Source organism: Heterodontus francisci, chromosome 11 (assembly GCF_036365525.1).
Source record: "Heterodontus francisci isolate sHetFra1 chromosome 11, sHetFra1.hap1, whole genome shotgun sequence".
In the NCBI taxonomy this organism is placed as follows: domain Eukaryota; kingdom Metazoa; phylum Chordata; class Chondrichthyes; order Heterodontiformes; family Heterodontidae; genus Heterodontus; species Heterodontus francisci.
The window spans coordinates 56,101,600-56,168,745 of record NC_090381.1 but is presented as its reverse complement, the minus strand read 5'-3'; the positions used below and the strand labels follow the sequence as shown (position 1 = coordinate 56,168,745).

The window sequence follows — 67,146 nt, the reverse complement described above, 5'->3', positions numbered from 1 at the left end:
GGGGGGGGGTGCGCGGAGGGGTGCCAGAGAATAGCATCAGACACATCCGCCCAGAAATCCAACATCGTAACACTGGTTCCAGATTTAGTTAGCAGCGGGAAAGCACCAAGATGGCGTCGCCAACCCGACGTGACAAGACTACCATTTAAATTGTAGTACAGTTAGTTATAATACATTTGCATGCAATTGACAGCAATCCAAGGTGGGGGGGCTTGGAATTATGTGATTGGAGGGTGGGCCTCATGCCTTCGACTCCCGGCCATTGAAATGTGGCAGCACCAAGGCAAGGCTTCACTGCTGCGACAGGAAGGCAGCCATGACCAGCACCGGCTAAAGGGAAAGGGGGGAGGGGAGGTTATTGTCAGCCTGCAGTGCTTTGAACTCTGCATGGGTGGCCATACTGCTGGGTGAGAGAGTCTGGAGCCCATACTACTGGGTGAGAGGGTTGGCTATCTGCAAGGGTAGGCACTGAGGGCCATCAGCGCATGAGCCAAAAGGAGTAAGGCATCTTTGTCACTGCAAGAACAGTGCTCTTGAAGCCTATTGATCACGTGGGTCTCATACACCCTGTCTTTGTGGACCCCTGTAGCATGATGCAGCATCTCCAACGGAGAGATCTCCGGAGGCAGCTGCACCTGTCCATAAAACTCAGCAACAAGAGCAACAGCAGCTGGCCATGCCAAGAAGGGCCCACTTGTGCCAGAGAGTGTACTGGACTCAAATCACCTCCCTCCAAATGGCCGAGCGGCATAGTCAGTATAGATTACAGCTCTCCAAGGAGGCCGTCACTGACTTATGTGCCCTGCTGCAGGAGGTATTGCAACCAATGGGTTTTGGTGGTCACCCTATGCCAGTAGCCCTGAAGATCGCGGTGGCACTTAACTTTTACGCATCTGGATCTTTCCAGGGATCCACCTGGGACATGTGTGGGTCTCCCTGGCAGCAGCCCACCACTGCACCAATGCCCTGTTCAAGAGATTATGTGCACTCCCAGACCCACACTGACAGTTAGGCCGAGAGGGCTAACAGATTCGGGGCCATCACTGGATTCCCCCAGGTGCAAGGTGTGATAGACTGCATGCATGTGGCCATCAAGTCTCCAATGAACCAGCCAGCCGCTTTCATCAACAGGAAGGGCTTCCATTCCATCAACTTTCAACTGGTCTGCGACTACCAAAAGCATTTCTTGCAGGTGTGTGCCCACCTCCTGGGAAGCAGTCATGGCACCTACATACTTCAACGGTCCCAGGTGCCACAGCTTTGCTGTCCGACCCTCCGCCCACTTGTCTTCAGTGATGGATTCTCGGGGACGAGGGTTGCCCATTGAAGACATGACTACTGACGCCTGTGAGGAACCCTCGCACTCCGGGGGAGGAGAGGTACAACACTTGCCACGTCGTCACCCGAGCGACCATTAAGCAGGCCATTGGGCTGTTGAGGATGAGATTCCACTGGCTCGATCGATCTGGTGGAGCTCTACAGTATGCCCCAGCAAGGGTTTCGTGTATTATGGTGTCTGTTGTGCTCTGCACAATCTAGCACTGCAGAGGGGAGAGGCTGTACATGAAAAGGAAATGATTGATCATCAGTCCTCAACCGACTAGGAGGACGTGGAGGAGGCTAATGAGCAGGTAGCACTGGATGTTAAACCCCTTGCACCGGAGGCCAGGCACATTGAGTGACGGCCAAGGAGACAAGAGACAATATCATAGTTACCTGCTTCCAGCCACTGTGATCGCCTCTTAAAGAGAACTCAATAAAGCCTCACTTCAATGCATTCAGTCTGTTGCCTCCTTTTTATTTGGGTTCCGTTCCTAGCGCATAGCTTAACCACGGACTCTGGCCCAGGTAAGACGCTTACCAAAGGATGACTGTGCCGACACTGGCAGCTCACTAAGGAGGAAAGGGGAAAGTCAGCATCTCACAATTAAGACATGAAAGAATAAGCATTTTCCACAATGAATGTTAACTTCAATAACGAAAAGGCTTTATAACACAAAACAAATGGCAAATTTTAAACACCTGTGAAACCCCAAGTGTTTCTCGGTGGTTTTCTTTATACATTTTTGAGTGCTTCTACAAGGTGTGATCCCAGCGCTAGCAGCCGCTGGAGATTGGCTGCTGATCAGGCTGCCCCTTGGCCTGTGTAGCTTTGGCAACCAGCCTCCGGCAGTCTGAGGCCTGGAGGGCCCCGGCTGCCTAAGGGTTTCCTGTACAAGTGCAGGACTCTTCTCAGGCATCATGGATGCTGGAGCTGGGCTCACTGGCAGAGGGGCTGAGGAGCCAGTGACCACATTCTGAATACCCTGAGGGAGCATCCAGCAGTGGAGATCAGCCTCTCCTCCTACCTTTCAAAGTTCACTTGAACCTCCCTGCTGACCACAGAAGGTCGAGGAGCGGGAGAAGACTCCAGGCACCTTGTCCTTCTCTCGCCTTGCCACTGCTACATTGAGCTCATGGCCAAGGAGATGGTGTACCAGTCGGCGCACATCTGTGGGATTTGGTTCTTCGTAAGGGTTGCCAACCTCTTGATGGAGGAAGCCATGTGCTCACATGCTTGAGACATGGCAACACTCTTGGCATGGATGGACTCCTCATGGTCTACTCAAGGCTGCGCATGGCCACCGGCATCTCCGCCAGATGTTGCCTTACCTCTCTCTGCAACTCCACATGCCCTGTACTCTCAGCACCAGAGGCTGTCATCAGCCTAGGGCTCAGCATGGGCTTGGCCACCCACAGTCCTCTGACTGTCAGAGGCCTTGGCATACTTCACAGCCTCAGCCAGCTGCTTGGGCGCATGTGTGGTGCTCTTACCAGCTTGTGATCCTAATTTTAAAGCCGAGTGGAAACCCACTGAGATGTAAGCATCTAGTGGAAGGTGCAGGAGAGTCATGGGACAGTATATCCTCTGACTGCTCCTCCTCAGCGGTTGACTGTTGTCCCCCTTCAGACGCCGACCTGCATGAGAGAACACAACCATGTGTGGGTTAGGCAATGCAGCTCTTGTCATGATATTCATGCGTGATGTGGATCTCCAGAGGTGTGTTGGGTGTTGAATGAAGACAATCCTAACTCTCTTGCACGGAGACTCCAGTCTCACCATCTGCTATTGACCGGCTGCCTTAGGTCCCCACTAATTCCAGTGCTTCATTCTCAGCTGCTGAGAGAAACATAGAAAATAGGAGCAGGAGTAGGCCATTCGGCCCTTTGCGCCTGCTCCACCATTCATTATGATCATGCCATATGTCTGGAATTCCTCCACCAGTCTGCAAGGACTCCCTGTTGTTATGGGCCCGCTTGTCCTGCAAGTGGAAAGAGGGAGATAGTCATACTTCACAGGAAGAGCTACCAGACAGATCTGCTAGGGGCAGCCCCTCGTCCCCTGCTGGAGTTTCCTATGTGGCTCAACACAACATCAGCTCTCAGGGGAGGGAATGGGCATGAGCTGTGAAAGAAGGTGGCCTCTGGCAAAGATGCAGCCATTAATCTGGCAGGATGTGTTGATGCCTAACCCTTTTGCCAGAGCCTTTGTGGTGCCTCCTTCCCCATACAAACATATGCACTAGCCGCAGGAGTAGGCTATTCGGCCCCTCAAGCCTGCTCCACCATTCATCTGTTTGTGGATATAACTTCATTTACCTGCCTGCCCCTGATACCCTTTGACTCCCGTTTTTGTCCAGAATCTATCTACCTCTACCTTAAAAACATTCAATGACCCTGTCTTCAACATGATAATTTTCTTAGTACCCTTTACCTGATGATGGCAATTGTTATAAGTTCCTTCCTCCCTTTCAACTCTTGATTCACAATTATTTCTGAGATGTTATTTGTATCCTCTACAGGAAAGACAGATGCAAAAAATCTATTCAGTTCCTCTGCCATTTCCTTATTTTCCATTATTAACTCCCGAGACTCACTCTCTATAGGACCAGCACTCACTTTACTTACTCTTTTCCTTTTAAGTACCAGGAGAAACTCTTACTATCCGTTTTTATATTTCAAGCTAGCTTGCTCTCGTACTCTAATTTCTCTCATTATTGTTTTTGTCATTCTCTGCTGTTCTTTATATTCTGTCCAATCTTCTGACCTGCAACTGCTCTTTGCTGAATTGTATGCTTTTTCTTTCAATTTGATACAATCTTTAACTTCCTTAGTTAGTCACGGATGGTGCGTCCTTCCCCTAGAGTCTTTCTCATTGGAATGCATCATTGCTGAGTGTTACGAAATATCTCCTTAAATGTCTGCCACTGCGTCTCTAATGACCTACTTTCAGAGCCCTCAGCCAGTGGTCAAAAGCAAGCTGCTTTCTTCTTTCAGACTCCAGATTAGTTTGATTAGCTTGCTTCTTAAGGGTTCTAAACTTTTGGCGATAGGCTTCGGGTACTAATTCATATGCCCTGAGGAGAGCCCTTTTTGTCTGTTCATAACTTGCTGAGCTCTCATCTGGCAACAGGGAATAAACCTTATGGGCTTTTCCAGTTAGCTTGCTTTGCAGTAACAGAGGCCAGGTCTCAGCTGGCCATTTTAGCTGCTTTGCCAGTTTCTCAAAGGACACAAAAACCTCTTCTACATCCTCCTCACTGAATCTTGGAATTAGTTGAGCTACTTTTAACAATTCTGTACCCAGCCCTGAATTATGCTCCTCCATATTGGCTATGCTTTCACTAGGGTTACTCTGTTGCCCCCTAGTTAACTCAAGCCACCTTCGCTCCCTTCCTTTGCATTCTTTCTGGTATATTCTTTCTCTCTTCCTCTCATTCCTTCTCCTGTTCCTTCTGGAAGGCTCTCTCTTTCCCTGTCTTCTAATTCAAGTTTCCTTTGTTCCAATTGCATCTTTGCTAGCCATATCCTATCTGGGTCTACTTCTAACCCTGTTTCTGCTTCTTCCGATTTAAGGGAAAGATGGTTGGCCACTGGCCTTAGCAGTTCAGACTTCCTAGCCTTGCCACATACAGTGATCCCACACTGCTCAGCCATTTTCCTCAACTCCTTCTGTCTTGACTCTAAGATTATGACTCTTATAAGCAGCAACAAGGTATTTGACCACGGCCGGTCAGATCGCCATCCATCTGTCACACCACAAGTAGCCACACCATCCACATCGGCTGATTGGAAGGACAAGGGAACAGCTAGTAAAAGAGCATATCTGGGGACCAGACCCAAACGAGGTACCTCGAGGGAAAGAATTTAATTCCTGTCTCTGCCTCCTCCACTTTCTCCTTCTTGTCATCCAATGGCCAGGCTAAAAGATATTTCCTTAAACTTTGATACATCTTTTGTACAATTTTTGCAAAGTTTACTCAGTTTGAACACTGTTGCACACTTGTCCAAGTTTTTTTTTTAAGTTTAATACATTTTTTCCAACAATTTCTGAATCTTGAAACTATTTGCACTCTTGTACACAATTAATGTTAAAGTTTGATATAATATTTGCACAACGTTAAAGTACTTTATACAATTTTAAAACTGCTAACATTGCTTAGTCTTACCAGGTGTTAAATATTTGCACTTGTACATAGCCAGATTTTGGGAGCTGCAAAAGAAGTCTTTTTATATGAATGTTTTTATTGAATGTTGACAGGTGGCAATTTCAATTTCTTGTAATTAATCTTTTTTGAATTTGAACACATCAGTGTTTGAGACTTCTTCTGTTTGTTGCCTCTTGTGGTTGGGCGGGGGATTGTAATTAAGGTTAGGGGCTCATTGTGTGAAATCTCACCCTGTGTTGGGACAGCTCTACGCTTTCAGACACTTGCCTCCTCTGCAAGGGATCAAGAGATATGGGGAGAAAACGGGACCAGGGTACTGAATTTGACGATCAGCCATGATCTTTTTTTGAATGGCAGAGCAGGCTCAAAGGGCCAAATGGCCTACTCCTGCTCCTGTTTTCTATGTCTCTATGTTAAGTGCAGCATCCTCTGCTCAGTATCTGTTTAAATTGGCTCTTCCCCTGGGATGTCGAGGTCCAACCCTCCTGCCAATGCTAAGTTGTGTACCATAATCCTAGCCACTTACATTTGAGAATTCAAAAGTACACTCCTGAACAGGCATTCTACAAATGTCACATTTTCTGGCTGTACCACTCACATGATAGATAGATTCCTATTTTGTGGTCCCACCGCCAGGAGTGGTGATGGGCGTGAAAAATGGCAGCCAGCAAGTATGGGCCGCATGCGCCGCAATTTTGAGTGCAGTAGCTCATTATCATATGAGGGGTGGCCACACCTCCCCCCTAACGTGGCAGGGCAGCCTCGGCAACGCTGTGAACTACGTCAACTGTTTCTGTGCAGGCGCCATTTTTAAAGGGCTGCCAGCCCTGCTCAGAGAATGCAGAGTCTCCCCCAACTGCACCAAGTGCAGAATTGACCCCTTTCCCCCACCCCCACTACACTGCAGAGTTCCCATCTTCCCCACATCAGTGGCGCCAGCTTTCCATGGACTGGAAAGTGAATGCAGTGAGTATCGCCCATCGTGCTGAAGAGCCAGAACTGCAGGTAAGATCACTCCAGTTTGCATTTTAATTCATGCAAACAGGTAATTTAAATATGTAAAGTCAGGTCCCGTCGCAGAGCAGCAGAGGGTCCGCCCTGAAGCATCCCTGCCGCCGGGAAGATCGTACAAACATACAAATATTAAGAGCAGGAGTAGGCCACTTGGCCTCTCGAGCCTGCTCCGCCATTCAATAAGATCATGGCTGATCTGATTGTAACCTCAACTCCACATTCCTGCCTACCCCCAATAACCTTTCACCCCCTTGCTTATCAAGAATCTATCTATCTCAGCCTTAAAATATTCAAAGACTCTGCTTTGACCTCCTTTTGAGGAAGAGAGTGCCAAAGACTCATGGCCCTCAGAGAAAAAAATTCTCATCTGTCTTAAATGGGCAACCCCTTATTTTTAAACGGTGACCCCTAGTTCTAAATTCTAAAAGCCACAAGAGGAAACATCATTTCCACATCCACCCTATCAAGACCCCTCAGAATCCTATATGTTTCAATCAAGTCACCTCATAATCTTCTAAACTCCAGCAGATAGAAGCCTAGCCTGTCCAATCTTTCCTCATAAGACAACCCACCCATTCCAGATATTAGTCTAGTAAACCTTCTCTGAAATGCTTCCAATGCATTTACATCCTTCCTTAAATAAGGAGACTAATACTGTACACAGTACTCCAGATGTAGTCTCACCAATGCCCTGTATAGCTGAAGATAACCTCCCTACTTTTGTATTCAATTCCCTTCACAATAAATAACATTCTATTAGCTTTCGAAATTACTTGTACCTGCACACTAACCTTTTGCGATTTATGCACCAAGATACCCAGATCCCACTGCATCTCAGAGCTCTGCAATCTCTCACCAATTATATCGTATGCTTCTTTTTTATTCTTCCTGCCAAAATGGACAATTTCACATTTTCCCACATTAGACTCCATTTGCCAGATCTTTGCCCTCTCACCTAACCTATCTATATCACTTTGTAGCTTCCTTATATCCTCTTCACAACTTACTTTCCTACCTATCTTTGTGTCATCAGCAAAGTTAACAACCATACCTTTGGTCCCTTCATCCAAGTCATTTATATAAATTGTAAAAAGTTGAGGCCCCAGCACTGATCCCTGTGGCACACCACTCGTTACATCTTGCCAACCAGAAAATTCCCCATTTATGCCTACTCTCTGTTTCCTGTTAGCTAGCCAATCTTTTAGCCATTAAGTCCATCAGGAAGGCACAGTGGCGCAGTGGTTAGCACCACAGCCTCACAGTTCCAGTGACCCGGGTTCAATTCTGGGTACTGCCTGTGTGGGGTTTGCAAGTTCTCCGTGTGTCTGCGTGGGTTTCCTCCCGGCGCTCCGGTTTCCTCCCACAAGCCAAAGACTTGCAGGTTGATAGGTAAATTGGCCATTAGCAATTGCCCCTAGTATAGGTAGGTGGTAGGGAAATATAGGGACAGGTGGGGATGTGGTAGGAATATGGAACTAGTGTAAGATTAGTATAAATGGGTGGTTGATGGTCGGGCACAGACTCGGTGGGCCGAAGGGCCTGTTTCAGTGTTGTATCTCTAAAAAAAAAGCTGGGGACTTGTCAGCCTGCAGCTCCAACAATTTGCTCTGTACCAGTTACCCGGTGATTGTAATTTTCTTGAGTTCTTCCCTCCCTTCCATTTCCTGATTTACAACTATTTCTGGGATGTTACTTATGTCCTCTATGGTGAAGACCGATGCAAAATACCTGTTCAATTAACTTGCCATCTCCTTATTTTCCCTTATTAATTTCCCAGACTTACTTTCTATAGGACCAACACTCACTTTGTTAACTTTTCTTTTTAAAATATCTGTAGAAAGTCTTACTATCTGTCTTTATATTTCTCACCAGCTTTCTCTCGTACTCTATAGTTTATCCCTCCTTATTAATCTTTTAGTCGCTGTTTGCGGCTTTTATATTTTATCCAATCTTCTGACCTGCCACCCATTTTTGTGCAATTATATGCTTTTACTTTAACTTTTTTAGTCAACCACGGATGGTGGGTCATCCCCTTAGAATGTTTCTTTCTGGTTGGAATGTATCTATTCTGTGTATTCTGAAATATCCCCTTAAATGTCTGCCACTGCATCTCTATTGACCTATCCCTTAACCTAGTTTGCCAGTTCACTAGCTCTGCTTTCATGCCCTCATAATTGCCCTTATTTAAGTTTAATATACTAGTCTTAAAATTTCAATCATATTATGATCGCTGCTGCCTAGGGACACCTTCACTATGAGGTCATTAATTAATCCTGTCTCATTGCACAATACCAGGTCTAGTATAGCCTGCTCTTTGGTTGGCTCCAGAATGTGTTGTTCTAAGAAACTATCCCGAAAACATTCTATGAACTCCTCACCTAGGCTACCTTTTCCCATTTGATTTTTCCCAATCTATATGTAGATTGAAATCCCCCATGATTATCAGCATACCTTTCTGACAAGCACCCATTATTTCTTACTTTTTACCCCGTCCTACCATGTGGTTACTGTTAGGGGCCTGCTCACCACTCCCACATATGACTTCTTACCTTTATAATTTCTCATCTTGACCCAAACCACTTCTACATCCTGGTTTCCTGAATTTAGGTCATCCCTCTCTATTTTGCTAATACCGTCATTAATTAACAGAGCCACCCCTACACCTTTTCCTAGCTTCCCGTCCTTCCTAAATGTATTCTACCCTTTAATATTCAGGGCCCAATCTATGCCATTCAGCAGCCATGTCTCTGCAATTGCTATCAGATTGTACTTACTTATTTCTATTTAAGCCATCAGTTCATCTGAACAGTGGTTCCAGCACAGTTCAGGTGCAGACCGTCCCAATGGTACAGCCCTCACTTTTCCCACTACTGGTGCCAGTGCCCCACAAACCGAAACCCACTTCTACCACATCAGTCTTTGAACCATGCATTCATTTCTCTAATCTTATTTGCCTATTCCAATTTGCACATGGCTCAGCTAATAATCCAGAGGTTCTGCTTCGTAATTTGGTGCCTATCTCCTCATACTGACTATGCAGAACCTCCTTCCTTGTCCTGTCCATGTCGTTGGTACCTACATGGACCACGATAACTGGATCCTCCCCTCTGTATGTTTCTCTCCAACCCTGAGCAGATGTCCCAAACCCTGGCACATGGCAGGCAACAAAGCCTTCTGGATTCTTGCTCTTGGCTGCAGAGTAGTGTCAATCACCCTCACAATACTGTGCCCTACTATTACTACTTTCCTTTTTGCTCCCCCCACTTCAACGGCTTCCTGTACCATGGTGCCATGGTCAATCTGCTCATCCACACTACAGCCCTCGCTCTTGTCCATACAAGCTGCAAGAACCTCAAACTTGTTGCTCAATTGCAAGGGCTGAGGCTCCTCCACTCCCACATTCTCGATCCCCTTACCTGCCTGACTCGCAGTCACATCCTCCTGTCCCTGATCACTGACGAAAACAGATGACCCTATCCTAAGGGGTATGACTGCCTTCTAGAACAAAGTGTCCAGGTAACTTTCCCCCTCCCTGATGCATTGCAGTGTCTGCAGCTCAGCCTTCAGCTCAATGACTCTGAACCGAAGCTCCTCTCCTCAAGCCGCAGACACTACAGACATCACTTCCGTGGATGGCCGTGGCATCCAGGAGCTTCCACATACTGCAGCCATGACACATCACCTGTCCTGCCATTTTTTTGGTGTTAATTTAATTACATTTATTTTCTCTTAATTAATTTATAGTTCCCCTCCTTACTGAACTCCCTCAGTTAGTTACCAAACTTTCTTCTCCACCTTGCGTTGGGTTCTGTGGTGGGTTCCTGCCTCTCTGAACTTCTGGCCACCCCCATCATAGAGCCCGACGTCAGGATGAGAACAAAATCCAGCCCTTAGCGTGCCAATGAGGTAGGTTTACAGTTTCTACTTTCAGCATAATCAGGAAGAAATGACTGCAATTTATGCTTGCAACTGTGATTAGGGTACAGTTCAATTTTCACTAAAATTTATTTGCATAATCACAAACATAAAATTTTTCCTGGACAAGCACAATCAGGCAGCATAACAGAATGTAGTTGGTTTTTCTTTGCTTTGAAAAATACTCATTGATGTATTTATGAGTGATTAATACAGTGGAAAATGGGTATATCACAAAAATGTAAGCATTTTTAATAAGTAGAAGAAGGGTCCGAAGAAGGGTCACTGACCCGAAACGTTAACTCTGCTTCTCTTTCCACAGATGCTGCCAGACCTGCTGAGTGAATCCAGCATTTCTTGTTTTTGTTTCAGATTTCCAGCATCCGCAGTATTTTGCTTTTATTTTTTAATAAGTACCCTGATTTTAAAGCACTGAAAATTAGTTAAAACAAATTATACTGAACCATTTACTAGTTTCATTAGTGTACTAGCCAGTTTCTTAGTAAATTAAATATTTTTTAATATGCAAGTTTTAAAATGTACAACTAGTGCCTATGTGCCTAAACAAAGGAGTTCAGTTTAAAGAACCTCCTTGAACAGCTGTAAACAGCAGAGACTGGCCAGGCTTATTTTTATCTAAATAAGTCTATTTAGATCTGAGGGTGTGGTCAGTTTTGTAGATTAGGAGAAATGATTTTTAAATCAGCCTTAAAAATTGGCAAACCTCAATTTATGTTTAATGCAGCTAACATTTAAAATTCCCCGCTCTAATTGTCAAGTGATTTTATCTGGATTGGCTGATAAAATGAGTGAAAATCAGCCGAAACTCTATCTCACGATTTTAGTCAATTTCTAATCGACAAATCACTAACACTGCCAGCACATGCGCGATTTCTAGAAGCCAGCTCTGCCCACAACACTGGCCACACACCCAGAACAAATGTATCATTGGGAGTTTCTCCTAATTGCACTTGTTTGCAGGCCTTCGAGAAGACTCGAGAAAAAAGCTGGATCATTTGGGCGCAAGGACACTAATAGGGTACATTTAAAATGTTTTGAATGTTTTTTTTAAAATTTACTAACAAACTGACTACTGTACCCCAATCTAACTAGCAAATGGTTCAGGAATTTAAAATCAGGTTACTCACAGGTGGTGAACGGACACTGATTAAAATGCTCCTTTGATAAAAAACAGTTTTCAGCTGTATTAATCAAACTTTACCTAGTTACTGCTCTTAAGTATATCAAGGAATATTTAAAAAAATTAAATGGCATTTTAAAATGCTGCCCAATTGTGCTGGTTCATGGTGGATTTTGCATTTGGCATTATACAGATGAGTTTGAGCGAAAACGCAGGCAGAAAACTTCTCAAAACAGGCATAATTTGCGATTGGATTGCTGATCGTACCCAAAGCAGAAACATTACCCCAATATATCTTCTATGTCTCACTCAAACATGTGGTACTATCCACATTTTTGAGACGTTTCCAATAACTTAGCAACTGATGTGGCGTGACATCATGTACTGCAATCATCCTACTAAATAGACAACTGTCAAACTTCAGTTTGTGTAAAAAGAACACTTTTTTTTCTGGAATATACAAATTTACACCCAATATCTTTAAACAAATTCCAACATATGCATCTTCAAATCTAATTGGTTTAATGTGGCCCATCAATTTATAAATCTTTAAAGCTAATTCCCCTGAGAAAACATATCCAAAGCCACTACAATATGGAGGATATGTACTGAAAGGATAGTCACTTTTTGGAATTTCAAATTTGAATATGGGCTTTGTAAACAAAGCTCTTTTTGGTTTTGTGTTAATCAAGGGGTAGCCTGTGAAAAAGTCACTGGAAATATTTTTGTTAATTTTCAGCAGAAAATTAATTAAATACTTTATATTTATAAATACATCAGCATCTGCTTTCATCACATATTCAACCTTGGGACAAAATTCTGAAATCCACTGAAATGCCATTTTTGTCTTTAAGGTCAGGTTATCATAAGAGTCTATAAAATCTTGACTGATTATATCTCCAAACACATTTTCTTCTTCTATTAATTGTCTCACATGAATGTGATTTTCCTCATCTTTTCCAAGCAAGAACAAAGTAATGACCTTTTTCCCCAACCACGTCTGCATCTGTCCCCATGTTAATCTGATTGCCTGTCGTGCATCTACTTCTTTCGGTCTTGTGGCAACTAGTATAACTAGAGAGGGAATTTCATCTTTACATTTCAAATGCGGAGTCATGGTAAAACTGAAGTTATTTTGATAGATTGGTTTCTGGTGGTGGAAGAACAGCCAGTCGATTTTTTCCTTTGAACTGTCATTCACATGAGTGATCAAAAAAAAGGCTATAATGAGCAGGCAGAGACAAATAAACAACTTTCTCTGAGAAAACAGATTCATCATCATCGAACAAGTGAATGAAATCACACTGTTTGTCACAAATTTCAGTTTCCTTCACAATTTTATTCCTGTTTTTCTCACAATCTGCAACAAAAAAAAAAGATACAATTAGTTGTCTGTATCACTCCCGGAACTTAGGGCTGAATTTTATTGGGGCACCACACTTTGCAATGGCGCCCTTTAAACTCAGCAGGGAGCCCGCATTCAGTGGCCGCCGAGGAGCCCCCGCGATGTTTAAATAGTGGGGGCACAGCGTCCGTCCGCGATGACGTGTGGTGGTGGCCGCTGCGTCCCTGGCAACAGCGTCCAGTGCCACCGCGCAGGTGCCATTTTTAAAGGACTTTAAGCTCTTCAATGTTTAAAGGCAAAATATAGTTGAGTGTTATTAAACATAAAAATAAGTGATGGAGGCCATTCTCCAACCACCCCCCACCCCCACCCCCAATGGTCATCTCATTGCCCGAAATGACCATCCATTGATTTTACAAATACCCGAACTTTCCCCTCAACCTTCAATCTTTTGCCCTTCAACCCCTTCCCAACATCCCCACATCCAATTAAAATTAATTTCCCCGTTCCTCCACCCCACCACCCTGAAAATTCTATCGCTCCCCTCTCCCCACTAGGTTCATGCCCAGAACTCCGTGCAGAGTTCTGAAGGCGCGTGAAGCACGAACGGCGGCCGTAATATTGGCATGGGACGGCCGCCGCCTGCAGATAAGTTTATTTGCATCTCATTTGGTACAATTTGCCTATGTATATGAAGGGCCAGCTGCCTGGTGGTGGCAGGGGGGTGGGGGGGGTAATATGTAGCGGGTAATATAGCGGGCCCGTCTCGACGCCGCAGGTCGAGGTGGGTCTCTCCCCGCATGATTTCACCGGCCACCACGCCGTGATCTGCAGCGTCAAGGGGCCGGTAAAATTCAGCCCTTAATTTTTCAAGTTCATATGTAACTTATTCTGCTAAAATCTGCTATTGGACTGTATTCTTTTGGGAAACTGCTTATTGTACCTCTCAGCAGAATAAATGTAGGTAATGCAGCAAACAACAGTGTCACAATAATTCAATCCATCAGTTTATTCTCATGATTCTTGCACTTAGTTGTACTCTTTGCAAAGTAGAGATTTACTGTGTTAAGTTAAATAAGGTTAATGTTAATCTCACTCGCACAATGTACCTGATTTGGCACTTCTAACTTCACACCAGGTACTGTCATGCAATCAGCCACTCCTTTATGCATTTTAACCAGACCAGTAGTTGAATTTTAATACTCTCTTTAGGGCCATAGCAACCCCCTGTGTTAAAACAATCACTATAAAACGGGTAAGCATAGACTAAACAAATGTGAACCTAAATAGATACACAAAAAAATCAGATGGAAAATAATGAGATAAAAGGTTATATTTTGGGCCTCTTTAAATATTCATATCCTAGACTATTTCAGCTTTCATATTGTAGAGCAAAGGATCAAGTTGCCCCAACCTAGTCTGACCTGCATGTGACATCAGCAACTATACTATGTGCTTGACTCTTAACGCCCTCTGAGCAAATAGAGGAGAGCAATAAATGCTACCTTGCCAGTGTTGCTCACATTCCAGAAACAAATAAGATAAGATCTATCCTTGGCTTGAGGTTATCCAATAATCTGCTACCTGTGACCTAACTTGCATCATGTCCCATTCATCCATCACTCTTGTGCTTGCTGACCTACACTGAGTCCCAGTTACGCCATACCTCGATTTAAAAAATTTCATCCTTGCTTTCAAATCCTTCCATGGTCTCTGCCCTCCCCAGCTCTTCAATCTCCTCCAGTCCCACAACCATCCGAGATAATCTGTGCTCCTCTAATTCTGGCCTCTTGAGCATCCCCGATTTTAATCGTTCCACCATTGGTAGCCGTGCCTTCAGCTGCCTGGGTCCTAAGCTCTGGAATTCCCTCCCTAAACCTTTCCACCGCCCAGTCTCACTTTTCCCCTTTAATACACTCCTCAAAACCTACCTCTTTGACCAAGCTTTTGTTCATCTGCCCTAATATACCTTATGTGACTCAGTGTCATATTTTGTTTTATAACGTTCCTCTGAAGCACCTTGAAACATTTTATGATGTTAAAGGCACTATATAATTTCAAGTTGTTGTAACATAAATAAACTTTTGACAACTCACCTGAGAAAATAAATACCAAACTCTCTTTGGTAATTGCCTATAAATACTGGAATGTCTTCTGCCTTCATAAAATCCTGGTTCAGTCTTCTGAAGCAGAACAGTATCACATCAGACTTATTACTTTAGATTGGGATATCAAAATAACTTATTAAATAATTAATACATGAATAACCTAAACAAAATCAAAATACTGCAGATGTGCAAAATCTAAAATAAAAATAAATGCTGGCAACATTCAGCAGGTCAGAACTATCATTCTAATGAAAGGTCAGCAACTAGAATTGTTAACTGTATCTTTCTCCAAGGATCATATCTATCAGTAGAAAGCCTTGAACCTAACAAAATAGTAAGTCACAATCTAATATTAAACCATTCTTTTACAGGTAACGTTTGTAAACAAAAACCTGTTCTTCTTTTCAATTTTGTGACAAGTGTTAGCTAGCCATCTTTTCCTGCAAAATTTCTAAACAGTTCAACTATCTTCTGATAATTAAATGAACAAATCCGGCCACTTTCACTAGTTGCGGTGGCTTTTTTTGGATTTTTCATAATAAAGAGTCAGATTTGCTGTCATGGATTTAACTGAATGAATCAAATTATTTCTCCTGACTTAGCTTAGATCCTCACTCAAACATGCAGTGCAAAAGACAATCTGTAACAACCTGGCATATGAATATAGCATTAAAATATTTGCATATAGTGTACAAATATTTGAAATCCTTTAAATTTGCTATATCAAACAGAAGTTCGTTATGTAAGCATTTAGATTGTAATTCTGTGAATATGCTCGGAAAGTGAGGAAGAGAGAGGGAGAAACGAGATACTGAGAGACAAGCACAGTGTCTTTCCTCTTCCTAAATAGAGTTGAATTTGAAGGCAATCAGAAAGTCTTCAAATTATCACCTGTTTTTTTTATTAGCAGAAAATGTAAACATTCTAATCCCTGACACCTTTGAAACAGATTGACACAGAGAAACAGAGACACAGAAGGGAAAACACACATAAACACTTCATTTTGGTTAAAATCAGTTAAGGGAAATAACTTTGGCAGATCTGCCTTTGGAGGCAGACCTGGACCCTCACCAACCCCCTCACTTTGGCCAGGGTAATTGCTGGTATGTCGCTTTCCACTAGGTGTACTGATCTACTTAACTACTAAGAGGCCATGATCACAGGAACTCCCAATGTAGGGAGTTACTGCCCTATCCTTATGTCCCTTTCAAGGGCCAGGTGAACACTCTACTTTATACAAGACTATTTGGAAGGTTAGCTTGAAGGACCCAACCAATTCAGGTTCCGGCATGTTTTGTGACACTTTCAGCCCTCCCACTAGAGTTGCAGTGGGCATGCACCAAAAGGGCTATGCAATTTCAGTCCATATTTTATTTATACATATAATATATATTATATGTATATTTTAAATGCCATTCATTTACAGTCACAGAATAATAGGCAATGGTGGAATTCAAACCCCAAAACAATCAGTAAAATCCAAGAATAATATTTAAGAAAATGGTACAGTCACTATCTAAAACTAGACAAAAATGCATATTTTTGTAAGAATTCATTTGGCCAAATGTAGGAACTAAATATAGTCAGTGTAGCATAGCTACAGATGCAAACCATAACCATATGAAATTTGTTATGGTACTTTAAAAGGATAGTCAGAAAGGAGATGAAAACTGTAAAATATGGAAATGACTCTGAAGCAGAGCATGAAGTAATTGACGTTCTTAATAATTAAGTCCTTCAATTTTTCATGAGTGTGCATAAGCTACAAGAACTTACAAAGGATGATAAACCCAAGTACAGTGAATGGCAAATATAAATGATACAAAATCCTAGATAGGTGAAAAGCAGGTTGGCATTAAGATCATGCAACCTATGTAATTGCAAGGAGCCCCTAGCCAGTGAGGGGATCCAGTGAAAAGGCACCAACACAATTGTAATTATGTCAACAATTTTTATAATAACTGTGCTGATATGATATTAGATAAAGTAGGTAGTGTTTAGTTTCATTGCCTAATAACGTAGGGACCCCAAACTAAATCTTTGCATGGGGTCCCTGCAAGACAAACACCGATTCTGGCTAACGGAATTTAAATAAATTCCAAGGTAGGTGATATTTATTCCGGTGTACTAAGAAAGCCAAAGGTTTGCAAAGCATTGGCTGTGAAGGAGTTTATGAACATTAGAAATACTATTAAGGGTGGCAAAGCTGATGCTGCAAGTGCAGCCCCATTTGTTTTCAACAGTCTTTGAAATATTGGAATCACTGGTGTCAACCCGACATTATCTCTACAACAATAACCTCAAACAGCAGTCAACATGGATTCAGAAGGTGAATACCCTGTCCTCCAAGCCTTCTTTGAGGAAGTGACATCCAAAGTGCCTGTGGAAAGCCCTAAAATGTGGAGTACTTGAGGTTTCCAAAAGAAATTAAGTTCCACACAATGGACTACAATTTAAACACAAAGCTGTAATTTAGTTTAGTTTTAGTTTTAGAGATACAGCACTGAAACAGGCCCTTCGGCCCACCGAGTCTGTGCCGACCATCAACCACCCATTTATACTAATACTACACTAATTCCATATTCCTACCACATCCCCACCTGTCCCTATATTTCCCTACTACCTACCTATACTAGGGGCAATTTATAATGGCCAATGTACCTTTCAACCTGCAAGTCTTTTGGCATGTTGGAGGAAACCGGAGCACCCGGAGGAAACACACGCAGACACAGGGAGAACTTGCAAAGTCCACACAAGCAGTACCCAGAATTGAACCCGGGTCGCTGGAGCTGTGAGGCTGCGGTGCTAACCACTGCACCACTGTGCCGCCCCATTCAGGGTAACTTTTTTTTTAGTACTACTTAGTCCTGGGAAGTGGAAATCCAATTGGCTGGGAAAGCTATAAAGAAACAAAGGGATACAAAGCATGTTCTAAGACATGGCAAGAGGGAATATGAACATAGAAACTAGCTAGGGCTGTCAAAGCTGACAGCCAAAGTTTTTATAATGTCATGCAGGCCCCCACCTGCCAAGAATGAGGCACATTAATTTCACCACATGGACATTAAATTTCAAATTGTTGCTGGGAAGAAGGCCTGTGACAAGGGGTTGCCAGACCCCTGGCTGGAAAGACATCTTTGCACATTAACAGACAATGTTTGGAACAAAGGAGCTATCCCCTGCTCCAATACAATCCACAAACAGACATGGGCAAACCAGTTAGTCACATGACTAACCTGCTTGGCAGTCTGGGTTTTTTCTGAATTGTACAGGTTGAACTGAGAGCCTGCAGAAAGTTGTTTGCTCCTGGATTGAAAAGACCTCTCCTGGCTGGATCATCACAGCCTCTCCTATCAGCTCCCATCTCTTTCTCATGGAACTTCAAAACCCACTGAAGACACATGAACCCCAAGAGAGAAAGGTCTGCTACAGTGAATAAGGTTTAAGAATACTGGCCCCAACAAAAAGCAAGATCTACCTACAATCAAGGACTCTACAGTGAGCTCAAAGCACAGTAACAAAAAACCCTCTTCAGAGATTGCCTCAAACTTTACCACTTTATTTTTCTTCTGCTCTCTCTGTCCCTACCTGCATGTGTGTATCGCGTATGCATGCTAGCGTGGGCGTGTCGTGTATCCATAGGCATCAACTGAATTCGAGTTTAAGTTTAATAAATTTCAACTTTTCTTCTTTAAATCTGAGAAAGCCCGTTTGTGCTGGTTTATTTGCCTTATAATTGGAAAGCGGTGAACAAGGATTCATCAAGGGGGAGCTAAAACATGGTGTGTTTAAAATTAAATCCTGTTACAGTAAGACCAGGTGAAGGCTGAAAGGGAGCCCTAGACCTTTTCTCACCTGGTCGTAGCAGAGATTTGGGTGCTAGTGTCCAGAATTGGCCCACAGACAAATGAGAAATTGGAAGTGGGAAGTCAAATTGTTCCCAAACAAAAACGAGCAAGTTTTCAATACAGGTTTTCTTGTGGTTGTGTGTGCTTGAATACTAAGAGGTCTACAACTGAAGCTAGTAGCTCTCCAAGCCAGGATGAAGTAACTTGGGATAAGTTAAAAGCAATCTCTATGGAGGAGCTCAGAAAAATGGCTGAGCAGTGTGGTATCACTGTTCGTGGCAAGGCTAGGAAGTCTGAACTCCTAAGGCCAGTGGCTAATCATTTTTCCCTTGAATCTGAAGAAGCAGAAACAGGTTGAGAAGCAGACTCCAACAGGGTATTGTTAGCAAAGATACAATTGGAACAAAGGAAACTTGAATTTGAGGGAAGTGAGAGGGAAAAAGAAAGAGTCTTCCAGAAGGAACGTGAAGAAAATGAAAGGCAGGAGAGAGAGAGAGAGAAAAGGAATATTCCGGAAAGAATGCGAAGAAAGAGAGTTGAAGCGGCTTCAGTTAACTAGGAGGCGACAAAGTAACCCCAGTGAAAGCATGACCAATATGGAGGAGCATAATTCAGGGCTGGGTACAAAATTGTTAAAACTAGCTCAACCTATTCCAAAATTCAATGAGAAAGATGTGGAGGAATTTTTTGTGTCCTTTGAGAAATTGGCAAGGCAGTTAAAATGGCCAGCTGAGACTTGACCTCTTTTACTGCAAAGCAAGCTAACTGGAAAAGCCCATGAGGTTTATTCCCTGTTGCCAGATGACAGTTCAGCAAATTACAAACTGACTAAAAATGCTATCCTCAGGGCATATGAATTAGTACTTGAAGCCTATCGCCAAAAGATAAGAACCCTCAAGAAGCAAGCCAATCAAACTTATCTGGAGTTTGAAAGAACTAAGCAGCCGGCTCTTGACCACTGGCTGAGGGTTCTTAAAGTACAGCTCAGCTATGAAAATCTCAGAGAAGTAATTCAGCTAGAGGAATTTAAACACTCTCTCCCACTCTCCAGAAAGACCCATGTAGGGGAGCAGCGGGTTCAGAGAGCCCAGCAAGCGGCCGTTATGGCCGATGAGTTTGCTTTAATTTATAAGTCGGTTTCCCAGGGGAGAACCTTTCCTAATCACCCCCACAAATCTGAAAAGGACAAAGGGTGGGAAGGTGATAGCAGCCCAGGCAGTCCTGGGAGAGAAAGGAAAGCAGGAGACACAGGGGGCCCTCCTCCAGCCAAAAGGGAAGGTGCTGTGAGCAAGATTGAGACCCAGAGACTTCTGTGCTTCCATTGTAATAAAACAGGGCATTTAAAAGCTGACTGCTGGAAACTAAAGGGAAAACCGAGCGGGTTGATCAGGGCAGTGATCACTCAGTGAAGAAGCAATCCTGATGGAAAGTACAGCAGAACAAGCGGTGGCTTTAACTGCAGTAAGAGTGAGACACAGGAAGCTGACTACGGCAAGTGCAGGAAACTTTAATAGGATTCCTGAAGGTTATCAGGGTATAGTGTGTGAAGGGAGTGTAACCCCATACCCGAGTGGGGCAGGCAAGCCCATAGTAATTCTCGAGGACACAGGGGCCACTAAATCCCTTTTATTGGGAAAAGGCCTGACCTTTTCCCCAGAGAGTGCAGTGAACAAAATGGTGGTGAATGGTATTGGAGGACAGTGTATGCCTGTACCTATACACCGGGTGCACCTGGAGTGTGACTTAGTTTCGGGACTGGTGACCGTAGGGATTGTCCCTAGTTTGCCTGTGGATAGTGTTGACCTGCTCCTAGGTAATGATCTGGCGGGGGTGAAGGTGGTAGCCACCCCAGTAGTGAAAGAAAGACCGCAGGAGGTCAGAGATTCATGCCAGTGGCAGGAAACAGACCCTGAAAGTTTCCCTGAATGTGTAATGGATCAAGCCATGATCAAACCAGCTCCCCCAGAGGAGAATGTATTGGCACTGCAGGCAGATGACCATGAGGTTTGCCTGTCTGAGACTTTCTTTGGAAAGTTAGGAGATCCAGGGAATGAATTAAATGAATTTTCCTGAGAGCAAGGAGTGGACAGTAGTTCACCAGTTAGTGGTGCCACAGATGTACCAGAGAGAAATATTAAGATGGGCCCATGAGACTACAGTTGCTGTACATGCCAGTGTAAGAAAGACCAAAGCCAACATAAGACAGTAGGTTTACTGGCCAAAACTCCACAAAGATGTGGTGGAGTACAGCAAGAGTTGCCACATGTGCCAGGTTGAGGGGAAACCCCAACCTACAGTGAAATCTGCATCCCTAAGTCCTGTACCAGTGTTAGGAGGACCCTCCAGCAGAGGGCAGATGAACTGTAAGGGACCCCCGCCGAAAACAAAAGAGGACAGGCATGTAAATGCAAATGTATTTTCAGACAGGGGCGTGCAATTTTAAGTTTTAATGTTCATGTGGCAAAATAATGTGTGACTCAGTCTTGGTAGGTGGGGGCTTGCCTGACACCTCCACACCAGGGGAATGAAATGCGATTTTGAAGAAAAACAGCACATTTCATTACAGAATTCGAGAGAAATATAAGATACAGAAAGAAAAATTATGTATTTCTCTCATTCATTTCCATTCATTCACCAAGCTTAAAGCTCATCAGAAATGGTCTGTTATGGGTGGCAGAGCTGCTTTAACTTTCCCCTTTTTTCCAGGAGAGTTAATAGTAGGCGGGTCTATCCTGAACTCACTGAATCTTGCAAAGACTTTTGAATTCAGGGGAGGGGTGGTTCCCTTTTCCTTTGACTTTGGGGGAGGAGTCTTTGTTTCTCTCCCGTTTGTTCTCTGGGACACCCCTACCTATAGGTATTTGTGCAGACTTAGCTACACTCTCCTGTGGCACTTCGACTAGTGAGACATCGTCCTCACAGTTTCTGTGCCCCCTAGAGGTCTCTCTCTTTTTGTCTCTGCAAGTTCCTGTAAATACTCTGAGCCACTCTGGTAGGGCGCTTCTAGAGTCTACATTTACATAGGAGGATGTGAGGTCTAACTTTTCATTTTTTCGGGGTTGGTTGACCAAACAGTAGGGGTTTTCATTCGGGATTCTTCCTGGACTTACTTTACCCTGCCCTCTTGGTCACTTTTTCCCCCTTCTCTTTCTAAACTTTTGCCAGCCTCGTGCCTGCCTGTCCCCTTTTGTTCTCAGTGGGGGTCCCTTATACTTCACCAGCCCTCTGCTGGAGGGTCATCCTAACATTGGTACAGGACTTAGGGGCACAGGTTTCACTGTAGGGTTTCCCCTCAACCTGGCACATGTGGCAACTCCTGCAATGGGGTTTTGTCCAGTCAAATTGCTGTCGTATGCAGGCTTTGGTCTTTCGTATACCAGCATATACAGCTATTGTAGTCTCGTGGACCCATCTTAATATTTCTCTCCGGTACCTCTGTGGCACCACTAACTGGTGAACCACTGTCCACTCCTCGCTCTCAGGTCTGTGAGGAGAACTCCATTTCCTCATCAGTACCTCATTCTTCAAATAGTAGCAATCAGGGACTCCCTCTGCTTCACTTTCAGACTGGGCAGCCTGTGCTAACTCTCACAATACTGGGTTGGCTCATTGAGCCTCAGCTAGGGAAAATCCATTTAATTAATTCCCTGGGTCTCCTAACTTTTCAAAGAAAGTCTCGGACAGGCGGACCTCATGGTCATCGGCCTGCAGTGCCAATGCAGTCTCCTCTGGGGGAGCTGGTTTGATCATGGCCTGACCCACTGCACATTCATCCAGGGTCCGTCTCCTGCCATTGTCCTGTCTCTCTGATCTCCTGTGGTCTTTCTTTCACTACTAGGGTGGCTATCACCTTCACCCCCGCCAGATCATTACCTAGGAGCATGTCAACCTTGTCCACTGGCCGTAGTAAGCTTCCTGGGTTGCAATCTTACTGCAGTTAAAGCCACAGCTTGTTCTGTGTTTTGTATCACGCCCTCGTCTTCACTGAGCGGGGTGCCCCAATTAACCCTACCAGTTTCCCCTTTAGTTTCCAGCTGTCAGCGTTTAAATGCCCTGCCTTATTACAACGGAAGCACACAGGTCTCCGGGACTCACTCTTGCTCACAGCACCTTCCTTTTTGCTGGAGGGGGGGCCCCTGTTTCTCCAGCTTTCCTTTCTCTTCCAGAACTGCCTGGGCTTATATCACCTTCCCACGCTTTGTCCTTTTCTGATTTGTGGGGGTGATTAGGAAAGGTTCTCCCCGGGAAACCGACTTATAAATTAAAGCAAACTCATCAGACAGAATGGCCGCTGCTTCTCTAAATGGGTCTTTAATGAGAATGGGAGAGAGTTTTTAAATTTCTCTAATAGAATTACTTCTCAGAGTCTCATAGCTAAGCTGTGTTTCTGAAGCCCTCAGCCACTGGTCAAAAGCCACCTGCTTACTTCTTTCAAACTCCAGATAAGTTTGATTGGCTTACTTTTTGAGGGTTCTAAACTTTTGGCAATAGGCTTCGGGTGCTAATTCATATGCCCCGAGGATAGCATTTTTGGTCATTCATAATTTGATGAACTCTCATCTGGCAACAAGGAATAAACCTCATGGGCTTTTCCAGTTAGTTTGCTTTGCAATAAGAAAGACCAGGTCTCAGCTGGCCAATTTAGCTACTTGCCAGTTTCTCAAACAACATGAAAAATGCTTCCCCATCTTCCTCACTGAAATTTGGAATTATTTGAGCAAGTTTTAGCAATCTTTTACCCAGCCCTGAATTGTGCTCCTCCATATTGGCCATGCTTTCACTAAGGTTACTCTGTCACCCCCTAGTCAACTCAAGCCGCTTCAACACTCTTTCTTCGCATTCTTGTGGGCGGCACAGTGGCGCAGTGGTTAGCACCGCAGCCTCACAGCTCCAGCGACCCGGGTTCAATTCTGGGTACTGTCTGTGTGGAGTTTGTAAGTTCTCCCTGTGTCTGCGTGGGTTTCCTCCGGGTGCTCCGGTTTCCTCCCACATGCCAAAAGACTTGCAGGTTGATAGGTAAATTGGCCATTAGCAATTGCCCCTAGTATAGGTAGGTGGTAGGGAAATATGGAATTAGTGTAGGATTAGTATAAATGGGTGGTTGATGGTCGGCACAGACTCGGTGGGCCGAAGGGCCTGTTTCAGTGCTGTATCTCTAAACTAAACTAAACTTTCCGGAATATTCTTTCTCTCTCCTCTCTCTCTCTCTTTCCTTCTCCCGCCTTTCATTTTCTTCACGTTCCTTCTGGAAGGCTCTTTATTTCTCCATCTCTCTTTCCTCAAATTCAAGTTTCCTCTGTTCCAACCGTACCTTTGCTAACAATACCTTGTTGGATTCTGTTTCTAACACTCCTTCTACTTCTTCAGATTCAAGGGAAAAATGGTTGGCCACTAGCCTTAAGAGTTCAGACTTCCTAGCCTTGCCACGTACAGTGATCCCACACTGCTCAGCCATTTTTCTCAACTCCTCCACACACAGTGCTTTTAACTTATCCCAAGTTACTTCGCCCTGGCTTGGAGAGCTACTTGCTTCAGTTGCAGACATGTTAGTATTCAATCACACACATCCACAAGAAAACCTGTATTAATCTTTGTTCTTCTTGACTGAGAACAATTTGGCTTCCCACTTTCAATTTCACTCTGTGGGTAAAATTCTGGACGCTAGCACCCAAATTTCTGGTACGACCAGGTGAGAAATGTGTTTCGGTGTCTGTGATTGTCTTCACCTGGTCTTATTGTAACAGGGTTTAATTTGAGCTCCCCCTTTGTGAATCCTTGTTCACAGCTTTCCAATTATAAAGCAAAGAAATGAGAATAACAGGCTTCCTTAGGTTTAAAGAAAGTGCAATTTATTAAACCTTTAACTTAAACTTTAATACGGTTCACGCCTATGGATATACAATGTGCCCACGCTAGCATGCACACGTGATATGCACATGCAAATAGGGACAGAAAAGGGGAGAGGTAAATATAGCAGAGAGGGGTTTGAGGCAATATCAGAAGAGTTTCTTGTTTACTCTGCTTCAAGCTCACTTGATTGTAGGTAGTCTTGCTGTTCGTCGGGGCCCGGTGTTCTTCTTAAACCTTGTCCACGTAGGAGACTTTTCTCTCTTTGAGGTTCACGTATTTTCACAAGATTCCATTCCATCGGAAAGAGATGGAGGCAGGCAGGACTGAAGACGAGGTTCCGTTCCAACCAGGTGCACACGGCTTTCTCAGTTCAAATTCTGTTTTTCCAATTTAAAACTCCCCTAGTTGGCCCGCAGGTGGTCAAGTGGCCAACTGGTTTGACCAGGTCTCTTCTGTGTATTGGGACAGGAACTGGTTCGTCATTGTTTCAACATTGTCTGTTACTATGCCAATGTCTTTCCAGTCAGAGGCTTGCAATTTTAAGTTTTAATGTTCATGTGGTGAAATAATGTGTGCCTCAGTCTTGGTAGGCAGAGGCTTGCCTCACAATTGGGTAACAGTTGTACAATGGCATATAGTAAATAAATTGTTGAGGGCCTTTTAAAAATGCAAACTGCCTAAGATTCCTTTGTTTTCTTGACCAAAACTAGTTGGCTAGATGAGGAGTTCATAGAATGTTTTCAGAACAGTTTCACAGAACAGCACATTCTGGAGAAAACCAGACAGCAGGCTATACTAGACCTGGTATTGTGCAACGAGATAGGATTAATTGATGATCTCATAGTGAAGGCACCCCTAGGTAGCAGCAATCATAATATGTTTGAAATTTACTTTCAGTTTGAGGGAGAGAAGAATGGGTCCAAGACTAGTATTTTAAACTTAAATAAGGGCAATTATGAGGGCATAAAAGCAGAGCTAGCGAAAGTGAACTGGCAAAGTAGGTTAAGGGATAGGTCAATAGAGATGCAGTGGCAGTCATTTAAGGGGATATTTCAGAATACACACAGTAAATACATTCCAACAAGAAAGAAAAATTCCAAGCGGAGGACCCACCATCCGTTGTTGACTAAAAAAGTTAAAGATATCAAAGTTAAAGTATATAATTGCACAAAAATGGGTGGCAGGTCAGAAGATTGGACAGAATATAAAAAACAGCAAAGAATGACTAAAAAATTAATAAGGAGGGGAAAATTAGAGTATGAGAGAAAGATAGCTAGAAATATAAAAACAGATAGTAAGAGTTTCTACAGCTATTTAAAAAGAGTTAACAAAGTGAGTGTTGGTCCTATAGTAAGTGCATCTGGTGAATTAATAAGGGAAAATAGGATGGCAAATTAATTGAACAGATATTTTGCATCGGTCTTCACTATAAAGGATACAAGTAACATCCCAGAAATAGCTGTAAATCAGGAAATAGAAGGAAGGGAGGAACTCAAGAAAATTACAATCACCAGGGAAGTGGTACTGGTCAAATTGTTGGAGCTGCGGGCTGACAAGTCCCCAGGTCCTGATGGACTCCATCCTAGGGTCTTAAAAGAAGTGGTTAGTGAGATAGTTGATGTATTGGTTTTGATTTACCAAAATTCCCTACATTTGGGGAGGATTCCATTAGATTGGAAAATAACCAATGTAACTCCCTTATTCATAAAGGGAGGGAGACAGAACGCAGGAAACTACAGGCCAGTTAGCTCAACATCTGTCACAGGGAAAATGTTAGAAGCTATTATTAAAGACATAACAGTAGGGAACTTAGAAAAATTCAAGGTAATCAGGCAGAGTCAACATGGTTTTGTGAAAGGGAAATCATGTTTAACCAATTTATTGGAGTTCTTTGAAGAAGTAACATGTGCTATGGATAAAGGGGAACCGGTGGATGTAGTGTACTTAGATTTCCAGCTGGCATCAAATGTTATCTGGGAAAATAAAAGCTTATGGTGTAGGGGGTAACATATGAGCATGGATAGAAGATTGGCTAGCTAACGGAAAACAGAGAGTAGGCATAAATGGGTACTTTTCTGGTTGGCAAGATGCAATGAGTGGTGTGCTGCGGGGATAAGTGTTGGGCCTCAACTTTTTACAATTTATATGAATGACTTAGATGAAGGGACCAAAGGTATGGTTGCTAAATTTGCTGATGACACAAACTAGGTAGGAAAGCAAGTTGTGAGGAGGACATAAGGAGGCTACTAAGGGATATAGATAGGTTAAGTGAGTGGGCAAAGATCTGGCAAATGGAGTATAATGTGGGAAATGTGAAATTATCCATTTTGGCAGCAAGAGTAAAAAAGCATATTATCTAAATTAGGGGCGGCACAGTGGTGCAGTGGTTAGCACCGCAGCCTCACAGCTCCAGCGACCCGGGTTCAATTCTGGGTACTGCCTGTGTGGAGTTTGCAAGTTCTCCCTGTGTCTGCGTGGGTTTTCGCCGGGTACTCCGGTTTCCTCCCACCACCAAAAGACTTGCAGGTTGATAGGTAAATTGGCCATTATAAATTGCCCCTAGTATAGGTAGGTGGTAGGGGAATATAGGGACAGGTGGGGATGTGGTAGGAATATGGGATTAGTGTAGGATTAGTATAAATGGGTGGTTGATGGTCGGCACAGACTCGGTGGGCTGAAGGGCATGTTTCAGTGCTGTATCTCTAAATCTAAAAAAAAGCAGAGCTCTGAGATGCAGAGGGAGCTGGGTATCCAAGTGCATGAATCACAAAAGTTTAGTATGCAGTTTCAACAAGTATTTAGGAAAGCTAATAGAATGTTATCATTTATTGTGAGGCGAATTGAATACAAAAGTAGGGAGCTTATGCTTCAGTTATACGGGGTATTGGTGAGACCACATCAAGAGTACTGGGTACAGTATTGGTCTCCTTATTTAAGGAAGGATTTAAATGCGTTGGAAGCAGTTCAGAGAAGGTTTACTAAACTAATACCTGGGTTGGGCGGGTTGTCTTACGAGGAAAGTTTGGACAGGCTAGGCTTGTATCCGTTGGAGTTTAGAAGAGTAAGAGGAACCTTGATTGAAACATATAAGATCCTGAGGGGTCTTGACAGGGTGGATGTGGAAAGGATGTTACCCCTAGTGGGAAAATCTAGAACTAGGGGGTCACTGTTTAAAAATAAGGGGTCACCCACTTAAGACAGAGACAAGGAGAATTTTTCTCTCTCTGAGGGTCATGTGTCTTTGGAACTCTCTTCCTCAAAAGGCAGTGGAAGCAGAGTCTTTGAATATTTTTAAGGCAGAGGTAGATAGATTCTAGATAAGCAATGGATGAAAAGTTATTGGGGGGCGGGGGTCGAGTGGCCCACTCCTGCTCCTAGTTCGATAGAATCCAGAAATGTGTGTATGTAACATTGGCAAGGAATGTACAGCACGTATATTCCTGGACCTGATTTTTGGTAAGGAGACAATTGGACGCTCCAACGTATCTTTGGCGAAAATGTGGAAAAATCTTATTTTAAAATTCGTTTTTAAGCAATTCAACCCCGAAAAAAAGTCAGTTCAAATATTAATTGGTGGAAATCGGTCCAAAAACAGTTTTGAAACATTTCTAACTTCCAAATATGGTTGACTGGTAAATGAAACTGCAGCCCGCCCCTCCCTCAATGACTTGGCTCTTAGAAATTTGTAAATCAGGGCATTTTATTCAGCAAAACGAATCTGCTTTTTGCTCACTACTGATAGGTTAAATGGTGTATATTTTTTTAAAACTGTTCAGTTTTAGTTGAATATCCAACGGGTAGGAATGATGGAACCATTAGACACCTTGATCATTCGCGGCATTTTAAGCATCTGCTTTCTCACATTACTCCTGTACCTGATACTACAAGCGGAGGTGCCAGCCTTTCTCACGTTGTGCCGTTGATACCGTCGCCAAAGGCAAAGTTGGAGACGAAATGTAAGTGTGATTGGCGGGTGGGGTGCGGCTGAGTCGGAGCAGATGGAGTGGGACAGACGACACACCGTTTGTATCAATTTCAACCTATTTCTTTATCTGTAAACGATCTGACAGGGATCAGTCACGAATAAAACACATACCTGCTTATGTAGGGTCAGTTTCACTGCCTGCAATTGCCAACACTGTCCTTTCTCTAACGGGCCGGGGAATCACGACCAACAGTTACCATTCAGCTGAGCATGCGCCGCCAGTAGGAGAGGTTACGCAGAACGAGTGATGCAAATCAACTGTACATCAGTTGTACAACATAGTCCAAATAAGCTATTAAACAACACTCCCTTCTGGAATGATGAAACGTTGCAGCAGTGTGGCGTTACATTTATTAAACCATCAGTTCATTTTGATATTTGCATCTAGCAACCAGCTGATTGGCTTTGTGTGCTGAGGGTAACGAAGGCGCTAGCATTCTTTTACGATTTCGCTATCTCTAGGCAAGAACACATATTCTTTATTACACCATTCTCTCGGTAATGCCAACATTAAATGTTGCTTTGACACCAACACTTTGAATAGCAGAGCAAATGGAATATGACATCAGAAGTATGAGAAATAGCCACTGGCGAAGGTGGTCGGAACTCATTTATGACACCTGGGCCCGCATTTTCTGCGGAGCTCGCCAGCACCTACATTCAGGCCATTGAAATGAATGAGGGTCGGTGAGCGTAGATGCAGAAATGCTTACTGCTGAATTTCTGAGGGTGCCATGAGACTGCATATTCAATGTTTGTGCTAAGCGATTCCTTGCAGTATTAATTTGTGGTCCAGCGCATGGATTTCCCTCATTTACCCTTGTTATCGTCGAAATGGATATTGGTTTCTTTTAGACAGAGTTGCATAGAAGTAACTGCACACATTTTCCGAGGCCATCTGATCAGCATGATTTCAGATGTAAATTTGAACTGATCTAAAGAGCGGACCAGTTGTGAAAGTGAAAAATAGTAAATTAAACTTAAAGGGACAGAACAATTAAAGAAAAAATGTCACTTTACAAGAAATCGGCATCTTTGCAACCCATTGGCAGCTTTGAAGGGGGCAAAAGACTAACAGGCAAAGCAAAAGAAAATGCAAAATGCAGGCAGGAATCTGGAGGCAAGTGATGGAGCAGCCAGGCGTTGGCTTCCTGAAGTCCAGGATTTGCTGCTTGAGATAGTGACCTCAGAGCCATTCCAAAGTACCATCTCCATAAGTCAGTACTGTATTTTGTCTGCAAGGAGACACAAAACACTTTCAGGCCACAGCTGACCACTACTGTCCCTTCAGAAGCCAATCTAATGCTAGGTATTAGCTGCAAGTATCCTTGCAGTTGATGGCACACTATCTCTTTGTGGATCCAGACTCTGCAAAGATCATGAAAAAGCAGATAGGTGTGCTCGAGGATTCAGAAATAGTCAGTACCACCTTGACAGATAGAACCAATCAAGCAATGCTGAATGTTGATCACCCTGGCTTACCTTTTAACCAGTGTCACTGATAGCACAATATATTGAGACTTGTGTGCTTCCAAGGGAGCATCTAATATTATAGCTAGACTTTCACATATCTCAGTGATGCCACTGGGGTATGCTATCAAAGATTGCTTTGGGAAGAGAAGTCTTTATCAGCACTAAATGTTAGGACAAGTGAAGTCTTTTCACCCTGCCTGATGTTGCTATTGTGTGACGACCAGCTGGTGAGCACAGAGCGACCCCCATGCACTTTGACTTGCCTGACATCCCTCCAGAGGTTCTCCTCTTCTTCCAGGCACACGAAAGATGGGCTTCTGATCGAAATAAAGTAAACATTTTAAAAATAGCGAAAATAAACTTGCCTTTACATCGCTGTGGTGCTTTTCTTGATAGTCAGGATCTTTATTGTTGTCTAGCAACCCTGGAAACACATTTAAAACAAATATTGTTTACATCAAGGCTTAGCTTGATTCAATGTTAGCGTATCAGAAGTTTGTAGATTCAATGCATACTATGGATTTAAGCACATATTCCAGGTTGGCACTTCACTGAAGAACTGAAGGACAGCTGCATTGTCAGAGATATGGGGCTGAATTTCCGGGGCCCGAAGTCAGGAAAGGAGGTTGGGATGGGGGTGGGGTGGGGTGGGGAAGTTGTAAATACCAGCATCAGGCATAGTGTCTGCTACCGGACACTATTCACTGTCCCGGTAATGTTCACCAGGGCAAAACAGAAATTCCGCTCTCCTCTCAACTGAGGGCAATTAAAGCTGTTTAAAAGCTCGTTAGGTACTTGACAAGGTTGGATGTTGAAATTGTTAAAGGGGCACATGGGTTACCCACACCTTCAGAAACAAATTAGCTGAAGGGAGGTGGGCAAAGACTGGGGAGCCAGTCATGACTGCCCCAGGCACCAACCCAGCCCCATAACAGGGTCAGCAGGGCAAAGTGTCACTTGGCACTTGATAAGTGGATGCTCAGCACTGTGCAAGTGACATGCAGAGTGGGCACTCAGCGCCCAGTCATTGAACGGGATCAGCACCCCTACTGGCATGGGGGCGGTCAGCAAAGTAGGGGACAAGGATATCAAGGACAATTGGGTGGCCACCTACACAGAAGAAAGGCTGCTGCTGGCAATGGGGGCACAACTGTCAGATTTTGGGCCCAGTGGAGATAAGAGGCAACACCTTCCACAGGAAGGGTTGAACCCCAAGCTGCAGGAGGGCATGGGAGAGGAAAGAGGAGCAGGAAGGAAATGGAAGCCAAATCCCCAACACAGGATCTACCACCAGAGATGGAGCTACTTGGAGATGACCGAGACATGGTTCCCGCAGGAGATTGTGACTCTCCAGGCAAATGGTCACAGACATCTGTGGCCTCATCACCAAAAACCTCACACCTTGCAGCACCAGTCGCCATGCCCTGCCAGTAGCCATCAAAGTTACTGTGGCCTTGAACTTCTTTGCTTCTGGCTCATTCCAAGGACCAGCTGCGGACCTTGGTGGCATCCCTCAAGCAGCTGCATAGCACTGCATCTTGCACGTCATTGATGTCCTCTTTGCCAGAGCTGAACAGTTTCATGACAGACGTGGCCTCATAGGGACAGAGAGCATTGGGTTTTGCTGCCATCACTGGATTTCCCCGAGGGGCAGGGCATCATCGATTACTACTCATGTGGCCATCAAGGCACCCGGCAACTGCCTGCTCAGATTTATCAAGAGGACAGGCTTCGACTCCCTCAATGTTCAACTGATCTGCAACCACACAAGAGTTTCCTCCATATGTGCACATGCTTTCCTAGTAGCTGCTCCGGCAGTCCAGGCTGCCTCAAATTTTCACTCAAACCCCCAAAGTGCATGGATGGATCCTAGGGGAAGAGGGAAGTCCCTTCAAAAAATGGCTACTCACCCCTCTACGAGAGCCCCAGACAGAGGCAAAACAACTAATGCCACCTGGTCATGAGGACAACCATCGAGTAGGCCATTGGACATCTGAAAATATGATTCCAGTACCTGGACTGGTGGGGTTGTGTTCTCCTGCGAGGGTCTCGGTCATTGTGGTGGTCTGCTGTGCTCTCCATAATGTGGCTCTTTAGTGTGGTGTGGAATGTGAGGACAGTGAGGACTAGACAGCTCATCGGGGGAGGAATAGGAGGTGAGAGAGGAGGAGGAATTGAAGGGAAGAAGATACAAAATAGAGAGGTGCCCCTGCTGCATGACAAGGTGGCCTCCTCCTGCCACCATCCAGGAAGAGGACCTCCCTCGTCTCCCTCATGGCCTCCAACATTAGATCCAGGTCAGCATTGATGTAGCGAAGGCTGCCCTGCCCCGGGTGCCAGGCCTCCAGCTCTCCTGTGCCATCTCACTTCCCTCTGGTGCTGTGGAAGGTTTTGGCACAATCAGCAGATCTCTCCCTAAGGACAACCAGCAGCCTCAGTGATGGCTGCCATGGGGTACCTACACGAGTCCCACTTTTCATCTAACCTACCTCTGTTCCCACCCCCCTTGGCTCTAAATGGACTGGAAACCCATCTCCATACCAATAAAGGGCTTCCCCACACAGAAATCTTAGCTTTAAACAGCTTCCCACCTGACGTGGGTTTCAGATCCAACAGCAAACCTGGCTCCTATTCCTACCTCTGTGGCGAAAATTCATTCTGCTGTTTTTCAGTTGAGATATTAAACCCAGATCTGCCTGTGCAGTTAGACATAAAAGATGCCACTGTACTTTTTTTTAAAAAGCAGCAAAAATTTCCTGGTTTCCTGACCAAACATATATCTCTCAATCAACATCACCAAAAACAGATTACCTAGGCATTAATCTCTTCACTGTTTGTGGGGCCTTGCTATGCACAAATTAGCTGCTGTGCTTGCCTACACAACAATAGTAACTATGCATCAAAAATAATTTATTGATTTTGAAGTATTTTAGAATATCTTCAGAAAATGAAAGGTGCTATTTAAAAGCAAGTTCTTTGTTAACAGGCATTCTACATTCCAGAACTGCAGAAAATGGGCCGCAGCACCAACATCCCGCTCATCAATAGTCAAATGAATTTTCTGCCTATTTAAGGTGAGCACTTCCTCTGACACTGGTTCAGCCCACCAGAAAATACAAGGGGATACAAATCTGATGCTACTCAGGCTGAGCAGAAATTCCAATTATGTTCTTTATCCAGCAGCTCATAAGTTGGTGAGAAAAATCCAGATTGCTTAGTATCAGACTGCTTTGGTTTGACACTGCATGGAGTGTAAATCCAGTGTATTGTCAATCCTGACATATTAGTGTTTCGGGGTTCTGCTAGACCTTCTGGGTCCTTTCTAAACTATTTTACCTCAATTAAATGCCTAGATAGTGGAGAACCTCACATCACAGCTCTCTAAACATTTACACTTCTAACTGCCTAGAGAGAGCTCTGCAGAGGCATGTATCTAAGCATGCATACACTTTCCCTAAACAGGGCAGGTAAACATTTTCAACAGGATTCTGCTGCCAATCCAAACTGCAGTTATCAGTGGCTGTACTGTAAACACATCTTTAGTTAGTCATGTTTGTCATACTATAATTCCTCACTGCTTTTCAGAATCAATTATCAGCCCTGAACTCACTTGATTTATTTTTCTGTGTTGCCTGGTTTAGATACTGCCCTGTGGGTTTTTTTGGATGTGGTTGGGCAGGGGTGCATTCTATTTAATTTGTCACCTCTGCACCCTACTAAAGGCATTAGCTGTCATGGTTCCTTTTGGCACAACACAAAGCAGCTAACATTTGTATGTCAGCCTTGGCAGTGATACCTGGAATTTCTGAAAGAGTGGTCTGGTGGAACATCAGTGGAATTTCTGGATAAACAGCATAAATGGCTGAAAAATGGCAATTTATGCTGTTTATCCAGGGTTTTGCCTACCCATCACCAAAGTTATGGCAGTAGATCAGGAGAATCCTGTGGGGATTCAGGGCCTGAATGTTGAAAGGCAATTATGTTGTCTTTGCATGACATACACGTGCATATGTAAACAGACTGAATAGCGATTAATGACAATGTTGAAAATGCTTGTCCCTTTAATTATTTATAGATACAGAACTGAAACAGGCCCTTCGGCCCACTGAGTCTGTGCCGACCAACAACTAACCCTACAGTAATCCCATACTCCCTACCATCTACCTATACTAAGGGCAATTTACAACAGCCAATTTACCTATCACCTGTAAGTCTTTGGCTGTGGGAGGAAACCGGAGCACCCGACGAAAACCCACGCGGTCACAGGGAGAACTTGCAAACTCTGCACATGCAGTACCCAGAATCAAACCCAGGTCCCTGGAGCTGTGAGGCTGCGGTGCTAACCACTGCGCCACTGTGCCGCCCAGGACTTAATTAACCAGGACTTACTTCAGAGTTAATAGAGAGCAGGTGATGGAGATAGTCTGCAAGGGAAGAGTGGAAACTGGTATTTGTACTGAATTGCAGATTGAGAATAAAATGGTTGTGGATCACAGGCTGTCTCCTGCTTCCTGATTTTGGTGAATGGATATATCTGCCAATTGATCAATTAGGAGCTAGAACCCTGGCCAATTCTCGTTTGTTAGCCTAGAGATTTTCCGTCCAATTGTAATACATTAATATCTGCTAACTCCACGAAAACCAGAGATTGTATCTGAGACCTGTGTAATTCTCTTACAGCTACTCATTGGATAAATTCACTGAACCATCAGTGAGGTTGTGTTTCTTTCTCAATGCTCATATATGACATTGTATATTTTTGACATCACAGATGTTTTTTGAAATTTTCTCTTTGTTTTTCTATAATTGCATCTCTGCTCATCTCCCACTGTCTAATTCTATCTCTTTATTGGTCTTCCACTCTTTCTGTTTGCCTCTTGCTGCAAGCCTCTCACATCTACATATATTGTTGGCTTTACACCACTCCATTCATCTCTGACTCTTTCTCTTGCCGACCATCTACAAGGATCTCTTTTCCTATTAATGTATTCCTCTATATATCCCACACTGTGTATGTCTCTGACAGATATTGCATTACAGATTTACTCAGTTAATATCTTTTACATTTTTAAAAGCCCAGGAAAATGGCAGCTAGCTTGTTTTTTTTGTGTGTTGTGTTTCTATTTAATTTGGAGGGAGGTACTGGGGCTAGGTGGCGGGAATATCCTGGAGCTACATTCCTGGGTTAGAGAGAAACTGTAAGCTGGGAAGAAACCAGGAGGGAGCAGACAATCATGGTTTGGTGCTAGGACAGAGGCTGGGGATCCTGCCTTAGGAAAAATCAAAGGGCCAAAGATTAACTCTGGAAAAGGCCTGAATCTGGGGCATACAGGTAAGATAATATGTTATGCATAGTCAACATGATTTTGAATCATAGAATGTTACAGCATAGAAACCATCTTGTATCGGTGATTTCTCTACTAGAGCCACTTCATTTAATTCCACTCTCCTGGTCACTCCCCATGCGCTTTAATATCACTCTTTTTCAAGCAACTATCTAATTCTTTTCTTAAAGAATTTACAAACTCTGCTTCAATGGCTTATGGCAGAGAAGTACAAATTCTAGCTAGAATCTCCATTTTAAGAAATTTATTCTAACTTCCCCTCTAATTCCTGTTGTAATTATCAAACAGTGGAATCAATTTATCACCACATTATCTTGAAGAGCTGTATCAGGGCATCCCTTAACCTTCTTGGTTCTAGTGAAAAAAGCCCTAGCTTCTTATATTTTTCTTCATAAATAACCTGTGATTCCTGATAATAGTGAATTGATATGGCACAGCTATTGATTTTATATCCTTCCTAAAATGGGCCATGTAAAACTACACACAGTATTACAGTTAGAGCCTAACTAAGGTTTTGTACAGTTAAAATTACTTCCAGCCTTTTGTATCAAATGTTTCAGATATGAAACCATATTCCCTTTGCCCTTTTATGACATTATCTAATGACATTGCCACTTTTAATGAGCTGTATATCCCTGCAAAAAAAATCCTTTTGCTCCTTTATTCCAGTTAAAATCCTATCATTTAAAATAAATCCCTTTCTTATTTCCAAGATCGATTATCTATCTACCCATCCTTCTAACTTATCCATCTGCTCCAAGTACTCTTTCACAACCCTGATTAACTCATATTTCTCCAAGTGCTTTGTAATTTAACTCACGGAGGAGAAATTCAACTCAGGGTCGCCCGTTTTATGCCTGAAAAACAGATTACCAACAGTTGAAAATCGTGGTAGGGGGGAACCTCCTCCCCACAAATAGCGAGAGGTCCTTAGTTATAATCATGGAGTTTCTAAAGAACATTCCCTTGTTCCCTATTTTATTGGAGATGGAGGAAAAAACAGTAAGGCAGAATCTGAGGGAAACGTATGCTGAAGATATTACCATTGCATCCTCACCAACATCTCAACAAGAACATAGGCCATGCAGATCTTCTGAAGAGCTCAGTTAAAGAGTTCTGTATGGGAAGAATACCTTTCACCAAAGAGGCTGTAGGAGAACTGGACCCGCTCCTGTATGCAGACTGCAGCCACACTTATCTGGTTGGGCATTTTGCTTCTGGCTGTGAAAATTGTCACCGCATTCATTTTTCAGTTGAAATAGCCACAGGAAATCAAGACTGCCATCAGGTCATGCATTCCTCTGGTAACTGACACATTCTTTAGGAGAGATGGGGAATTCATCCAGATTGGACTGAGCAAGGCAACAGCATATTGGGCCCATTCGGGTTCATTATGTTGCTGGGCTCCCTAAAGGGCAGGGTGCAATAGATGGCGTTCACGTACTATTGCAAGCTCTTACATTCAACTCCCTCAGCCTCTAAAGTTGTGAGACAGAGAACCATAGGGATTGTAAAATGATGCATTTGCTGCCTTGATAGATCAATGTGATACCGAGCATCGATTCCAAATGGTTGTAGCTTACTGCACTCTGTGCTGAATCACAGTCCAAAATGTTTAACATGGAAATTCATTCAGAGGACCCTCGCTCAGACATTTCTCAGTCAAGCTGCATCTGAAAGCCACATAACAATGAAGTGTTCTCATCTGTTTAATAGCCTTGCTTTGGCATCATTACCATTGCTCCATTTTAGATTAGATTAGATTAGATTAGAGATACAGCACTGAAACAGGCCCTTCGGCCCACCGAGTCCGCGCCGAACATCAACCACCCATTTATACTAATCCTACACTAATCCCACATTCCCACCAAACATCCCCACCTGTCCCTATATTTCCCTACCACCTACCTATACTAGTGACAATTTATAATGGCCAATTTACCTGTCAACCTGCAAGTCTTTTGGACTGTGGGAGGAAACCGGAGCACCCGGAGAAAACCCACGCAGACACAGGGAGAACTTGCAAACTCCACACAGGCAGTACCCGGAATCGAACCCAGGTCCCTGGAGCTGTGAGGCTGCGGTGCTAACCACTGCCCTGCCTTCACAGAAATTACAATTCCTTGAGTGTGGTACACATACAAGAACCATACAGCACCTGAGATCTCTTTGGCCTTACCTGCCATGCTAATCTTTATAAACTCCATGAATACATGAACATGATAAGTGCACCATTTTTTTTGCAAACAGTTGCAGAGTGATCATTAGGCATCTTACTCCTTCTCCATATCAAGCACAGGAAATGAAAGTGATCTGGGCACTGAATTGAAGCTATCACAACAGTACTCGGTGGCAATGACTAAAGCAAATCACATGTTGGGATGTATTAAAAGATTAATATTGAGCCGAAATAGTGAGGTAATCCTAACACTTTATAAATTATCCGTGCGCCCGCACTTAGAATACTGTGTACAAAAAGAATATTACAGCTATTGAAAGGATACAGAAGAGAGCAGCCAGAAAGATTGAGAGGATGGAGGGATTGGATTACGAAGAGAGACTATGTAAATTGGGCTTGTTCTCACTGGAAAAGAAAAAATTGAGATGTGACATGATTGTTATTTTGGGGATTTTAAAGGGGCTAGAAATTGTACACCATGACAAGCTGGTTTCCCTTGTCCAGAACAGCAGAACCAGAAGACTCAGCCTGCGCTTGAAGAGGGTAAATTCAAAACTAATGTGCAGAAACATTGGTCCTGATAATAACTCCAAGGTAGGTGCAGAGTGGGAGGGCATGATATTAGGTGAGTAACCCAGAAGTTTCAATGTGTCAGTTTGTGGTATTTCAACAGGGTCACCTCATTATAATGTTACTTGTGGGTTTGGCATCGAATGTGTGGCAGTGGGCGTGGTGTAGACCCTCATGAGGCAATCCTAACTAAACCATTTAAAGGGTCAATACAAGGCTGGTGGGGTTAGGAGTTGCAGCAAAGTTAGGGAGAAGCGCTGTAATGGATTCCAAATGGTCATGGTTGCACCAAGATATTCTTCACTAGCAACAAGAGGAGGAACCTGCTGCTGCATGAAGGCATGACTGTAAGGGACTGAGGAGGTCAGCATCAGGAAGCCCTTTAATGACCTAACCAGGTCAGGAAAGGTGAGTACGGTTGCATATTCAGCTACATCCTATTGTGCACATCACTTGCAACACCCAGTCTCTCTACTTTTCAAACTTACTCCATCCCAATCATTACACCAGTCACTTACCTTGCAAGTGCACCCATCTTTCTCTTTCTATGCATTTTGTCACATTCCCATCTATTCATCCACCAGTCACTCACCCTGATCCTAATGCAATTTGGCGCCTCTCCCTGATAGTCACCCTCACCATTGGATGAACACACGCCATTACAGTCACTCATAGGTCTGTTCTTTTCCAAGTGCAGGAGAAGAGAACGCAAAAACACAAGGGAGAGGGAGAGATTATGCAGTTGACAGCTGTAGAAGATGAAGTGCTGGCTGGAGAATTGTGGTGTCTCAGCGTCCCTGACCATTGGAAATAGATTGGGACCTTGCAGCTACCTGGTGACAGAATTAAATATCAGCAACCCACATGTCATACAACACTTCGTCATGTTGACTTGTTTTCAGCAGCGAATGAAATACGATCATCTTCATAATGCTGAGTTGCAACATTCTTATCTTGCCAGTGCTAATTCATATCTTTTCTCTTCGCCAGGGCTTTCACTCGTACAGCAGCAATCAGTGGATCTCCCAGGCAACGAATCCTCAGAGGAGCTGATTCCTACTGAGGGTGCTCCATCATAGGACTCACACTTACCAAGAACTAGTGCAGATTCATGCTCTTTGGTGGACCCAGTTAGTTGGAACTCACAGTTCACTAGAAAGTGGTGGCAGGGACAGCTGTGGAGAGTCTGCGTCAGAGGGCGTAGCCCTTTCAAAGCTCTGCTGAGCTGGAGACAGATGCTATGCCCCGGGGCCCTCGATGAAAATGAAAATCATTGCAGGGCAGCAGAAAATCTGTAACATACAGGCAGGCCTTCCATGCATATTGTCCACAATTACAGAGAGAATAGAAGAGTCCAGCTCCAGCATTAGTGTTGAAGTTGCAAGGCACTGCAAGGCTGCTTTCTTCCATGGATAGATTGGCCAACTCCATGAAACATCAATTGTGATTATCAAATGAGTCCATGCAGACCTTGATCATGGTCGTGCACATTCTGGATCCCAAGATGTCTGGCGCCTTAAACAGAATTACAGACAACTTAGTCATGAGTGGAATGATGGTGAAAGAGGACATGAAAATGAAAACTCCACGCAGAGCAGTACAAATTCTTACCCACTGCCCACCTCCGAGTATACTGCATGCTGCCTCATCTCCTGATGGTTGAGTTTGCTCCTGTACAGCTGCAGACGGAGCAGTCATTGACGGTCCTCACGATCTCCAAATCCCGGAGGACATTGGCCAAGAGCATTTCAACAGTCACAACAGGGATCTGAGCAGCCTGCCTCTTCCTCCACTGAAGTTGAAGAGGTTGCACCATGTAGGAGAGGTAGGAATAGGAAGAGTAAAGCTTTAAAGTTCAACAAAGGTATTCACATGGGTGTTAGGACAAAATGTTACATTGTTAAGTTTCCATTGTTTAGTAGAATTACATGAAATGCAATACTTTGCACCACTTTTCTTTGTTGCTGGGTGGAAACTTGCATTTTCAGTCGCTTGTTAATGACTGCGAAGACATGAATTGACGGGGCCAATAGGGTATGTGCAATGGGTGGATAGGTAGTTACAGGACTGCTTTGTTTCAGTGAGATTCTGGGGGAGGTGTGGGAAGAGTAGCTATTGGGTGTAATTGTAACATGGGTCCAGTGGCAGTGACTAACTGAACCTTACAGTTACAAAGGAATCCCTGGCATCTCGAGCAGCAATGTGCACTGTGTTGGGGCTTACCATCTTCCTCCTCCTCCTCTTCATCTGTTGCTTGGAAGAGATGTTAGAGAATCTGGGCCTCTGTCTGTACACCGTGTTACATGAGTAGTGCCTCCTACCAGCTTGACCCCGCTGGTTCTCCCCTCTCTGCTGACCAGCTTCAGGTCTGTTGCTGCTACTGATGGTCATCTTGATCCGCGTCCAAGGTCCAATCTAACTGAGTTGGTGCATTGGAACTGACTTCTGGACACATTGGCATTTTCACTGATTTTAACAACCCTGACAAATCCAAGCCCATTTCCCCATTACTTCAGTGACTAAGTGATGAATCTATGGAACAGGCTTCCTAAGAAGATGGTGGAAGCAGATCATATTAATTAATTCAAATGCAAATTAGGTAGATTACTTTCAGAAAATAATATTTTGGGATACAATGTATGAATAATTTGAAACATGATATGGTAAATGTAGCATGCTTGGAAAGAATTGGTAATTTTGAACCTATCGTTCCCAAATCTCTCCACCTCATATCTGGGTCAATGGTAGACTGATTGGTAGAGACTGATTGCTATGCTTCGTCAACAGTTCCTTTATTGTTGTATCATATGACTACCAGGTTGATAGCAGGTAAATCAGATGGACATTTGTTTTGTATTCTTCAGCAATTTCTATGTTCATAAAGTACTTTAAATCTCTTAACAAAATTTGGGAAAGTCTTAATGCAGGGGGTGTGTGGTGATGGTGGAATTGGTGAGGGGAAAGTGCAAATGCCCCTTGCTTTTAGATTACGACCTTCCCACAGAATGACACTTTGTGCACATTGAGTGAGAAATAGACAAAGTCTACTTGCCTGATAATATACCCATCACTCGTGCACAGTGCCAGTGATACAATACACCTGAACATATAAAGTTTAATGGCACCAGAAAAAGTGAGGTTTTCTGTATTTTCTTTTTTGCATAACTTCTGGAAATTGGCAAATAAAGAAAGATTTAAAAAAAAACATTTTGGTATACCATGAACAGCTTTCTGAATAAGACCCTAAATCAGTAACATTGTAATTAGTTTAACACTGATATATCAGAGCTTTACCAGAACCTTGGAGGAATTTTATGAGGTGAGATTCTTGGTATTGATTAGAGGACTGAACAGCACATCTGATTTACAACATTTTTGATTTTGTTAGTTATTCAAATTAATCAGGAGAAGATTGTAAGTTGCATGAATCAGACATGCTGAACTTTGGGTCCAATTCTTCAATCCATGCCCCAATCAAGGAAGGCTCAATGCCGCAACCGGAGCCTCACAAGATTTACCTTGTTGTTTCTAATGGATTTAGATATATGTAGATTTGATTTTGTGGAGAAACAAAATACTATTTCAAGAAGAATCTCCTCTGGTCACTTCTAGATTATGGAGACAGTGCACAAAAGAGCAAAAAGACCATCAAGTCCATTAACAAATCGTAATAAAATTCTCATATAGAGCAGAATAAAGCAAAATTCACCAATATCTCAGTATACTGTTGCCACCTCAAAACAGTATATGAACATAACAGCATTCTCTGCCTCTTTTTCTGTTGTCCCCATCCCTCGCCTCGGAGTACCATCACTATGATCAAATATATTTTCATAATACAAGAGTAGCATAATAGCTTCTTGGCCATGGGACTCCAACAGCTTGAAGACCAGATGGACAGACATCTGGAGGCAATCTATGTCTCATTTGATGCTATTATTCATGCCCCAAGGCATTAACTTTCTGTGGCTCAAAAGGACACAGCCACTTCTCTTATGGCAGCAGATGTAGGATGTTATATGGTCTGCAGGAGATACCAGCCAAATAGCTCATTAGTAAAGGGACAAAATATAGAACTTTCGCTGTTGTTATGCAACTTTATTATTTTCATTTTTAAAACTAAATTTATTTTATAAAATGACCTGCTCTGATAGGGTTCAGAATCATAGAAGCTTACAGCACAGAAGGAGGCCATTTGGCCCATTATGCTTGTGCTGGTTTTTCGAAAGATCAGTTGTGCTTAGTCCCTCATCCTGCTTTTCATCCATAACTCTGTAAGTCCCTCATCCTCAAGTAACTCTTCAACTTCCTTTTAAAATTATTTATGGAATCAGTTTCTACCCCCTTTTCAGGTAACATGTTCCAGATCCCGACAACTCTCTGAGTGAAAACATTTCTGCTCATTTCCCCTCCAGATCTTTTGCCAGTAATTTTGAATCTACGACCTCTAGTTAATTGATTCACATGCAGAAAGATTTTTTAAAATCTATCTACTTGAACAAAGCCTCTCATTTTAACAAAAACTCAGTTAGGTCACCTGTTAATGCTTTCTGTTCCAAGGAGAACAGCCCTAACTTTTCCAACCTCTCCTCCCAACTGAATTCCCTCATCTCTGGTAACATCTTGGCAAACCTCCTCTGTACCTTTTCTAAGGTCTTTTCATCTTTTCTGAACTGACATGTCCAGAATTGTCCACAATACTCTATCTGCAGCCTAAGTAGTGCTTTATAAAGTTCTAGCATGATTTCTTTCCTTTTATATTCTATTCCTCTATAAACCCAAGTAACCCATATGCTTTTCAACCACCTTATCAACTTGCCCTGCCACCGTTAAGGATTTGGTGAAGGACAATAATCTTTCCCACAGATGTTAATAACTCATTAGGGATTTTATACAAATCTGTGATTTGTGGAGCAGATGTAGGTAGAAACTAATATGTTGGGAGGCACATTACTAAAATAATTTGCATTTGGAACTGCTGTATGAAAGGCCTTAATATCAAAAAGTCACAAATGAACCTGTGACATCATGGATTTTTTGGAAATAATTTATCTTTTGCCAATACTGTGGTTTTCTAAAGTAAAAATATGATTTAAATGCAAACTGGTGCATTATAATGATGTAATTAACTCAGTGTTAAGGGGCATTTACTTTAGCTGAGGAAAACACTAAGGTTATTTTATTCAACTACAGAATGAAATAATCCAGTTAGTTGCAACTGTGATTTTGAAGTGCCAGATAAACAATTAATAGCAGCAAATTAACAAGTTTCAATGACATTATAATATGTAGCTGTATAATTTATAAAATGTATACAACAACTTATATTTACATAGTGTCTTTAACATAATAAAACAGCAATGAAAGTATTGAATGGCGGGCCAGGCTCGATGGGTTGAATGTCCTAATTCTGCTCCTATGTTCCTATGTTCCTATCCCAAAGTGCTTCACAGGAGCAAAACAAACTATGACACCAAGCCACATAAGGAAATATTATGACAGATGACCAAAAGCTTGGCCAAAAAGGTCGGTTTTAAGGAGCGTCTTAAAGGAGGAAAGCAATGCAGAGAGGTAGAGAGGAGGGAAGATATTCCAGAGTTTGGGGCCTAGGTAACTGAAGGCACAGCCACCAATGGTGGAGCGATTAAAATCAGGGATGCTCAAGAGGCTAGAATTAGAGAAGTACAGATATCTTGGAGGGTTGTGGGGCTGGAGGAGATTTCAGAGATAGGGAGAGTCTAGGCCATGGAGGGATTTGAAAACAATGATGAGAATTTTAAAATCAAAATGCTTGACTGGGAGCCAATGTAGCTCAATGGGCACAGGGTAATAGTGAAATGGGACTTGGTGCAAGTTAGGACATGAGCAACAGAGTTTTGGATAATCTCAAGTTTACAGTGGGAGACAAGTGAGCAGTGCATTTGAATAGTCAAGTCTAAAGGTAATGAAGGCATGAATGAGGGTTTCAGCAGCAGATGAGCTAAGACAGGGAAAGTCAGGTAATGTTACATGGTGGAAATAGGTGGTCTTAATGATGGCACAAACATAAGGTCAAAAGCTCATAGGTGGAATCTAGCCAAAAAGCATTCACTGAACAGATTATAACCCCAAAGCACTTTTCAATCAATGAATTACTTCTAAAATGCAGACCCTGCTGTTCTTGTAAGCAAACATGACAGCTAATTTATACACCACAAACAGCAATTAAATAAATGACCAGTTGGTCTATTTTTGGCTAAGGGATGAATGCTGCTCAGGACAGCAGGGAACTGTATTACTCTTCATTACATAGTCCTTTGAATCTTTTACATCAATTTAAGCAGGTAGAACCTTGGTTTGCTATCCCCCTCCAACTATACTGTCCTGCACTGAAATGTCACCATAGATTACATGCTCAGGTCCTCGAGTGGGCTTTAACATACAACCTTCTGATCTAGTGCTACCACTGATTGAAGGTTTACACTTGCACTGCTATAGCAAATGTCATGTCTTCAGAACACCCTAAAGCACTCCACAACCAATTAATTACTTCTGAAACGATTGCTGTTTCATCAGCATAATACAAGGATTTCTGTTTGACCCCTTGACTTGGACATCTTGGATATTGGATGTATAACAGACCACTCTGATTCAGCATAAGTGATAACTCACTTCTGGGGCTTTTGGCCCCGAGGATTGGGAAACTATCTGAGTAAAAATATAAAAACACAATGACTTTGCAGTCATTGGCAAAGCAACAACTTTCACTGCTGACCTCGAAAAAAACTGCCCACAAAGATCTAGTGATCTATGTGGTGCAGACTGCCCTTTCCCAGTAGGAGTTTAAATCTGGCATCAAGTCAAGGGAACCTCCAGGTGTGCAGCAGTAGTGATGTCAGCAAACAGGGTAAGGAGCCAATCACATTGAGGTATTCTCACAAACAACAAACAAGGAAATTAAAAACACAGAGTCCCTTTACTTCTAATTTAATATCTCAGTTAGTAAAATAAATGATTCTGATTGGATAAACAAACTTCAATAAATCTTTATTATTTTTTTAAAATGTGGATTTTTTTTTAACATAATGGAGAAATTTGGCATTCCACAAATACAAAATTAGCTTTTCTGGGCCTTTGAGGGTGTGTAGCAGTAATTATGAGCTTAGTAAGCCTCATTCATCAAGGTGTAACTTATTCAAGGATTTCTACAGTGAGACAAGTAGCATTTGACTGGAAGTTCATGTCAGTTCAAAGATTTCCCAGGATGGGGGGACCTAAACAGTGCACCCTCTGGAAATGGATAGAATCAGTGACAGCATTTTCTGGATTTCCTCATTATTCTGTGTGTGTACAGACTACTGAAGTTGCTGTCAGTTTCAATGGAGTAATGGCAGTGAACACTGACAGTTTCATTGTCATTATCACTGCAAAATTCAGGCCAATAGAGTCCAACACTAAAGCAGGTGGTGTTGTTAAAGCACACTCAGATCTGGTAATCAATAAGAGAGAAAAAGTATTAACTGTACAAGTGGAAACCACAGTAATGCTGCAAACCTCGCCTCACTATTCATTTCTGCTGAAAACACTATGGGGGATTAGAGCTGCCAACTCTGGTTGGGTACATTCCTGGAGATTTCATTACATGACCTCCTGCCGCAAACCAGCAGGCCCCACCCTCCTGATGTTTGTCCATCCTCCAGCAGCACTGCCTTCCCAAGCCATTAGATTGGGAACAGACTCTTTGTTACCCAGTTGGATTAGTATTGACTGTTAGTGCAACTGCCTTTATTCCCCATCTCCAATAGTTTATTACTAATAAATGAAATTGTTGAAATAAAATGAAAACAACAATTTTGTTTATTGTCCTTTCTGATTTTTCTCCCAGGTTTCTTGCAGCAGCGTGCTGGAGATTAATCTTCAATTCCTGAAGATTCCAGAACAATCCTGGAACTTTGGCAGCCCTATGGAGAATCGACTGTCGGCTGCTGTCCCGCTATCCTTATCCCTGGCTCTTACCTGAGGGTTGCTGCCAGTGAGACAGATGGCTGGAAAATCATTTGGTGCCTTAAACATAGGAACAGGAGTAGGCTATTTAGCCTCTCGAGACACTTACACCATTTAGTGAGAACATGGCAGATCTGCAACCTAACTCCATAACATTAGCTTCTTGAGTCGGAACCCGCAAAGAAATACCCATCTCACCAATTTATATGAAAAATGGTAGACTAGCCAGCAAAAAGAATTAATGTATGGAGCAAAACCTAACTGAAAATCCCCCCAAAATGTGTCAGTGAATGGCAATAATATCCATTTAAGAAGTCAATTTGGAAAGACCAGATTCCAAGATTACGAGCACATGCATGTCATACTGGTGAGGTGCATTCTGGGAGTACAGCCCTGGATAAAGTTGTAAATTTCTGCAAAGGACTTGATTGCAAGGTTTCAAGCATGCCCCCAGACACCGCCCTCAGAAATACACCACTAATTGGGCTGAATTTTGTGCAGCCATTTAAGATAGGTTCAGTGGCTTGGGGGGGACAGAGAATCGCACCCTGAAATCTGGTATTATTCCATAGTTTCCTGATTTTGGCAGAGAGGGAAGTACCATGGCGGTATTGACATCCCAATACGACTGATACCTAATTTAAATTGGTGAAATGCTGTTTAGCATGAATTTAAATGTAATTGTCTCTGAGTTAATGACTGGACCATGATTTTGTGGATGGTGTGTGACACTCACATGTCTTCAGCTTTGCAATCATTAAAATGTGGTGACACTGAGCTGGAGACACCTCGGTGCCACGACAGGGAGGTATCCTGACCATTGCAGCATAGGGGAAGTGGAAGGATTCTGTGGCCATTGCTGCTCTGCTGATGTAGGATCTGCAAGGTGGCTATGTAAATATTGGAGGGCTCTGCAAGGGGGTTGTGTGTATCGTGACCTCTACAAGGGTTTAGGTTGGGTGTGGGTGGGCATTAGAAAGTATCATAACAGCTGTGTTACTGTGTGTAGTGTCTCACACTGTTGGAAAAGATGGCAGCCCAACAGTAACATTTAAGGCTGAATTTTCCATGAGCTTCAAAAATGGTGGGGTGCACGCGATATTTAGCATGGCGGGTCATTTAAATGGCCAAGGCGGACTACCACCCACCAACCCCCCGATGACGTGGAGGGGGTGGGCAATCTGTCCCCAGCAATGGCATCTGGTGCCACAGGGAGGCGCCGGCGCTATTTGTAAACGGCTTCAAGCCCTTCCAATTTATTAACATTTTTAAAGTAATAGGGAATGTGAATTAGAAATTTAGAACTTAATAGAAGTTTTGATACCTTCTCCCACTCCCCCAGTGACAAAACAGATTATTACTTGCCTTCCCCCGCAAAATAAACTTACCTTTCATTCCTGATCTTCCCCCCACAAAGTTTATAAACTTTGAACCTTACCCCTTCCCACCACCCGCTAGACCAATCAAAATGGTTTCACCCTGCTTCCCCCCACCCTGAAAAATTACCTCCTCCCCCCTCCCCACCAGTGTCCCGCATTGGATCTCCAATCGGAGATCCGAAAGCACGGGAGTCCCGGAAACCAGCTGGAATATGACAGCGGGACGGCCAAAGGGAGCAGGTAGGTAATTAATTCATTAATTAACATATTTAAATCCTGAGCCCATCACCAAGCGGCAGGGGGATCACCATGAGGCCTCGCCGCTGTTGGTAATATAGGGGGAGGCCTTCCCAGCGTTGAGGCCCAACGGGCCTCTCCCAGAGGCATTTTCCAAGCCCCTGTGCCACGACCCCTGACATTGGGTGGTAAAATCCAGTCCTTAGTCTTGATGCACATCAGACATTCAGCTGAGCAAATATAGATGAGCATAATTGCCACAGCAGTCTCGTCTCTGCATCTGAAGCGATCCGAAGACCCCAGAACGCCTGCCATGTGCCTCCGACACCTTGTGCTTTTGGATTCCCTTGGCATGTTGAGGCACCTCTGACAGAGGCAGCCCAAGCGGCAGCTGCACCTGAAACTCCAGGCCAAAATGGGCCCACGTTCGCCAGTGTCTACAGGACTCGCACCACCTACCTCCAAATGTCCTAACGACATTGTTAGCAAAGATTACGGCTCTCCAGGGGTATCATCGCCAACTTATGTGGCCCTCTGCAGGACGATTTGCAACCTCTGGGATTTGGGGGTCACCCCATCACAGTGACCCTAAAGATTAGCAGGGCACTAAACCTTTATGCAATGGATCTTTCCAGGGATTTCCCAGGCTGCAGTGCACTGCTGCATCAAGGAGGTGACCAATGCCCTGGTCAAGAGGGCCGGAAGCTATGTGTGCTGCCGGACCCACCCTGAAAGTCAGGCCAAGAGGGCCATTGGTTTCGGGGCCATTGCTGGATTCCCTCAGTTGCAAGGTGTGGTAGACTGCACAAATGTGGCCATCAAGGCTCCAACAGACCAGCCAACTGCCTTCATCAACAGGGAGGGCTTCCATTCAATCAACATTGAACAGGTCTGCGACGACCGAAAGCATTTCCTGAAGGTGTGTGCCTGCTTGCCAGGAAGCAGCCATGACGCCTACATACTTCGCCAGTCCCAGGTGCCTCATGGCTTCTTACGCCTGTGAGGAACCCTTGTACTGCAGCAGAGGAGAGGTACAACATTGGCTCCACCCAAGCAACCATTGAGCAGGCCATTGGGCTGCTGAAGATGAGATTCCATTGCCTCGATCGATCTGGTGGAATCCTGCAGTATGCCCCAGTGAGGGTCTCTTGTATCATGGTGGTCTGTTGTGCTCTGCACAATCTGGCACTGTAGACGGGGGAGGCCTTACAGGAGGCAGATATGCCTGAGTGACGGCCATCCTCTGACAGGGGGAGGCAGAGGAGAGAGAGAGAAACAACCAGAAATGGATGATGCTAACATGGCGATGGAGGCCAAACATGTTGAGCGACATGGAAAGGAGGCAAGAGACAACCTCATAATGACCCACTTTCAGCCACGCTGATGTCCGTCAATGAGAATCCAATAAAGACTCAACTTCATGCATGTAGTCTTCATCAGCGAACATCCCCACTTCTGACATTATGATTGAAGGAAGGTCATTGATGAAGCAGCTGAATATGGTTGGGCCTAGGACACTATCCTGAGGAAGTCCTGCAGTAATATGCTGGAACTCAGATGATTGACCTCCAACAACCACAAACATCTTCTTTTGCGCTAGGTATGTCACCAACCAGTGGAGACTTTTCCCCGATTCCCATTTTCAGTTTTGCTCGGGCTCCTTGATGCCATACTCAGTGAAATGCTGCCTTGATATCAAGGGCAGAAATTCTCACCTCACTACTGGAGTTCAGCTCTTTTGTCCATATTTGAACCAAGGCTGTAATGAGGTCAGGAGCTGGGTGGCTCTGGTGGAACCCAAACTGAGCATCACTGAGCAGGTTATTGCTAAGCAAGTGCCGCTTGATAGCACTGTCAATGACACCTTCCATCACTTTACTAATGATTGAGAGTAGACTGATGGGGCGGTAATTGGCTGGGCTGGACTTGTCCTTTTTGTGTACAGGACATACCGAGGCAATTTTCCACATTGCAGGGTAGATGCCAGTGTTGTAGCTGTACTGGAACAGCTTGGCTAGGAGAGCGACAAGTTCTGGAGCACAGGTCTTCAGTACTACTGCCGAAATATTGTCAGGGCACATAGTCTTTGCAGTATCCAGTGCCTTCAGTCGTTTCTTGATATCACGCGGAGTGAATCGAATTGCCTGAAGTCTGGCATCTGTGATGCTGGGGACTTCAGGAGGAGACTGAGATGGATCATCAACTCGGCACTTCTGGCTGAAGATTGTTGCAAATGCTTCAGACTTGTCTTTCGCACTGATGTGCTGGGCTCTCCCATCATTGAGGATGGGGATATTTGTGGGGGCCACCTCCTCCAGTTCGTTGTTTAATTATCCACCACCATTCATGGCTGGATGTAGCAGGACTGCAGAGCTTAGATCTGATCCGTTGGTTATGGGATGGCTTAGCTCTGTCTATCGCATGCTGCTTACGCAGTTTGACATGAAAGTAGTCCTGTATTGTAGCTTCACCAGGTTGACACCTCATTTTGAGGTATGCCTGGTGCTGCTCCTGGCATGCTCTCCTGAACTCTTCATTGAACCAGGGTTGGTCTCCTGGCTTGATGGTATTGGTAGAGTGGGGGATCTGCCGTGTCATGAGGTTACAGATTGTGGTTGAGTACAATTCTGCTGCTGCTGATGGCCCACAGCGCCTCATGGATGCCCAGTTTTGCATTGCTAGATCTGTTCGAAATTTATCCCATTTAGCACGGTGGTAGTGCCACACAACACGATGGAGGGTATCCTCAATGTGAGGGCGGGACTTCATCTCCATAAGGTGGTCACTCCTACCAATACTGTCATGGACAGATGCATCTGCGATAGGCAGATTGGTGAGGATGAGGTCAGGGACTCAGCTAACTCGGTCAGTGGGATTGCTACCGAGCCACTCTTGGTGATGGACATTGAAATTCCCCACCCAGAGTACATTCTGCACCCTTGCCACCCTCAGTGCTTCCTCCAAGTGGTGTTTAACATGGAGGAGTACTAATTCATCAGCTGAGGCAGGGTGGTAGGTGGTAATCAGCAGAAGGTTTCCTTGCCCATGTTTGACCTGATGCCATGAAACTTCATGGGGTCTGGAGTTGATGTTCAGGACTCCCAGGGCAACTCTCTCCTAACTGTATACCACTGTGCCACCACCTCTGCTGGTTCTGTCCTGCCGGTGGGACAGGACATACCCGGGGATGGTGATGGCAGTTTCTGAGACATTGTCTGTAAGGTATGATTCCATGAGTATGACTATGTCAGGCAGTTGCTTGACTAGTCTGTGGACAGCTCTCCCAACTTTAACACAAGCCCCCAGATGTTAGTAAAGAGGTCTTTGCAGGGGGGTCGACAGTGCTGGGTTTGCCATTGTCATTTCCGGTGCTTAGGTCAATGCCGGGTGGTCCATCCGATCTCATTCTGTTTTATTGACTTTGTAGCAGTTAGAAACAACTGAGTGCCTTCCTAAGCCATTTAAGAGTCAACCACATTGCTGTGGGTCTAGAATCACCAGACCAGGTAAGGACAGCAGATTTCCTTCCCTAAAGGACATTAGTGAATCAGATGGGTTTTTACAACAATCATTTCATGGCCATCATTAGACTAGCTTTTTTTTTAAATTCCAGATTTATTAAATTCAAACTTCTGCTTTGGTGGGATTCAAACCCATCTCCCCAGAGAAATACCCTGGGTCTCTGGGTTACTAGTCCAGTAACAATACCACTACGCCACAGCCTCCCCTCTGGTCCTTCTCTCATCTTGACACTGCTGAGTTGAGCTCATGGCCAAGGTGATGGTGTGCAAGTCCTTGCGCATCTGTGGAGACTGGCTCTCCATGAGGGTCACCAACCTCTCGATGAAGGAAGCACCATGCGCTCATATGCCTGGGACACGGCAACGGTCATGGCATGGATGGACTCCTACATCATCTGCTCATGGCTGCCATATGACCTCTGGCATCTCTGCCAGATGTTAGAGAGTCATAGAGTGATACAGCACTGAAACAGGCCCTTCGGCCCACCGAGTCTGTGCCAACCATCAGCCACCTATTTATACTAATCCTACATTAATCCCATACTCCCTACCACATCCCCACCTTCCCTGCCATTCTCCTACCACCTACCTACATTAGGGGCAATTTACAATGGCCAATTTACCTATCAACCTGCAAGTCTTTGGCTGTGGGAGGAAACCGGAGCACCTAGCGGAAACCCACACTGTCACAGGGAGAACTTGCAAACTCCGCACAGACAGTACCCAGAACTGAACCCGAGTCACTGGAGCTGTGAGGCTGCGGTGCTAACCACTGCACCACTGTGCCACCCTCTCCGTGTTGCCTTAACTCTCCCTGCAACTCCAGCATGCCCTATGCTGTTGACAACAGAGTCTCGTCATCAGCCTGGGCCTGACCACTCACAGTCCTCTGACTGTCAGAGCCCTCGGCTGTCTCAGCCTCAGCCAGCTGCTCAACATGTGTGCACTCTCACCAGCTTGTGACCCTGATTCTACAGCTGATCAATTACCCACCAAGGTGAAAGTATCTGCACTGGTGGAAGGTGCAGGAGAGTCATGGGACGGTGCATTCTCTGAGTGTTCCTCCTCCTCAGAGGTCCCTCTGTGGCTGAAGTTACCTGCGAACACTGACCCACATGAGAGAACAGAAACATGTGTGGGTTAGGCTGCACATATCCCATTATGGAAAACATGCCTGATGTAGTTCTCTATCATTCATGAATTTTTTTGATGAACGGCAATAATCTCTCTCTTGTGCAGGGTCTCCAGTCTCCCCGTCAGATATAGCACATCCTCCCTGGCTCCCCACTAGTTCTAAGGCTACTTGCTCAGCCTGGCTGAGAGGACATATGTCAGGGAGTCTTCCTCCACCAGTTCTGGCTGCCTCCCTCCTGTTATTGGCCCTCTTCTCCTGCAAGAGAAAGGATGGAGAAATTATAAATTGGCATAAGTTCCACCATGACAGTTCTGCTACAATGGGCCACTTGTCCCCAACTGGAGGATCTGATAAATCACATGGCAACACATGCTGTCATAGGATTTACTGGGGCTGAGCTATGAACGAGGGTGGTGTGTGTCCCAGATACAGTCATGCATTTGTCATGGTGAAGTGATAACCTCTCTGTCATCGTGCAGGCAGTGGCACCCTTACCATGTCGCACACCCTGTAGTGACATGAAAGGTCCAGGAAAGAGCATTGGAACGTAGCACTCACCTTGACTGGGCACAGGAGGTCATTGACCCTCTTCCTGCGCTGGACCCAGTTGCGTTGGGTGACCCCCACGTCTGCTGACCTCCTCTGCGATCTCCATGTAGGCCTACTTGCTCAGGCGGGCGGACCACTTTTTACCATCATTGGGGAAAAGAACCTCCCACCTTTCCCTTGCAGACTGGAGGGGAATCAGCAGGGAGGCATACTGAAGCCTGGGACCACCCTTGGTCTACGCTCTGGCATTCTCTCCACTCTTTTGAGGTTGAGTGTTAGAGGAAACAGTGCTGTGACATTTTATGTCTAGCAGTAAATTGATCTTCTGTAGACTGCAAGGCAGGAGTGAATGCAAGGCTGGCAGGCTTTTAAAGATGGCACCAGCACCTGATCCACTGTCAGTTGATATCATAATTGGTGTCTTGCCTTCCACCCCCATCACTTGATTGGGGGTGACCGGCATCTCCATTATGTAAAATGGACTGCTCCCTGCGTAATTACAGCAGCGCGACCCCACACGTGACGCACGGAAACACCGTGGGCTCATTAAATTCAGCCAATGTGTGCTTTCAGCACACAGATTTTCCCCCTTAGGCTTTCCTGCATTCGTGTTTTTTTTCCATCTTTCTATGCGATAAATGGAATTTTTATTTCTTTCATGGGATGTGGGCCTCGCTGGCAAGGCCAGCATTTGTTGCCCATCCCTAATTGCCCTCAACAACCGAGTGGCTTGCTAGGCAATTTCACAAGACAGTTAATAGTCAACCACATTGCTGTGGGTCTGGAGTCCACATGTAGGCTAAACCAGGTAAGGACAGCAGATTTCCTTCCTTAAAGGATCAGATGTGTGGCTGACGATGAAAGGTCACTGACTTGAAATGTTAACTCTGCTTTCTCTCCACTGATGCTGCCAGACCTGCTGAGTTTTTCCAGCACTTTCTCATGGACAAAGATGAGAGTGGTCCTAAAGGAAGAGCGCTAAATTGGGGGAAGGCCAACTATACCAAAATTCGGCAGGAGCTGGGGAATGTAGATTGGGAGCAGCTGTTTGAAGATAAATCCACATTTGATATGTGGGAGGCTCTTAAAGAGAGGTTGATTAGCGTGCAGGAGAGACATGTTCCTGTGAAAATGAGGGATAGAAATGGCAAGATTAGGGAACCATGGATGACAGGTGAAATTGTGAAACTAGCTAAAAGGAAAAAGGAAGCATACATAAGGTCTAGGCAGCTGAAGAAAGATGAAGTTTTGGAAAAATATCGGGAATGTAGGACCAATCTGAAACGAGGAATTAAGAAGGCTAAAAGGGGTCATGAAATATCTTTAGCAAACAGGGTTAAGGAAAATCCCAAAGCCTTTTATTCATATATAAGGAGCAAGAGGGTAACTAGAGAAAGGATTGGCCCACTCAAGGACAAAGGAGGAAAATTATGCATGGAGTCAGAGAAAATGGGTGAGATTCTAAACGAGTACTTTGCATCGGTATTCACCGAGGAGAGGGACATGACGGATGTTGAGGTTAGGGATAGATGTTTGATTACTCTAGGTCAAGTCGGCATAAGGAGGGAGGAAGTGTTGGGTATTCTAAAAGGCATTAAGGTGGACAAGTCCCCAGGTCTGGATGGGATCTATCCCAGGTTACTGAGGGAAGCGAGAGAGGAAATAGCTGGGGCCTTAACAGATATCTTTGCAGCATCCTTAAACACGGGTGAGGTCCCGGAGGACTGGAGAATTGCTAATGTTGTCCCCTTGTTTAAGAAGGGTAGCAGGGATAATCCAGGTAATTATAGACCGGTGAGCCTGACGTCAGTGGTAGGGAAGCTGCTGGAGAAGATACTGAGGGATAGGATCTATTCCCATTTGGAGGAAAATGGGCTTATCAGTGATAGGCAACATGGTTTTGTGCAGGGAAGGTCATGTCTTACCAACTTAATAGAATTCTTTGAGGAAGTGACAAAGTTGATTGATGAGGGAAGGGCTGTAGATGTCATATACATGGACTTCAGTAAGGCGTTTGATAAGGTTCCCCATGGTAGGTTGATGGAGAAAGTGAAGTCGCATGGGGTCCAGGGTGTACTAGCTAGATGGATAAAGAGCTGGCTGGGCAACAGGAGACAGAGAGTAGCAGTGGAAGGGAGTTTCTCAAAATGGAGATGTGTGACCAGTGGTGTTCCACAGGGATCCGTGCTGGGACCACTGTTGTTTGTGATATACATAAATGATTTGGAGGAAAGTATAGGTGGTCTGATTAGCAAGTTTGCAGACGACACTTAGATTGGTGGAGTAGCATATAGTGAAGGGGACTGTCAGAGAATACAGCAGAATATAGATAGATTGGAGAGCTGGGCAGAGAAATGGCAGATGGAGTTCAATCTGGGCAAATGCGAGGTGATGCATTTTGGAAGATCCAATTCAAGAGTGAACTATACAATAAATGGAAAAGTCCTGGGGAAAATTGATGTACAGAGAGATTTGGGTGTTCAGGTCCATTGTTCCCTGAAGGTGGCAACGCAGGTCAATAGAGTGGTCAAGAAGGCATACGGCATGCTTTCCTTCATCGGACGGGGTATTGAGTACAAGAGTTGGCAGGTCATGTTACAGTTGTATAAGACTTTGGTTCGGCCACATTTGGAATACTGCATGCAGTTCTGGTTGCCACATTACCAAAAGGATGTAGATGCTTTGGAGAGGGTGCAGAGGAGGTTCACCAGGATGTTGCCTGGTATGGAGGGTGCTAGCTATGAAGAGAGGTTGAGTAGATTAGGATTATTTTCATTAGAAAGACGGAGGTTGAGGGGGGAGCTGATTGAGGTGTACAAAATCATGAGAGGTATAGACAGGGTGGATAGCAAGAAGCTTTTTCCCAGGGTGGGGGATTCAATTACAAGGGGTCACGAGTTCAAAGTGAGAGGGGAAAAGTTTAGGGGGGATATGCGTGGAAAGTTCTTTACGCAGAGGATGGTGGGTGCCTGGAACGCGTTGCCAGCGGAGGTGGTAGACGCGGGCACGATAGCGTCTTTTAAGATGTATCTAGACAGATACATGAATGGGCAGGAAGCAAAGAGATACAGACCCTTAGAAAATAGGCGACAGGTTTAGATAGAGGATCTGGATCGGCGCAGGCTTGGAGGGCCGAAGGGCCCGTTCCTGTGCTGTAATTTTCTTTGTTCTTTGTTCTTTGTTCTGTTCTTATTTCAGCTGTAATGACTCTGTTGGTCAGCTTTTGCTAGTTTTGTAGGTTGGCATGTAAGTGGCAATGTTATTCCTTTTAGTTCAGTTTGAGGGCAGACGCACAAATCTTTGTATCAGACATCCACTTTGTGTTTATGTCAGACCAAGGACATCTGTGACCCCTCATGGACATTTCCAAATGAATTTCAACTAACACAGGCTCTATCTCCTGCACGTGCTTTAAGTTTTTCTGTGTAGTGGCTCATTGGATTGTCGATGCACAGAGCTCTCTGACCCAGTGCTGTAACTGCTACAGTGGTGTGTCAACATCCTCTGGTGAAGTGTTGGGCAGCGGAGTCTGGAAGATCCATATTTTTCTGTGGAGGAAATAGGAAATTAGATAGTATTTTATTAAAATATAGATAGAGTATGAGAATCCAAATTATTGCTTATGTGTATCTACTGCACTTTATCAACAAGCATACTCAAAATTGTTACGCAAATGAAAGCAAGGTTGATGATGCATGTGACAAGTAGTCTTACAGGTTAACCGCATCCTGTTAAAAAAAAATGTGCCTTTTTGACACTTATGGCAGATTTCTTGAACAGCATCATTGGAGAGTTTGTTACGAGTGTTTCCATTTTTTGTTAAATGTTGAGAATTTGTGTTTTAAAACTGAAATGTATTCCATCAATGCTGGAACTTAGGGTGTTTTCTTTTAAAAGGTCACCAAAAGGTTTGTACTGAGTTTGAACTGTAAACAGTTACTGGAAGGCACCTGTTTTCAAATAACCCGGCAGGGGTTGTTTTTGACTTGGAGAGATCTTTACAAAGAAGTAACAGGCCAAGATTTATAGAGGTCAGGAAATTTGACTTCTGAACTGCTCTGGTTTCATTTTGAACTGTTACAACAGTCAGTTGCTTCTTGCCTGCCAAAAGAGAAGACACCTCATCTCTCTCTCGCTTGCAGTTCCAGTGTGTTAGATTTCTATTTCCTCCTGTATTTGAAGAAATCCTGCATGTTTAAAGGAACTTTGCATCAAATGTGTGAGCACTGAAAATTTTGTGCTGCATTCCTACTGTAAGACCTATTTGGAGCCTCTGTAGCTGCATCTCTTGGAAAGCCTACCCAAACTGATCTTCAACATCACCTGGGAAAAATTGTTCTAGGAAGATCCCATTGATAACTATCTATACGTATTTGGGGTGCCAAACCAAAACAAAGGACATCATTCCATACCGTCTTTTCAGCCTAAGTGTTTATTTCCCTTTCTGTTTTCTTTGTAACGACTGTAAACAAAAATTGATTTTATTTTCCTGGTTAACCGGTGTGTATGTATGTGTGTGTGTGTGTGTGTGTAAGGGCCAGGATAAATAAGGGGCTTTTATATTTCAATTTGTGTGTATGTTTTACTTCATTATTGGTTAAGACTTGGTTTATAATAAGCTGTTAATTTTATTGTTTATTAAAGAAACCTGGTTGGTGTGTTTTATTCTGGTGGAAAATAAGAGTATATGGTTGACTGTATCAGTAAGTGGGAAAACTTAAATATATGTTATGACCAGTGGAGAAGGTGGACTGAATTAACAGTGCACTCCTCCCATTTCGGTCGTAACAAGTTATAAACTGGCCAGGCTAGTTAACCATCTTGTAAGGTGTTGACTAAAATGATCTGCAGGAAAAATAGCTTTGTTTTCCTCATATTCATAAGGATTTGGTTTTTAAACTTGTTTTACTGACAGAACCACTGCCAGGGAGTTTTTAGCAAACATTTAACTCTACTCACAGCACAATCTGCCACAATCATCAGTGATGTTCTTTGCTAGCATGATGGCATCAGAATTGCATCAGTAAGCAAAACAGGAACCTAAAGTAGGAAGATATCAGAATTGGCTAGAATGTTTCTTATTTCTTCAAATGTCATCTCTTCAATCCTTTAACAGGGGCGGTACAGTGGTTAGCACCGCAGCCTCATAGCTCTAGCAACCTGGGTTCGGTTCTGGGTACTGCCTGTGCGAACTTTGCAAGTTCTCCCTGTGACCGTCTGGGTTTCCACCAGGTGCTCCAGTTTCCTCCCACAGCCAAAGACTTGCAGGTTGGTCATTGGTCATTGTAAATTGCTCCTAGTTTAGGTAGGTGGTAGGAGAATGGTAGGGAACTTGGGATTAATGTAGGATTAGTATAAATGGGTGGTTGATGGTCAGCACAGATTTGGTGGGCTAACGGGCCTGTTTCAGTGGTAGATCCCCCTATGATCCGATGAGCTGCAGTGACTCACCAGAGCCCCTGATGAATCTTTTTCTGTGCAATGTTTTAATTACAGGATTTTCCACTTTAAGCCACTAGATGGCAACACCAAACAGAGGGGAGAGGCGAGGATGGAGTTTCAGATAGAAATCCTGGAAGTCCAGGTTTCCTCACAGTCTGTGGAGTTCCACTGAAATTCTCAGTGCTTACGTTTTCTTTGTTGCTGTACAACAATTAATAAATAATTCTTTTCATGATTATAAGAGGTGTCCAATTCCAGCACGGTGTGGGGACCCGATCCTGGGGGACTTTGTATGGGGCAGGGTTTTCTGATTGAGGGAGCCGTGGGAAACTCTCTTGCTCTGCCTGCTCCCTAAGCAGTGCTCCAAAGGCACATATCTTCTCCACGAAGCTCCCCTTGCCTCACTGAAGCTGTCGGGCTGCCCAGAGGTTAGGAAACACAGCCGGCCAGAGTTAAACCTGCAAAGCAGAGTAAATCAGAGACTACCAGTCTCATTAAAATATTTAAATTGCCAACTCATCTCCTGTGAGCGTGTTGGCTGTCAGAAATTTGTCCCGCCTCCGTTAATCTCAGAAGTGGGTGAGTTGGAAACTGGGATTCAGATTTTTATAATTTTAATATTTGACTCGAATCCGACCGTTTTTGGTTGTTAAAATTCAGCCCTAAGAAACTGGAGAAGGGGCGATGACTGGTGCAGAGGCCGGGAAGGGATTGCTCAAATAGATGGAAACAGCCAAAACTGTGACAAGGGCAAACAGGTTGGTCATACATTAGGATTCTTTTGAACTCTGCTGCAATAAATTCATAAGCACTTCTAACACATTTAATACTTGAAATTGAAGTCATAATGTAAATATATTACTTATCTAAAATGACAACTAATTCTTAATACCCTGTACCATAATTATATTGGAAATACTCCTCTTCCTGTCACGTGGCATAGATATAACAATTGATTTTCTTTATTGATCTTCAGTCAGCCTTGGCTCAGTGATAGCAGTCTCACTCCGACTCAGAGGCTACTGGATTCCAGCCCCACTCCAGAAATTTGAGCACATAATCCAGGCTGACATTTCACTGCAGCACTTTGCTTGATTCTGTTTTACCCGTTCAGTCCGACTGGGATTTGCTGCCTGTGTTGCGGCTTGGCTGCATTATCCTGAATGATACTTTGCTGGCTCATCTTGCCCCGTCCTCCTTTTCTTCAGCCCTTAGTACATTTCAATAGAGTTCCAGCCACAGCAGGTTCTGCACCTCAGCCCACACCTGCCAGAGTCCAAGGGTCCAAAAATGCAGTGAAAACCGCCCAAAGTGATACTGTGCACCAGGTGCTGACGTCCTGCATTATAGATTGTTGGGCCAGAGGCTTATTCTGTGCCTGATGTGCCCAGTATCTAATAATGCGATGGGAAGCACTTTCTGTGTGAGAAAAACTGACTGTGCACAAGGCTGACTAAGGCCCCAGCATTTATTCAAAGCAGATCAAAACCTAACAACGCAGCTGGAAGCAGTGCAGTCACTTAATGCCCTTTTGCTCTTGTGTGGTGGCCCTCGTCTTGTAATAGGGCTATCCTTAGTTGCTGTACATTCCTTTGTTAGCATCCAAAACTAGATCCTTTAAAGGCATTGTTATGCCCACAAAAAGTGGCACAGTTTTAAGGGTAGCCAGCAACCCTTTAACATCATATTTCAGCCCTATGATCTACCCAACATGTCATTCGCTAAGTAATGGGAGCACCACAAAAATAGTTGAGTGAGCTAACTTTCCATTATCAGGCAAGGTCAGCTATCTGATCTGGAACACACAAGCTAGCAGCAGCAATAGCTTGGATAAGCTATCAAAGTTACCCAAGGTCCACACAGAACAATCACTTTAATAAAGTCAACAGATGTCTTATTGCAAGTCAGGTAAATGATCAAGCATTAAAAACACATGAATTAACTCGCACACAAAAATAAGCAAGTTAAAAATTTGTGTTCAAATGACATTTTTGGGAAAACAGAGAAGAGACAGTAGATGTAGGAGTGGCACACTGACATTGGTATACCACAGCATTTGGACTGCTCATTTGGCTCATTCATTGGGATTCATTTCTGTGTTCACTAAATGAGCAGAAATCTGGCTGAGCAGAGTTGATTTAAATGGAATGAAAATCATGCAGGTTCTACATGAGTGGGCAATCTGCTCTGTTAGGTTACTGTCCGTATGGTGAAGATGAAAATTTACCCTAATGAGTTCTCAATCTTCAATGTTTCACCGGGAAAAATGCCAATTGGAGGTGAGTCATAAAGCCAGAGTGATAAAGTTTGAGGAGAAGTCACCAAGTCATCTCAAGCTCCTCATGGGCAATTCAGCAGAAACATTGATAGAGTCCCAGAGGTAAATTGTCTGCCTTCCCTATAAGCAAATCCCATGCTGACACAGATACCTGAAAGTAGAATAGACAAATGCATTTATAAATGGGGAACATCTAGAGGACTGCAGCTTCTCAGAAATATGACAGGCTTCAAAACCAACAACTGATTATGTCACTACAGTATTGATTCTGTAAGAGGTTCCGTTCCCATACCCCTTACTACTGTTCTTGGACTTTAGGAATTACAAGAACAAAATTGCACATGACACAGCGTTTGGCTTAATCATTATTCATTTTATTGAATCCAATAATATCCCTGATACAGACGTTTCTATGGTTAGTTAAAACAGAAATAAAACAAAACTGTCTTCATTACAAAACCTCATGCAGTAACTTAAAATTGACACCCCAATTCCCAGCTGAACCCTTCAGCGATTTGACCACTGTTCCCAGTTACCCAAAACAAAGTCACTACGACTTGGCTCAAACTTACAAAGTTCAGGCAAAAACACTACGATTTTGTCCCAAAACCCTCAGACCAAGATCACTACGATTGAGCTGAACCACCAAATATGGGCAAAAACACTAAGAAACCCTCAGACCAATATCACTACGAATTGGCTGAACATAACTACGGGCAAAAACACTACGCTTTTTCCCAACCCCTCAGACCAAGATCACTACAATTTGGCTAAAAACACTTACAATCACCCACACGGTCGGTTGGTCCCAGTGTTGACTGTAGGTCCTGAGTCAAGATGACCAATCTTAACCCTTCTTCCAACTGCAGCCCCCACAGTACAAACCCCTTCAAGATTTGACTGAAAAATTTGCAATCACCCACACGGCTGGTCATTCCTGATGTTGTTTGTAGGCCTGGATCTGAGATGACCAGTCCCTGTCCTTCTTCACATAACTGCAGCACAGTTCTTTTTATAATAAAATGACTCAGGACTTCTAAGACATATGTTCTATTGTTCATGCTGTGCTGTGTCCATCAGGTAAATATCCTTAGTTCTGTCCACACGTAGTCCAGACGAATTATGATTAGCTCATATTGGGTGCAACAAGACAGTCCTTCTGTGGAAGAAGTGACTCAGACAAATCTTCAAACTCTCTGAGTTCTGTCTGGAATTCTGATGAAAGGTCGCTGACATGAAACGTTAACTTTGCTTCTCTCTCCACAGATGTTGCCAGACCTGCTGAGTATTTTCCAGCATTTTTTGATTTTAGTTCAGATTTCCAACATCTGCAGTATTTTGCTTTGATTCAAACTCTCATGTTGTTGAAACAAATCCTCCTGCTGTTTTGAGGCAATACATTAACAGCACCTGGCTCTGAAGTTGCTGGAAGGTATGAACGTCTCATCTCTCTCCTCGAGAGGAATCAATCACAGTTACAATGGCCAGATTCCAGTACCATTATCTATAATGCAGGCATTAATTATCATATTGATGGCACGTCCCTTGTACCATTGTGCAGGGTAATCAGTCTCTTAATTGCATTAGCTGATGGCTTTTCCTTTGGTACCATTGTTCCATTGAAAGCACTAAGTCAATATTTAAATTCCTTTTGATAAGCCATTGTCTTTTCTGAATGTCCAAAATAACCCTTGGCTGCCCAGCCTGTGCTGCTGGCTGCAGCTTTGCTTTTTGTTTTGTAAACCAAACATTAGGTCAAAACAAAAACAAGAAATGCTGGAATCACTCAGCAGGTCTGGCAGCATCTGTGGAAAGAGAAGCAGAGTTAACGTTTCAGGTTAGTGACCCTTCTTCGGAACTGACAAATATTAGAAAAGTCACAGATTATAAACAAGTGAGGTGGGGGTGGGGCAAGAGATAACAAAGGAGAAGGTGCAGATTGGACCAGGCCACATAGCTGACCAAAAGGTCACGGAAAAAAGGCAAACAATATGTTAATGGTGTGTTGAAAGACAAAGCATTAGTACAGATTAGGTGTGAATACACTGAATATTGAACAGCAGCAAGTGCAAACCTGAAGAAAAACAACCTGAAAAAAACAGTGGGTAAGCAAACTGAACAAACTAAGATGAAATGAAATAAATGCAAAAAAAGATTGTAAAAAATGTAAAAAGGAATGTAAAAAAAAGGAAGAAAAAATAACTAAAAATGAAAGTAAAATGGGGGGCTGTCATGCTCTGAAATTATTGAACTCAATGTTCAGTCCGGCAGGCTGTAGTGTGCCTAATCGGTAGATGAGATGCTGTTCCTCGAGCTTGCGTTGATGTTCACTGGAACACTGCAGCAATCCCAGGACAGAGATGTGAGCATGAGAGCAGGGGGGAGTGTTGAAATGGCAAGCAACCGGAAGCTCAGGGTCCTGCTTGCGGACTGAGCGGAGATGTTCCGCAAAGCGGTCACCCAGTCTGCGCTTGGTCTCCCCAATGTAGAGGAGACCACACTGTGAGCAGCGAATACAGTATACTACATTGAAAGAAGTACAAGTAAATCGCTGCTTCACCTGAAAGGAGTGTTTGGGGCCTGGGATAGTGAGGAGAGAGGAGGTAAATGGGCAGGTATTACACCTCCTGCGATTGCAGGGGAAGGTGCCCTGGGACGGGGACGAGGTGATGGGGGTAATGGAGGAGTGGACCAGGGTGTCGCGGAGGGAACGATCCCTTCGGAATGCTGACAGGGGAAGAGAGGGGTAGTGGCATCACGCTGGAGGTGGCGAAAATGGCGGAGGATGATCCTTTGGATATGGAGGCTGGTGGGATGAAAAGTGAGGACAAGGGGAACCCTGTCACGGTTCTGGGAGGGAGGGGAAGGGGTGAGGGTAGAGGTGCGGGGAATGGGTTGGACACGGTTGAGGGCCCTGTCAACCACAGTGGCGGGAAATCCTCGGTTGAGGAAAAAGGAGGTCATATCAGAAGCACCGTCATGGAAGGTAGCATCATCAGAGCAGATGCGCCGGAGACGGAGAAACTGGGAGAATGGAATGGAGTCCTTACAGGAGGTAGGGTGTGAAGAAGTGTAGTCGAGGTAGCTGTGGGAGTCAGTGGGCTTATAATGGATATTGGTAGACAACCTATCCCCAGAGATGGAGACAGAGAAGTCGAGGAAGGGAAGGGAAGTGTCAGAGATGGACCATGTAAAGGTGAGAGAAGGGTGGAAATTGGAAGCAAAGTTGATAAAGTTTTCTAGTTCGGGGCGGGAGCAGGAAACGGCCATTTTCGCCACCTCCAGCATGATGCCACTACAAGTCGCATCTTCCCCTCCCTTCCCCTGTCAGCATTCCGAAGGGATCGTTCCCTCCACGACACCCTGGTCCACTCCTCCATTACCCCCACCACCTCGTCCCCGTCCCAGGGCACCTTCCCCTGCAATCGCAGGAGGTGTAATACCTGCCCATTTACCTCCTCTCTCCTCACTATCCCAGGCCCCAAACACTCCTTTCAGGTGAAGCAGCGATTTACTTGTACTTCTTTCAATGTAGTATACTGTATTCGCTGCTCACAGTGTGGTCTCCTCTACATTGGGGAGACCAAGCGCAGACTGGGTGACCGCTTTGCGGAACATCTCCGCTCAGTCCGCAAGCAGGACCCTGAGCTTCCGGTTGCTTGCCATTTCAACACTCCCCCCTGCTCTCATGCTCACATCTCTGTCCTGGGATTGCTGCAGTGTTCCAGTGAACATCAACGCAAGCTCGAGGAACAGCATCTCATCTACCGATTAGGCACACTACAGCCTGCCGGACTGAACATTGAGTTCAATAATTTCAGAGCATGACAGCGCCCCATTTTACTTTCATTTTTAGTTATTTTTTCTTCCTTTTTTTACATTCCTTTTTATATTTTTTACAATTTTTTTTGCATTTATTTCATTTCATCTTAGTTTGTTCAGTTTGCTTACCCACTGTTTTTTTCAGGTTGTTTTTCTTCAGGTTTGCACTTGCTGCTGTTCAATATTCAGTGTATTCACACCTAATCTGCACTAATGCTTTGTCTTTCAACACACCATTAACATATTGTTTGCCTTTTTTCCGCGACCTTTTGGTCAGCTATGTGGCCTGGTCCAATCTGCACCTTCTCCTTTGTTATCTCTTGCCCCACCCCCACCTCACTTGTTTATAATCTGTGACTTTCCTAATATTTGTCAGTTCCGAAGAAGGGTCACTAACCCGAAACGTTAACTCTGCTTCTCTTTCCACAGATGCTGCCAGACCTGCTGAGTGATTCCAGCATTTCTTGTTTTTGTTTCAGATTTCCAGCATCCGCAGTATTTTGCTTTTATATTAGGTCAAAGCATGTCTCTGGGTCTGAATTTTATAGTCCATAGATTTTCCCAGTTGGAGGGGATTCCGATCCTACAATTGTGAAAGATACTGTCTGGTCAACTGTTACTTATTTTGTATTCCTTTTCCACCTCAGAAAATATGCAAACATATGTATTAACTTTTATCTGCCATTGTGTCTAATTGAACAGATTCTGAATAGGGTGGTTAAGGACAGCAAGCATCCTACAAACAATTACCCACCTTCTTTCTGTATCAAAAAGTGCACAGCCATGAGTTTGAATTGAACCATTTGTATAAAACTAACAGCAGTTTGCATTTATTGAGCATTCCTCACATAAAAGATGTTACAGCATATTACAAGGGGAGAGATGGACACCAAGCAGTGAAGGAAGGATTTGGAGGTAGGTAGGAGGAACCAAAGGCATGGTTAAAGTGATGTATTTTAGATCTTTGAAGCAGGAAGTGAAGCAGCAAGGTGAAGGGTTAGGGAGAGAATTCCAGAAAGCTGGGACATATTATCTGAATGATTGAGCTCTGATGATAAAGCAGAAGGAATGAGGAACAAGCTGTTGTTCGGAGCCAGTGAAGCAGAGGGTACAGAGTGGTGCATACAGCTATGGAAGATCCATTAGATAGACTGGGCACAGAATTTTATAACTAGAATGAGGATGATGAAAGTGATCTGCAGGAAGTGTACCCAGTTGCAGCTCCTCATAGACCGCATGGATCGGTTGCAGCGGCAACTGTTTGCACTTAGGAGCATGCAGGTGGCGGAAAGCATCATAGACAGGAGTTTTAGAGAAGTGGTTACACCCAAAGTGCAGGCAGATAGATGGGTGACCGCTAGAAGGGGCAGGCAGTCAGTGCAGGAATCCTCTGTTGCTATCCCCCTCTCTAACAAGTATACCGTTTTGAATACTGTTGGGGGGGATGGCTTATCAGGGGAAAACAGCAGCAGCCAGAGCAGTGGCACCACGGCTGGCACTGTTGTTCAGCAGGGAGGGACAAAGCGCGGAAGAGCAATAGTTATAGGGGACTCTATAGTCAGGAGCACAGATAGGCGCTTCTGTGGACGTGAAAGAGACTCCAGGATGGTATGTTGCCTCCCTGGTGCCAGGGGCAAGGATGTCTCTGAACAAACAGGGGGCATTCTGAAGGGGGTGGGTAAACAGCCAGAGGTTGTGGTACACATCGGTACCAACGACAAAGGCAGGAAGAGTGACAAGGTCCTGCAGGGGGAGTTTAGGGAGTTAGGTAGAAAGTTAAAAGACAGGACCTCTAGGGTTGTAATCTCGGGATTACTCCCTGTGCCACGTGCCAGTGAGGCTAGGAATAGGAAGATAGTGCAGCTAAACACGTGGCTGAACAGCTGGTGTAGAAGGGAGGGTTTCAGATATCTGGACCATTGGGATCTCTTCAGGCACAGATGGGACCTGTACAAGAAGGTCACGTTGCATCTAAATTGGAGGGGCACTAATATCCTGGCTGCGAGGTTTGCTAGCGTCACTCGGGAGGGTTTAAACTAGTGTGGCAGGGGGGTGGGAATCAGAGCAGTAGGACAGCTAGTGAAATAAATGAGGAGGACACAGTAAATAAGGCCAGTAGGACTAAGAGGAAGAGCAGGCAGGGAGATGTTGCTGAGCACAGCGGGACTGGTGGTCTGAAGTGCATTTGTTTCAATGCGAGAAGTATAACAGGTAAGGCAGATGAACTTAGAGCTTGGATTAGTACTTGGAAATATGATGTTGTTGCTATTACAGAGACTTGGTTGAGGGAAGGGCAGGATTGGCAGATAAATGTTCCAGGATTTAGAAGCTTCAGGCGGGATAGAGGGGGATGTAAAAGGGGTGGGGGTGTTGCATTACTGGTTAAGGAAAATATCACAGCTGTACTGCAGGAGGACACCTCAGAGAGGTCATGCTAATTATAACAATATTAGGCAGGAACTGAAGAATTTAGATTGGCTATTTGAGGGTAAATCAACACCTGACATGTGGGAGTCTTTCAAACGTCAGTTGATTAGA

General features: G+C 44.0%; 1 protein-coding gene across 2 annotated transcripts; it reads right to left on the bottom strand.

Moving 5' to 3' along the window:
- Nucleotides 1-6,405: 6,405 nt before the first annotated feature.
- On the bottom strand, nt 6,406-28,894 carry LOC137375268 (UDP-GalNAc:beta-1,3-N-acetylgalactosaminyltransferase 1-like). Of its 2 annotated transcripts, none has more exons than XM_068042175.1 (3): nt 28,807-28,894; nt 15,001-15,087; nt 6,406-12,919 (listed from the first exon to the last, which is right to left on the bottom strand). In XM_068042175.1, exon 3 carries the CDS (start codon nt 12,839-12,841, stop codon nt 11,858-11,860), a length of 984 nt encoding a protein of 327 aa, XP_067898276.1. In that variant the 5' UTR covers nt 12,842-12,919; nt 15,001-15,087; nt 28,807-28,894; the 3' UTR covers nt 6,406-11,857. The 2 variants fall into 2 exon arrangements, with proteins under 2 accessions (XP_067898276.1, XP_067898277.1); XM_068042176.1 differs by having other exon boundaries at nt 15,001-15,084; nt 28,807-28,887.
- Nucleotides 28,895-67,146: the final 38,252 nt, after the last annotated feature.

Coding starts and splice junctions, on each gene's coding strand:
- LOC137375268 (XM_068042175.1), bottom strand. CDS start 12,841: ATGATGATGAATCTGTTTTCTCAGAGAAAGTTGTTTATTTGTCTCTGC.